At 37.5% G+C, this 72089-nt stretch overlaps 3 protein-coding genes and 2 long non-coding RNA genes across 7 annotated transcripts; 4 read left to right on the plus strand and 1 right to left on the minus strand.

Annotated features, from left to right (window-relative positions):
• Nucleotides 1-2976: 2976 nt before the first annotated feature.
• LOC309500503 (uncharacterized protein) lies at nucleotides 2977-5697 on the minus strand (the record flags this gene model as incomplete). Of its 3 annotated transcripts, none has more annotated exons than XM_082172113.1 (2): nucleotides 5476-5697; nucleotides 2977-4193 (listed from the first exon to the last, which is right to left on the minus strand). In XM_082172113.1, exons 1-2 carry the CDS (start codon nucleotides 5633-5635, stop codon nucleotides 2977-2979), a joined length of 1377 nt encoding a protein of 458 aa, XP_082028239.1. In that variant the 5' UTR covers nucleotides 5636-5697. The 3 variants fall into 3 exon arrangements, with proteins under 3 accessions (XP_082028239.1, XP_082028238.1, XP_082028237.1); XM_082172112.1 differs by having other exon boundaries at nucleotides 2977-4223; XM_082172111.1 differs by having other exon boundaries at nucleotides 2977-4283.
• Nucleotides 5698-8895: 3198 nt separating this feature from the next.
• On the plus strand, nucleotides 8896-30516 carry LOC309499561 (uncharacterized protein). Its single transcript, XM_082170863.1, has 3 exons — nucleotides 8896-8975; nucleotides 20146-20433; nucleotides 28838-30516. Exons 2-3 carry the CDS (start codon nucleotides 20316-20318, stop codon nucleotides 30388-30390), a joined length of 1671 nt encoding a protein of 556 aa, XP_082026989.1. The 5' UTR covers nucleotides 8896-8975; nucleotides 20146-20315; the 3' UTR covers nucleotides 30391-30516.
• A 2844-nt stretch (nucleotides 30517-33360) lies between these two features.
• LOC309500953 (uncharacterized protein) lies at nucleotides 33361-38014 on the plus strand. Its single transcript, XM_082172799.1, has 2 exons — nucleotides 33361-35013; nucleotides 37542-38014. Exons 1-2 carry the CDS (start codon nucleotides 33779-33781, stop codon nucleotides 37618-37620), a joined length of 1314 nt encoding a protein of 437 aa, XP_082028925.1. The 5' UTR covers nucleotides 33361-33778; the 3' UTR covers nucleotides 37621-38014.
• A 4472-nt stretch (nucleotides 38015-42486) lies between these two features.
• LOC309503369 lies at nucleotides 42487-43257 on the plus strand. The gene is made up of 3 exons (XR_014207624.1): nucleotides 42487-42654; nucleotides 42794-42862; nucleotides 42978-43257. It is a non-coding gene; the product is annotated as an uncharacterized lncRNA (long non-coding RNA).
• Nucleotides 43258-70889: 27632 nt separating this feature from the next.
• On the plus strand, nucleotides 70890-71499 carry LOC309503874. The gene is made up of 3 exons (XR_014207913.1): nucleotides 70890-70936; nucleotides 71096-71163; nucleotides 71246-71499. It is a non-coding gene; the product is annotated as an uncharacterized lncRNA (long non-coding RNA).
• The last annotated feature ends 590 nt before the right edge of the window (nucleotides 71500-72089 follow it).

Genomic DNA, 72089 nt, shown 5'->3' on the forward strand with positions numbered 1-72089 from the left:
ACTGAATGCGTCAAATGCGGCCATCGATGCAGCCCCTGAATTGGGACACAGCTTTTGTTTCTCAGCAAGTCAAGTCAAGTCATCTTCATTTATATAGCGCTTTTAACAATGTAGATTGTCTCAAAGCAGCTTTACAGAGATAAGCGTAGAATTTAAGGTAACAGAGATTGTTTCGGCTTTACAGCAGAGTTAAGTTATTTCCATTTGTTATTAAATTAGGGGCCGCTAAGACGACACCATTCCCTCTACACAGACTTTAAACGCGAACCAGTGAGAAACGCTGATGGCGTTCACATGCGCATTTAGAATGGGTTCTATAGTTATGTGCGTTTGAATATACACAGGTTTGGAATTCCCTACAAGCCAAGCCTAAACAAAATACTTGTCTTTCCTTATTAATTTTGATAAGGAATTTTATTTTATTTGTTGCTTTGGGGAAGGACCGCGAGACGAATTTTCCCGACAACGCCTTATCTGTAAAGTGGTAGTGGGATCCTCCATAGGGAGAGACTAGTTGGCACTTCAGCACTGCGTTGTCATCGGTCCAGGCGAAGGTCCTTCGTCAGATCTGGATACGGCCTGGATCCGGCAGGCTGCAGGAAAAACCTCGGGATAAACACAGACACTAAAATTAGCGTAGATGCCATTCTTCTCATGATGTAACGAGTACATCAGGATTTTTGGGAAGTGTTCCCGGTTCCGGCTGACCTACTATATGCAGCCTAACATTAAATTATAGAAGTCTATAATGTATTATGTGAAAGCTAGGTCAAAGAGATGTGTCTTTAATCTGGCTTTGAACTGACAGAGTGTGTCTGCTTCCCGGACAATGTTAGGAAGACTGTTCCAGAGTTTTGGTGCTAAATAGGAGAAGGATCTACCGCCAGCAGTCGATTTTGATATTCTAGGTATTATCAACTGGCCGGAATTTTGAGATCGTAATAGACGTGACGGACTATAATGCGTTAAGAGCTCGCTCAAGTACTGCGGAGCTAAACCGTTTAGTGCTTTGTAAGTAATCAGCAATATTTTAAAATTGATGCGATGTTTAATAGGGAGCCAATGCAGTTTTGACAGAACTGGGCTAATATGGTCATACTTCCTGGTTCTGGTAAGAACTCGAGCTGCTGCGTTTTGAACCAGCTGTAGTTTGTTTATTAAGCGTGCAGGGCAACCACCCAGTAGAGCATTACAATAATCTAGCCTTGAGGTCATGAACGCATGAACTAATTGTTCCGCATTTGTCAATGAGAGCATATGGCGTAATTTAGATATATTTTTAAGATGGAAAAATGCAGTTTTACAGATACTAGACACGTGACTTTCAAATGAAAGATTGGTATCAAAGAGCACACACAGGTTCCTAACCGACGACGAAGACTTAACAGAGCAGCCATCGAGTGTTAGACAGTATTCTAGATTATTACGTGAGGAAGTTTTTTGTCCAATAATTAGAAACTCTGTTTTTTTCAGAATTTAGAAGTAGGAAATTACAAGTCATCCAATTTTTTATATCCGCTATGCATTCCGTTAATTTTGTGAATTGATAAGTTTCGTTAGGTTTTGAAGAAATATAGAGCTGAGTATCATCGGCATAACAGTGAAAGCTAATGCCATGTTTCCTAATGATATCTCCTAAGGGTAGCATGTACAGAGTGAACAGCAGCGGTCCTAGTACTGAGCCTTGTGGTACGCCATACTGAACTTGTGATCGATGAGACATCTCTTCATTTACTGCTACAAACTGATAACGGTCAGATAAGTATGATTTAAACCATGCTAGTGCATTTCCACTAATGCCAACATAATGTTCTAATCTATTTAAAAGAACGTTGTGGTCAATGGTGTCAAATGCAGCACTAAGATCGAGTAACACTAATAGAGAGATACAACCACGATCGGATGATAAGAGCAAATCATTTGTGACTCTAACGAAAGCTGTTTCGGTACTATGGTACGGTCTAAATCCTGACTGGAAATCCTCGCAGATATCATTTCTTTCAAGAAAGGAACACAGTTGTGAGGATACTGCCTTTTCTAATATCTTTGACAGAAAAGGTAGATTCGAGATCGGCCTGTAATTGACTAATTCTGAAGGATCAAGTTGCGTTTTTTTAACAAGCGGTTTAATCATAGCCAGCTTAAAGTTTTTTGGTACGTATCCTAGAGACAAAGACGAATTAATGATATTCAGAAGAGGATCTATGACCTCTGGAAGTATTTCTTTCAGTAGCTTAGTCGGTATAGGGTCTAACATACATGTTGTAGATTTAGATGATTTAATGAGTTTAGTAAATTCTTCCTCTCCTATAGCAACGAATGAATCAAATTTTTCCTCAGGGACACTACAATGCACTGCCTGATGTGATACTGTAGTAGACGGTTGCATAGTTATAATTTTGTCCCTGATATTATCAATCTTATAAGTGAAGAAGTTCATAAAGTCATTACTGCTGTGTTGCTTGGAAACTTCGGTGCTTGAAGCTTTATTTTTCGTTAGTTTAGCCACCGTTTCAAATAAATACCTAGGATTATGTTTATTTTCTTCTAATAGGGTTGAAAAATAAGCAGATCTAGCAGCTTTTAAAGCCTCTCTGTAAGTAATTGAGCTCTCTTTCCATGAAATGCGAAATACCTCTAGTTTTGTTTTCTTCCAGTTGTACTCCATTTTTCTGGCTGCTCTCTTAAGGGCCCGAGTGTGCTCGTTGTACCACGGCATTGGACTATTTTCTTTAATCTTCTTAAAGCGAAAAACCCAAAAACTTTTCCAATTGTCTATGAATTCTATATTATTAAGCGGACACCACCGAGACAGCCAACCGTTAAGCGAACATAATCTACTAACTATCTCATCACTCCTGCGAACAGGAAGGGGGTCAGAGCAAATTACAGTCCTTGACATCGTACTTGCAAGTTCACACACCTCTTTAATATTAATTAAACAGCATAATTAAGCACATAAAGATGAACTACTTATCATGATATCAGACTGTGGTGATGTGGTTTCTCCACTGTATGGATCTTCATGTGTCTCTTCAGCTGACTTTTAAAAGAGAAACTCTTTCCACACTGATCACACGTGTGCGGCTTCTCTCCAGTGTGGATCCTCTCATGTGTTTTCAGAGATGATAACTGACTGAATCTCTTGTCACAGTGTGAACACTTGTAAGGTTTTTCTCCAGTGTGGATCCTCTCATGTGATTTCAAAGATGATGAATCACTGAATCTCTTGTCACAGTGTGAACACTTGTAAGGTTTTTCTCCAGTGTGGATCCTCTCATGTCTTTTCAGATGTTGTGACTGACTGAATCGCTTGTCACAGTGTGAACACTTGTAAGGTTTTTCTCCAGTGTGAATTATCTGGTGCAGTTTTAAACATTTCGCTGTAATAAAAGTCTTCCCACACTCAAAGCACATGTACTCTCTCACACCAGTATGAGTTTTCTGATGGGTATGTAAAGATTGCCGCACTGAAAAACTCTTTCCACACACAGAACATGAATGTGGCTTCTCCTTTGTATGAACTGTCAGGTGTGCCTTCAGGTTTGATGCCCTGAGAAATCTTTTTCCACACTGATCACATGTGAACGGCTTCTCTCCAGTGTGGATCCTCATGTGAAGCTCAAGATTACGTTTGGTTATTAAAGTCTTTCCACACTGTTGGCACGCATACGGCTTCTGTCCGGTGTGGATCTTCATGTGTTCCTTAAGATTTGTTTTTCGTCTGAAGCTTTTCCCACATTGATCACATGCATGCGGCTTCTCTCCGGTGTGGATCCTCATGTGACACTCAAGGATACTTTTCTTTGTAAAACTCTTTCCACACTGAGTGCAGGTGAAATATTTCTTGGCTCTTCTTTTCTTTAAAAATGTATTTTTAGTCTTTGAGCGACTCAAAGGTTTTTCTCCAGGTTTGACATGATGTTCCTCCTTCACTTCACTCAGTTCTTCACTCTCCTCCTTCACTTCACTCAGTTCTTCAGTCTCCTCCTTCACTTCACTCAGTTCTTCACTCTCCTCCTCCTTCACTTCACTCAGTTCTTCACTCTCCTCCTTCACTTCTCTCAGTTCTTCACTCTCCTCCTTCACTTCTCTCAGTTCTTCACTCTCCTCCTTCACTTCACTCAGTTCTTCACTCTCCTCCTTCACTTCACTCAGTTCTTCACTCTCCTCCTCCTTCACTTCTCTCAGTTCTTCACTCTCCTCCTTCACTTCACTCAGTTCTTCACTCTCCTCCTTCACTTCACTCAGTTCTTCTCTCTCCTCCTTCACTTCCATCAGCGCTGAAATATATAAAAAATAATTCATTTATTTTTTAGGACACAATAATTCAAAGAGAGAAAAATCAAGTGAAAGGAAATTAAAGGGATACTCCACTTTTTTCGGAAATAAGCTCATTTTACATCTCCCCCAGAGTTAAACAGTTGAGTTTTACCGTTTTAGAATCCATTCAGCCGAACTCCGGGTCTGACGGTACCACTTTTAGCATAGCTTAGCACAGATCATTGATTCTGATGAGTCCAGTAGCATTTCTTTCAAAATGACCAAAGAGTTTCAATATTTTTCCTATTTAAAACTTGACTCTTCTGTAGTTAAACCGTGTACTAAGATCGACGGAAAATGAAAAGTTGCGATTTTCTAAGCCTATATGGCTAGGAACTACTCTCATTCCGGCGTAATAATCAAGGAACTGTGCGGCTGTACCATGGGTGCAGCAGGCGTAATGATATGACGCAGCGCCTGAAAATAGTCCCCAGCTCGGTAACTTCTTCCAACGTGACCGGGACTAAGTTTGTCTAACCTATTAGACCTATTTTCATTGTCTACCCTAATTTTAACATAAAAAAAATATACAATAGTGCCATAATTCTGACACCAACTTTTACACTGATATTTCATTTATTTTACTAAAAACGTTCATTATTAAAGGCCAGTCACACCAGACTTCTCACTTCATTCATACGCATGTGAAAGTGGGACACTGGAAACACAAGCCTGAGTGAATTTTGGGACATTTGTCGAATTCACATCACATTTGACCAACAGAACATAGATATTTCAGCTAAATTAAAAGTGCAGTTGAGTAGGTTGTACATTTTTCTGGCGCATGCCTATATAGGCAAACTACAGCTGCCTAGGGTGGCAAAAAAGAAATTCTTTATATTATTATTTTTTTTTGGAATTATTGCCCGTATATCATCAAGTTATCACCCCATTAGTTATTTTACATCTAAATAATTTTCCTTCATTCAACCTAGTAGTAACACTCTTAAAGCAGATGATAATCAAAATGAATAAAACTATACGGACATGAATACGAAAGATGACATGAAAGATGACTAATGAAATCTATGGCTAATAAACATTTGGTACCATTTCATAGTTTACCTGTTTGTCTAAATGTGAAGAAGGGCTTGAATGTTTCTAACATGAATGTTCTTCAGCATCATGAATGAATGAAGAATAAACACCAACCTCTTTGTTCTTCAGGATCTTCAGTGTGTTTCATTCTGCAGGGTTCTGGATCACTCATGTTCTCACTGTCCTCTTTAATAAACTCAGTCTTTGCAGATTTCAGCTCTTCCTGATGCTCTGTGCTCGTCTTCACTTGTAGCTGATGGGAATATTCCAGCATTTATTGGAGAATTACAGTGGGAGGAGCTTCACTGATGATGAAATCCAATGTCAGAGGAGCTGATCTGACTGAGTTTGTCTTTGTACAAAATATCACATCTAAGCATTTATGCCGGTTTGTCTGTCTATTGTAAAGTAACTGATGCTAATTCACAACTTATTTTATTACTAACCTGAACATTATCCTGCTTCCTCATTAAAATTAAGGGTGGGGAAAAAATTGATACACGGATGCATCGCGATTTTCTCTCCAACTATTCTGGATCGATTATGAACTTAGTTTTTAACCACAAACTCACTCACTCACACACACACACACACACACACACACACACACACACACACACACACACACACACACACACACCACTCGAACCTTCCATAAAATAATCTTTCATGAAGGTTGGAAAGGTTGAAGCAAATTACAAGGACATTTGCGGGCTTGATTGCACAGGATTTTGCACAGAAAAACGTAGCCACATATTTGTCACCAACAGATACCTTTAGTCTAGAGCAGTGAAATGAGCTTTAAGTGTCCATTTACAGGAGATCTGAAGACATCAGCATAATAAATGAGGTGAAAACTGGAACTATTGATGTGAAATGGGTAGAACTATTTACTGCTCTAGTACAGCAGTTATCAGTTTAGAAGTATACATGTGAATTAAATGTGGGACAATGGCCTCATCATCTCAGTATGCTAATGTATGCAGGGAATCGTCATTATGCAGATTGAGGACTGACGAGTGAGTCTCTTCCACCTCTAACACACATCTGTGCCATTTGCTACACACACACACACATATTCCCACTACTTGCTACTGATATACTAATGTGTTCTAACATGCTTTGTCTCATCTGACAGCTTATAAACTGAACATAATTGTGCTGAACTTAATTGAGATATTAATCCTAATGTACAATCTTGATACTGAAACATATGTTAAAGTATTTCTCGCTCGCTTAATCACCAGCTATTTGTCTTCAGGTTTATGGTCTTCTGGTTCCCTACCAGTTGGTTTTGGTGTTGTTGTTCCACTCATGTTTAACAACGCCTTGCTCAGGGTATAAGAAGAAAAGTCAGTTTTTCTATATAGTATTTTGTTCCATTGTGCTGTCTGTCTATTTAAACATGACGTAATAAACAACTTTGCCTGCTTTAAAGGCATTGAATATCCACCCTTATTACTATAAGGATAATGTTAAAGTGATTTTAACTTGCTTAATTCTGGTTACATTTTATGTTTTACTCTCAGATCCAAGAAAGCCTTAAATTACCTTGAGGTTAAAAAAAACAAAACAATACTTTAAAGGGGTCAGATTACTTATATTGGAGTCAGATAACTAAATGATCATTCTCCTTCAACTGCTTTTTGATCCTATTATTGGTTCAAAATGAATGATGATTTCCTGGTTACAAGAAGCCTCTCCCTCAGAAATACACGATGGACTCTGATTGGTCAGCTTGGCCCAGTGTGTTGTGATTCGCTAACCGCCTAGTTCACGCCAGGGCTGCGTTCAGCCCCGACAAAACCTTGAACAACGTTTTTTAAACAGAAACGGTGATGCGTTGGACACACTGTTCTGATGACGCAAGAGTTGCAACTATGGCAGCTGAGAAGGCCATTCTTTGTGTTCTTTGTGAAGAATTTTCTGAGCCTGATGAAGTCAGTATAAATATGTTTTTAAAACTACAAAATATGCCCGATGTTACAGTTACTGCACTTGCCGCCCAGAACAAAAGAGAACATCCCAATCGAGTGAAGGGATTTGTGGAAACTGAAATGGAAGCACACATCTTACCTAATTCAGACTAAAACACATCTATTTAGCCTCACATACTGACTTTATTTGTAGTTCATACTGTTTTAATACCCCGTATTTTCTTTCTCATTTTTAGGAAAAGCACTTAATTACCATTGTTTATATCAAATGTCATACACTTGCAATGAAGCTAAAAATATAAACAACTACATCATTATGTTGATATCCTACATTTTTACAATAAAACTTACGACAAACATGTCTTCTAATATCCTCAGTTGTTGCGTATACCGAGCTGCATCGAACTAAATTAAATGTAAATTACTTTCCTTGAACCCATTGTGCGAGTTCGCTTTAATACCGCATGCTTTATATATATATATATATATATATATATATATATATATATATATATATATATGAAGAGTTAAGATGCAAAAGCCTCTAAGTGCCATCTGAAATTTTCTTCTAGAATGATCATTTTTATCAAGCTTATATATTTAAGTTCAATAATTTCACTTAAATTGCAATGCAAATTACCTATTAATTGTCATTTAAGTGAAATTATTTACCTTAAATATACATGCTTGATAAAAATAATCATTCTAGATGAAAATTTCAGATGGCTCTTAGAGGCTTTTGCGTCTGAACTCTTCATATATATATATATATATATATATAAATAACAATAATATCAAAATACATTTAATCAATTTATTCATAGAAAAAAATATCCTAAAATATAACTTTGTATATTACTATTGACTCTTAAATCCTATATTTCTTCTCCTGGTTCAGTTTTGCCACTGTATTTCTTTTTAAGGGTCTTGTTTTAACCTTTTTTACAGTCTATGGTTTTATCCCATGGTTTTAACACTTTATCCTAATCCCACCAAAACCACACACACACACACACACACACACACACACACACACCACACACACACACACACACACACACACACACACACACACACACCACACCACACACACACACACACACCACACACACACACACACACACACACACACACACACACACCACACACACACACACACACACACACACACACACACACACTTAGACCTACGCTGTCCTAGTTATTTGTGTGATATGATGATTAAAGCTACACGATCTCATTTTTACACCACTTAATTTTAACATCACACTAAACATCACTTCAGAATTAAAAATGGTAAAATAAAATGTAAATAAAATTAGAACAAAAAAAGAGTAGCTTGCCTGGCTGTAGTGTACTCACCATGCAGCGATGATCATCAGAAATGAAAACATGCTAGAATCTACGTCGTTACTTCACGCCACTAACCAATGAGAAGAGATGTTGGCGGGAAGAGACGTGCAGCCCCGCCCCAGGTGCGGCCCCGCCTCGATCGACGTCTTCACTTGCCAGTAACCAATGAGAAGCATTGTGGGCGGAGATGCCCGTGCAGCCCCGCCCCAGGTGCACCCCCGCCCAAATCTGCAGGCTGCAGCCAGGTGTACTTGGGATCTCTCTCTCTCTCTCTCTCTGTGCGCAAGCGCGAGCGTTTTGTTGTGAGAGCGAGTGAGACGCGTGGTGAGTGGACTCTTTCTTTGAGGCCTCTATCTTTGACTTTTTTTTTTACTTGTGGTATACTGGTTTAAAAGTATTAAGATAGTGGTTTGTTGTCTCTCTGCCAGTTCTTTATAACTGGCAGGATGACTTCGGCCGCGAGGACGTTAGATTTCCTCACACGGTGTCACGCTGTGAAAATTAGTCTGAATGCTACTGTGGAAGAGTGCAGTTTAGCTGTTGGGGAGGTGGTTGGCTGTGAAAACATTATGTCGGCATCAAGGATGAACAACGCGGTTGTTGTGTTTTTGAAAACCATTGAGTTAGCGAACATGTTGGTTGAAACTGGAGTTGTTATTGACAATGTTTTTGTTCCAGTGTTACCGTTGCCTACACCGCCCAAAAAAAGGATGCTAAATCAAATAGTGAAATTCCATTGGTTTTGGTTGGTTAAACAATGTACAGCATTCTGTTGTAGATGCAGGCTTAGCGGGTTCATCAGGTGATGCTGCAGTTTTGGAGCAAAAGGGGATCGAGGCAGTGGCAGTTATAGAAGGAGCTTCTGTCTCTGATGAAAGGTGTCAGTTAACTGGTGGTTTAGATATGCAGAGTTCAGGAAGTAGTCAAGTTATGGAGATGGATGGGAGTCAGGTTTCTGGGGGAGAGGATGAATGTGTTTTTAAAACACCACAAAAGAGGAGAATGATACAGAGCCACTCTAGTAAATCTAGAAAGCCAGGGAATTGGCTTTCTGATACCGAAAGTGACTCAGACATTTCAGAATGTAGTGTTACTTTTGATCATACAAATGATGAGCCTTCAGAGCGGTCATACAGTGTAGATGACGTGAAGCTCTTTTTGAGAGTAACAAAGAATGCAAGAAATGTGCGCATTACTGAGTACTTTACTGATTTGGAGCAATTTGTAGAGAAAGCAAAGTCTTTTAAGAATGAGGGTCTTTTTTCTGATCAAGAGGTATACAGACTGAGGAAAATTCTCACAAAAGTACATTTTCAATTAGCAATTAATGTTGAGAAGGTTTACTTTAGAATTATATTTATGAGATGAATTTTGTGTGTGTCTTGTTTATCCTTTTCTTCTCTTTTATGAAAGATTTTCATTTTGCTTCCCTGAATTTAAATGGGGCACGAGAAGGGAAGAAAAGGTTTGAATTGTATGAGTTAATGAGAATAAAGAAAATAGACATTTTGTTTGCAAAAGAAACTCATAGTGCTATTACCAATGAGGATGATTGGGCAAGGGAATTTGATGGGTTAAGCATTTTGAGTCATAGTTCATCTTTAAGTGGTGGTGTTGCTATCTTATTCTCTAAAAACTCCATTACAATTTCTTATGAAGTAGAAGTTGTTGTAAAAGGCAGATTTTTAAAAGTAAGGGCTCAATTTGACAATGTTTTTTTATTGTTTTGGTTGTGTTTATGCTCCCACCAATGCAGTTGAAAGAATGTTTTTTCTAATTACATTATGTAAAGCAGTAAGTGATTGGAATACTGAATATTTGTTCTTAATCGGAGGAGATTTTAATTGCACGGAAGTTGCTTCAGATAGAAATCATGTTGAGCCTCATATGGCTTCTCGAAAAAGGTTGATTCAATTTCTAGAAACACATGATCTTGTAGATATTTGGCGTAATTTTCACAAGACAGAGACAACATGGGTTCATTCTTATAATAATAGGTTGTCTTTCGCACGATTGGACAGATTTTATGGTTTAAGTCATCAACTCAATCTTTTTAGAGATTGTTCTATCATTCCAGTTAGCTTTTCGGATCATAGTTTAGTACAGTTTTTTTTTACTTTAGGTTCCATAAAACATAGTGAACATAGAGTGGATGGATGTATCTTCCCAGGTTTTTTTTTTTGATTTGGAAAAAAAAAAATGGCCAAAAGAGATCTATACATGTTTTGCGTTCCAAGGAGGGTGCGCTCTTGTCGGATCATGCAGATATCCATAAGAGAGCGGTAGAATTTTATAAAGAACTGTATAGCAGTGAACTTATACACAGGCCAAACACTAATGTGTTTATTAGTGGTCGACCGATATAGTTTTTTTGATGGCCGATGCCGATATCTTAGAGAGCAGGGTGGCCGATGGCCGATATTTTTATATATATTTATTTTAATCAATATTTAATAAATTATAAATAAATTAGAAAACTAGTCTTTAAAATAAACATGCTTTTATACTCCTTGAATCTGCAATCCTATTACAGTATTTTTCACAAAGTAGCCTAATTGTTTAGAAATATATGAATATGTGAATAAAAATAATGTCGTAACAGGGCACTCAGTAATCTGGTAATTTCGTGCTGGTAATCATATTTTTTCAAATAAAGACAGGGTAACGCTAATATTACATACAGCACACAGAGAAAACGATATGAATATGACACAGTTGGCAACTGGTTATATCTGCATATTTAAAAAAATGAAGGATTTAAAGTTTTTCGATCGCGTCTCCTGTGAAGCTGATCTTCTGTTCGCATTCACTCACTTCACCGATATATCGGTCGACCACTAGTGTTTATTGAGGATCTTCCTCAGGTGACTGAAGAGGCAAATGCCGATCTCTGTAGAGAGATAACACTGGAAGAGTTGAGGAAAGCTCTTCAAGGCATGGAATGTGGCAGAGCACCGGGAGTAGATGGCCTATCTGTAGACTTCAATTGATACTTTGCACGTGACGTCACAAGTACTGGCTGGCGGGCAAGAACGTCTTCTCCAGCAACGAAACCCAGTAAACTAATCAAGGGTCGCCAGTTTTACTATACAAAAGTTGGTGTTTTGAGGTGTAAACGACATGCCAGATAGTAGTTGTGCAATTGGATGCACTAACCGCAGATGAGATGAGCAACCTTCACAGTATACACACGTCTGTGCATATTAGGGGTTGCACGACTACTGATTTCTGCTAGTCGATTTCTTATCAAAACAATACTCGAGTTACTCGACTACTCGTGGTTCATGCTACTGTAAATGAAAAGACATGAAATAGCCTAGCTAGATCTTATCAATAAACATTATTAATTCATAGCCTAATGCAACAATTACATGAGTAAACTCTCAAAACATTATAATTATGACGTTTCATTTTTAAATTTTCATGTAACAGTCTAAAGCCAAATAAATAGCCGTTCTTGCCTTTCATTTCAGACGTCTGCTTCTAGGGGCCGTTCACATATCGCGTCTTTTTCGCGCTCAAGGTCGTAGGCGCGCAGCGAGCGCGCTCATAATGGAAGCAACGTGGTGCGCTAGTTTTTCCAGGCGGGTTTTTCCTTCTCATCTCCAGAAATATATCTAGTAGTAAAGCTAATGCAAGGGCTAGAAATCAATTAATCCTTTGCTGATACTTCTTCGTCGTAGTCATCATGGAGAGCGCAGTTCACGGTTGCATAGCAACGACAGACGCCATGGGAGCGCACGCGCTTGTAGGAGACAGCGGCGCACGGCCGCGCTTTCCACACGTTTTTAGACGCAATATGTGAACGGCCTCTTGCAGAGTTGGCCAAATACAATATTTTTGTCATCCTTGATGAAATACTTCCACACATCTGACGTGTGGTGTCTGTTGGTGACGTTCGCCATTTTTAATTCATTTATGGTTAACGGACGCTCGAGTAGTCGATTGTTTCCGACAGCGTCGACTAGTGGTTGATCTATCGACTACTCGACTAGTCTATGCAAGCCCTAGTGCATATTACCATCAAAGGTAATTTCAACATTTGTTTGAATACAATGGGTGTATGTAGGGCTGGGTACCGAGTTCGATACTTTTTAGGTACCGACCGAATTGCCTCGATACTATCGAGTATCGAAAAATGACTTGTTTTTCGGTACCAGATTTCGATACCTAAGGGGTTAACTCGTCAACGTCAGTGCTCAAACAAATACATATGAAATGCACAACGACACGCCTAAATTCGCTCACGCACATACACGCAAACTCTACACACACGAGACGCGCGGAACTCTCCGCACATACTCTAATGAGACGCGCGCGCGCACACAAACTGTCCACGCACATTCTCATGAGACGCGAGCCTATGGACGCGAGCACACACACACAAACTCGCGCACATACTCAATGACACGCAAGCACACACACTCACAATACCCTAAAGATGTGGAAAAGTCGATCAAAAGTGTGGCTACATTTCTCCAGGCTCGATGCCAACAGCGCGCGATGCAGTATTTGTGGTAAAATAATGGCTGCAAAGACGGTACCGCGACAGATATGATGAAGCCCTTGACAGTACACGGAGTAAACATAAGAGCAGAAAGTTGCTGCGTCTTCGACTGGTAAATGAAGAGATACCTTGTTGATCACTCTGACTGTTTATATTGCAATAATGACCTACTGAATGTACACTGCCGTTCAAAACCGTGTTGGTCAGAATTTTTTTTCAGTAAGCATGCATTAAAGTGATCAAAAATGACCTTCCAAAAACTGTTTTCATATTTCAGCTTTGACAACACAGGAATAAATTACATTTTGAAATATATTCAAATAAGATTTTAAATTGTAATACTATTCCACAATATTACAAGTTTTACTGTATTTTTGATGAAATAAATTCAGCTTTGGTGAGCATGAGCTCTTTATAAAAAAAAATATTTTGTACCTTATGTATATGTATAAGGAATATTTTGTTCCTTTGTGCTTTTTTTGTTCCTTTGTGCACTGACTAAGGAGCATGAGTCAAACTGAAAAAATAAAACCAAAGTTTTTCTGAGGTAATGTGTTATGTAATCTTGTTAAAATGGATTTCATAAAATTGGTATCGAAAAAAGTATCGATCAGGAACCGGTATCGAAATCAAGGTATCGGTATCGGTATTGGTATCGAAATTTTTTAAACGATACCCAGCCCTAGGTGTATGATCATGTAATTAATCGTGTCTTTAAGTTACTGTAGTTTTGTCAATCAATACCACCAGTATTCACCAGCTGGTTCGGCGATGGTCAGTTGTTTGTGTTATGAGTCTAAGCTAGGCTAACTGTACGTTCACACCGCCGCCGGCGAGAGCGGCAAAATTCATTGAAAATGAATGATTTCTGGGCACTTTGACGCTCTCGCCGGTGGCGGTGTGAACGCACAGTAACAGCTGTCGTCTTTTGCTAACAATAACAGAAGTGTGTGATAGGTTGTTTTGAGGTTTGCGATATCTATGATTTTCAATGAAAACCAGAGATGACCCAACAGTAGAGCTAGATTATTTACGGAGGAATTATTACTGCTCGATTATCTTAAAAAAAAATAGTCTGCTTTACACAATTTAGCTACCTTGGAGTTAATCCTAGTCCATAGTTATGCAGCTAGCTCGCTAACAGACTTGATAGCTACTAGAAAGTCCTGGAACTACTGGACTCTACGTTGAAAATACCCGTTTGTTGCCCGCCAGGTATCCGTGGTACTCACGTGACTGCAAAGTATCAATAAGTCGTTTTGGCCTGAGATTGGTGCTGATCTGCATGCAGTCATCAAAGAAAGTCTAAACAGTGGAAGGTTACCACTGAGCTGATTCAGATTTCTCTTGGCACAGCTACTAGAAGACAGACCGGTTGCTCATGTCACATCTACATCGTCAAGCTCAAGCTTTGATGTGGATTTTGGTTTGGTTTCATTAGACCAAGAGAAAGCGTTCGACAGGATCGAACATAGTTATTTATGGGAGGTTTAAGAAGCTTTTGGTTTTAGTACAAATTTTATTGATAAGTTGAAAGTTTTATATTGTGATGTTGAAAGTCTGTTGAAGGTAAATGGTGGCTTATGTGCCCCCTTTAATGTTTTTAGAGGTATCAGGCAAGGTTGTGCTCTTTCCGGTGTGCTATATAGCTTAACAATTGAACCCTTGTTACGGAAATTTAGAGCAGATTTAAAGGGGTCATATAATGGTACATGCACTTTTACAAGTTGATTGTACTGAAATGTGTGTTGGCACTTGGCAGTGCCTGTACACAACCATCATAAAATGATAAAAATCCATCCAGTGTTTTTTTTAATCTTCTTATATGTTTCCCCCTCTCCTGAATCAAGCCGTCACAAAATCGACGCCCCTCCCACAATGGTTGATTGACAGCAGCGTTTCACCACAGACCCGCCCTTGCGCCCTAGTGAGCGAGCTGTCAATCATAGCCCGCGCAACCGGCGCGTTCATTGCTGATAGCTGGAGCACTGAGTAGAATGGTCTCGATTGTGGTGTTCTTGGGTGTAATAACGAACACAGCAGTCATTTTGATGTTCCTAAATCCGAACCGCTGAAGACGCAGTGGCTGAGTTTGTTTTCGAAGGGAATTCCCCGCGATCGACGTCAATGCTTTCATGTTTGCGCGAATCATTTCACCAGACTGCTTTACAAACGAGGGTCAGTATAGAGCTGGTTTTGCTAAGAAGCTGCTCCAGAAAAAAGGATCGGTACCAACTATTCGTGTTCCTGCTGCACCTCCAGAAGAAGTGAAACTTGAGTGTAACGTTTTATTAACCTTTAATCTTTATATTAATCTTTGCAAATCGCTTGCACGCTTCACGATGAATGCGGCTATTTTTACACTCAGGTACATTATGGCATGTTTTCTATGTATGACGTTCTCAATATAATTCATAATCCCAATGTTTATAATAAAGGCGTTATAGTTATTTTGTTATTGTGTTACAAATGGTGTACGCGCAGAACAGAGGGGCGGGGTGAGCAAAGCTTATTATCATTTAAAGTAGGGATGTGCACGAACATTCGAATTTTCGAATATTTGATATGTAATTATTATTCGAAAAATAAAATACTCTTCGAATTTATGAAGCCGTAAATTCTTTGCGGGTCGTAAATGCAGTGAATCCCTGATAAATCCCAAGCACTAACTCGCAGTTATAATTAAATGCACTGGGTGGCACTGTGGCGTGTGTTTAACAAGTTGTTTGTATTTCATCGTCTGCCTCGCGGAGTTTGGAATTACTAGTCGAAAATGAGGTTATTAAATGATCTTACAAAATGGAATCACTTTTGATCTAATTAATTAATTAATCTGTAGTTATAATATCATCACCACAATGAGAAATCACATGAAATCCAAACAGCAGTCGACTGAGGAAAGACAGCTGTCTATTACTGCATCACGACTGCAGGTAAGCGCAGCTGTAGTGCGAGTGATCCGAGATGAGGGCTTATCTAATAGCAAAATGATTTTGAGACATACAGTACCAGTCAAAAGTTTGGAAACATTAATATTTTTTATGTTTTTGAAAGAAGTCTCTTATGCTCATCAAGCCTGCAGTCAAAAAAAACAAAAACAAAAAAAAAACAGTAATATTATGAAATATTATTACAATTTAAAATAATGGTTCTCTTTTTTAATATATTTTAAAATGTAATTTATTTTTGTGATGCAAAGCTGAATTTTCAGCATCATTACTCCAGTCTTTGGTGTCTTATGGTCCTTCAGAAATCAGGTCGACACAGGTGGTAACTCGGCTATTGTCTAAGTGGAAAGAAGTCATCACCAAAGAAGAGTTAATAACGATAAAGGACTTTGAAGAAGGGTGGATTCAGCCAAGGGATGACGATCCTTTTCCGAATTTGTCTTTAGCTGCTGTTTTTGAAATGTGTGACGGTTTTTTTATAAAGTCTAATAATTTAAGTTTGTTGAGGAAAGAGAAAGCATCTAGCAAAGTTATGTTTATGTATGAGTGTTGTGTTAAAGCGTTCAACAAGAAGAGTCTTGATGCACCATGGCGCAATGTTTTACATTTAAGCGAGAATACAAGACTGAATTGGGGGGCACTTTATAAATCACCATTGCCTAAGAAAACGGGGGATTTGCATTTTAGAGTTTTGCATAGGGCTATAGCCGTTAATGCGTTTGTTTCTGTGATAAATCATGAAGTTACTCAGGAATGTCCTTTCTGTTCACAAAGGGAATCTGTGTTTCATACCTTTAATGCATTGTATAAGATTAGAGCCCTTGTTTACTTTTTTACAAGATCTATTTAAACTGTTTGATGAAGTATTCTCTTTGGAGATTTTTTATCTGTGGTTTTAAGTATCAGCAAAAATGGCAATTTATGTAAGCAGAAGAAGCAAAATTGAAACAGATTCTGATGCAGATGTAGTGTTGCTCTTGTCAAAGTTGTTGAAATCAAGAATCCAAATAGATTTTTGCTATTATAATGCAACAAAGAATCTAATGTTGTTTGAACAAAGATGGTGTATAAAAGGTGTTCTTTGTAGTATAATCTATAATATTTTGACTTTTAACAGTATATTGAGTTTTTTTTTTTTGAATCATCTCTCTCTCTCTCTCTCTCTCACACACACTCACTCTCACACACGCAAGCACACACACACTCTACAAAACAAATGTAGCCAAATATCTGTCCAGAACTATGAGCACATTACGAGATTAACCATGGTTTAGCACAGTAAAGAAAATGTTTACACAGAACCATGTTTAATGTAACGTTACGTTACCTGTAGCCATGATATAAATATTTTATGTTGTGTTTCAGACTTATTCATTGATAAAATTATCTGACATACATTCAGTGGCGGTTCTAGACCACAGTAACTGGGGGGGCCAGGCAGGGGCCACTTGTGCTTTTAGGGGGCACACCTTTAACATTCATCTTAACCTATTTTCAGTATTATTTCAAGTCATTTTTCACCATGTCATGCATGACTGCAATCTCTAGAAAAAGCTAATAAATTATATTAGCTAAGCTAATAAAACAATTTCAATTCAAATGAATGTTTCATTATGTTTAATTGTAGTGTGATATAATGATCAATAATAACACATTTTTAGCATCTAAGCACATCTAGGCACTTTTTTACACCTGGGGTGGGCGATATGGCAATAATATCATATCACAATTTTATTTATTTTTTCAGGGAAATCACGATTTTATCATGATTCTTTTTTCATGTTGGTTTTACTATTTTGCATGTGATTGAGCATTACAGCCAAACTAATGTCCCTATTTTAAAAGCAAAGCCTTATAGGTAACAAAATATAGGTAACAAAATATAAAATAAAAAAGAATGGCAGACATTTAGGCCAAAGTGGCGAAAATAAAAATCTTTGTCACTATTTTCTTTGTTATTAAAAATTAAGAACAGAGATACATATTACACATACACAACTTAATATACAAATGAAATAAACAGTGCTTTATTTTTTCAGCTATAGGTGTATTTAACAGTAGAATTGAAGAAAGTAATTAAATTGAACAAATATGAAAATTAAACACAACAGACTTAAAGTTCTCAGTCAAGAGCAGTGAATGATTTCCTTTGTGTGTTTTGTTGTTTTATTAACATTAAAGGGATAGTTCTCCCCCCAAAAAGTCATAATTTACTCTCTTAAGTTGTTTTAAACCTGAATAAGTTTCTTTCTTCTGTTGAAAATAAACGTTATTTGAAAGAATGTGAGTAACCAAACAGTTGATGTACCCCTGTGACTTCCATAGTATATTTTTTTCCTACTATGTATGGAAGTCAATGGGGACCAGCAACTGTTTGGTTTTGGGTGAACTATCTCTTTAAGGACAAGCGGCAGCATGTTTATTATTAGGGCTACTGTCTCTTTAAGAACAGCACGCGACGCGTCTATACCTTACAGTCTATGGTCTATACACGCATATGACAAGCAGATTTTAATAAATTTTCTCTGTTTGCTTTCACTTTAGACATAACCAACTTTGTTTATGTAAACATTGTCTGTATTTGACAGTATTAGCACAATATAAGACTCAAAAGATAACTTAGTCCAGTAACAGGCTTTTAGTGCATGTGCGCGTCGAGTGTACGCGCTCAGTAAAGCGCATGTTTGAACAGCGCATCAGCAGCGAATGACATGTTTAACCGGCAAGGCTTTAAAGCACATGCAAATAATGAACTTTTGTGAACTGCAGTGTCACGTTCCTCTGCGTTAACATTTGATGTGAATATACGTCGTGCTGCAGTGTAGCCTATAGATGAAGGCGCCGCAACTGATAAAATGCGCAGTTGTTTGGTGTGATTTTACGATTCCAAATTTAGGGGGGCCAGAGGGGGGGCCAAGCTTGGTGACACGGGGGCACTGGCCCCCCCGGCCCCCCCTCTAGAACCGCCACTGCATACATTTCACAGTAATATTATATTATTTAGCCGAAAAGTACAAAAGTAACTTATACTCAATCTAAGTAGTCCTTTAAAGCACTATAGCCAGTGTAGTGAAATAAGAGATTTGAGTAATAGAGTACACAAATAAACCTCAACTGAACAATTAAAAGGTTAGTTCACCCAAAAATGAAAATTCTGTCAGTATTATTACTCACCCTTGTGTTGTTATTTTTAAATAAATCTGAGAGCTGTGTCACTCCTCCATAGGCTTCTTTGTAATTGAAATTTGCCGTCCCACAATGTTTAAAAAAAAAAAAAAAAACGACTTCATTCAATTATTGATTTTCTTCTGTGTTTCTCTGAGTGAGTTCACGTGGTGTAACAGCACAGCGCTTCTGAGTTGTATGTCAGAACGTGAGCTCACTATTGGCCGACGCTGGTCATTGCGTGACGTACAACACAGAAGCGCTGCTTATTTTTTTGGGTACAAAAAAGTTTTCTCGCCACTTGATAAATCATGATGATTGTCAGTTTCTGCACTTAAAAACTGTTAGGCCTATGTGTTAGAGATCTAATTACAATGTAGTTATCATAAAATCAAACCATGTTTCAGTTTATAGTTGCTGTAGTGAAGATGAGTGCCATTAGTGTTTGTCTTTGTATTATTGATGTTTTATCCATGTCATATTGAGAGAAATAACAGTATCATCTTTCAATAGAGCAGTTTTATAGACTTTTATCAAATACCCTAATGTGTTTCTAACAGCAAACACTCAGAATAAAGTGAGATGATCTGCTGATGATCCTGAATGGCTTGTTGAATGAGTGTTGATTGTCTGAGGCTCATCAATATTAACAGATCTGCTGAAAACACTCTTTTTTTCATGACAATAGTTCCTGTTTTCACCTCATTTATTATGCTGATGTCTTCAGATCTACTGTAAATTGATACTTAAAGCTCATTTCATTGGTGTGAATAGAGAGTAATTGTTGGTTTCTATATAGAGATAAAGATAAATGCTTAGATGTGTCATTTAGTATTAAAACAAACTCAGTAATTAAAAACTTTGGTTTCTGCAGATCAGCTCCTCCCACAGCAAGCACATTATCAGTGAAGTTCCTCCCACATCAATCACATCATCAGTGAAGCTCCTGCCACATCAATCACATCATCAGTGAAGCTCCTCCTACTGTAATTCTCCAATAAATGCTGGAATATTCCCATCCGTCTACAAGTGAAGACGAGCACAATGCATCAGGAAGAGCTGATGTCTGTAAAGACTGAGTTTATTAAAGAGGACAGTGAGAACATGAGTGATCCAGAACCCTGCAGAATGAAACACACTGAAGATTCTGAAGAACAAAGAGGTTGGTGTTTATTCTTCATTCATTCATGATGCTGAAGAACATTCCTGTTAGAAATATTCAAGCCCTTCTTCACATTTAGACAAACAGTTAAACTATGGGAAATGGTTCAAAGTGTTCTTGTTTGTTTACCACAAATGGAGGTTTGATAAACTGTTATATTGATTGTCAATATCAAGTAGGGGTGTGACGGTTAGTATATAACCGTGAGACCGACGGTTATAGTTGAACACCGTCATTAGAACTCTATAACCGCCAAAACCGTGTTATTAAAATATTTTTTACAAACATTTTTTTAACATAGAGAATGTTTAAATACTAATTAAAAACAATTGTTAACAGTCTGTGTTATTAGTGATCTACGTCGTTTCCAACTGTATTTGATTCTTTGCCAAGTACCCCCTACCGCCAATCATTTGAGATAGAAATAAAAGCTACGACTATGATATAGTGATGTGCCATCATTATGAGATTTATTAAACAAAGGAAAAACATTTGCAATAATAAACATTAGCAATAAACATTTGCAATAATAACAAATGTATCATTACCGTGATCGTGCAGTTTAGCCCTTGACTGGCCCCAAACATGTTTGATAAACGAAACATATAGCCTACAGTGTGTGTATATATGATGTGTATTACATTTTAGCTCAAAAAACAATTGTAATAAAAGATTGGATCATAAGATGCGCAATATTTCGGGAGACATGGTTTTTACCACTTAATGAAGTTTTGTAAATCATCAGACATGATTTTTACCACTTCATTAAGTTTTGCTTTGTAGAAAGCCTTTCTTTAAAACGAATTTCGTTTTGTACAAATTGTATCTTAATTTTAATAAATGTTTCATCAACCAATTTCATGTAGCCTATTTAATAAATAAAAAGAAAACATAGTAGACAATATAATAACCGCGACATGCAGGCGCGGGCGCGCCGCGTTCACTTGCATTGCATTTCATTGTGAACTAGAGCGCATCTCATCGTAAATGAATGAAACTCAGCGTAGGCCTATGCCTCATACATTAGCATTTAATATCTTTGCTGCATCCTTTCTAGAACAGACAAGGGCTTTCTTGCGGCTCGCATCAACAGAGCATTGCATCGTCCATAGACCGCAAAACAATCAGCGGATGGCGGGCGGGTGCGGCTTTGAAAAAAAAAAAAAAACATTGGTGCGGATGTTGAGATATTAATTTTATTTGTTTAATAGGCGACCAAGTAGCTAATCAGTGTCTGCTCGTTTATTCAAACTAAGTTGTCCTATAACAGACGACCTTCGCGACGCCCCCCCCCCCCCGCCGACGGTTATGTTATGAACCGTCACATTTGACTCACGTCATAACCGTCATCACCAATTCTGAAACCGGCACACCCCTAATATCAAGTCCAACTAAATATTTTGCCTGTTTTATTTTACAATTATAACTGGCTCACATATTTTTGCAACCATGTTACCATGTTGTTTTGACATTTCTCAATTTTCGATTAGATTTCTATGCACAAGCTTGTGATTCGATATTGATAGTGTTGGATATACTGTTTATCAGATCAATTACATGGCAAATGTTCTCAAGGAAAGACAATCTCCCAAATAATGCTGTAAACTACACATAGGAATCAGTTGGTACTACATTACTATAATAGCCTATTGAAGGTTACAATTTACCGATTTGTATAAAATTCAAGGATGCATTAGATTCAAGGATGTTTTTTATAATAATAAAGTTATACTAACTTTGCAATTACATAATCATATTTTTCTACCTTTAAATATACACATTTAAATTTTGACTGTCATAAAAACTTTACTGATTTATTCAAACATGCATTAAATATTGAACATATATATATATTTTTAACAAGTTATGGTCACTGAATATGGTACATTTTTTAATGATACAGTGTTTAAAGAAAATAAGTAAACAACCAAACAAATAAATAAACCGGTATAAATAAGTTATAATAATAACAAAAAAGGTAAAAAAAAAAAAAAAAAAAAAGAAAGTAGTAAAATAAATATAAATACATTCTCATCATCAGATAACAATGGAAAACTGAGAAATACTGAGACAGACCTACAAAGTATTAAATGGCACCTATTATGGCATTTAACATGTTCCTAATATTGCTTTGGGAGTCCCCAACAACAGTTTTACATGCATGCAATGACAAAAAACACTTTTGTTGTCTTATAATATGCATTTATTTTTACCTGATTTGCTCACCGACTCCCAAATGATTCGTTCAACGACTCATTTTTCCAAACCCCTCCTTTGCGTGACGCTAATCTGCCGTGATTGGTCAGATGACCCATCTGAACACAGTTATTGTTTGCGCTAGCCCAACGCATAAACATATTGATAAAGCACTGCAGTACTACAAGGTATTGCTCTATTCTTTATGACAACTCCAATAACAATGACAAACATTTTAAAAAAATTGACTTTGGAGACCTAGAAGCTGCGCTGATCGTACACAACAAACAAAAATACTTATTGAGCATGCTACAGAACACATAAAAGCAACAATTATTAATAATATTTGCAGGTTGTGATTCGGAGGAGGAAGCTGATCCAAATAAACTTGGTACTGAACCTTCCTTCAGTAGCAGCCGGCTCGTGAATCCACACTTGTAAGCATTTATGTTTGTAAAGCAATCGTCATTAAAATGACGCGAACACAGCACAAGGTTCGGGCTATACTTGTGTGGTATAGTTGTAAATATAAACTCTAGCCACTGATTCTCCACATGCTCGTCCCTGGGCAGTGAAAAAAAGGTCGCTTTTGATTCGCACTTCAGAACACAGCATCTTGTTTTCGACAATGTTTTCAAGTTTTCCCTGGTGTCTGCGCGCGCAATGAGTGGGCGCGGCCAATTTGATCATTTTCGTCTTGACGTCACAACAAAAAGGAAAATGACTCATTAAATTGATTCAGAGTCGACTCCTACTTTTGAGAGACAATAACTTTTTTTACGGGGAACTTTCATATATAAAACTTTGCAGGATGTTTTTGTTCACTTAGATCTATGTTACACACTACATGAAAGGTAATTTTCAAAATTACATAATAGGTGCCCTTTAAGTGCACTTAAAACTCAATTCTAAACATCAATGTAAAATTACATAGTACTAGCTGGAATGGAAAGGGTTAATCAGACATATTAAAGATGGCAGAGTCTGTACGTATGCTAAAAAGGGCTTCCAAATTGTAGAGAATCATATTTTTTTTCAAGTTTGATGAAATACAAGGCGTCTTCAATCCACCTAAATTCCCCCCATGTTGAAATGCAAGTGGTTGGACTATTATAACAGACAAACAAATCATCCTCCTGGCGAATGTTTTTGTCAAAAGCGAATAGCGACAAATCTAGCAACTTTTACTTGTTTTATTGGAGACTTTTGTGGTGTTTGGAGACTCGAAAGCACGTATCACTCTGCAGTTACTGTGCTCAACGAGCAGCGGGGGCTGCCGTGACACACACACACTCACCCACTCACCCATTCACTCATTAACAAAGGACTTCAATCGTTAAGTCTGAAAATAAAATCTGCATTTCCTGCAAAATCGTCATTTTGTTCGTTGTATTAAAGATAGTGCCTAAGCTCCGACTGATTAGCCCCCGATAGCCACACACATCGTTGCATCATAGCCTAAACTTTATTGAAAACACAACTAATCCACATCCAAATTATTTCAAAACCAAACAAAAATGGAGAGATTTCTAGTGAGGACGTACAAGGCAACCGACGCACCACCAGCTGCAAAATAGCTTCAAAGGTACGATGAAGCACACCTGCAGTTTGGGTTTACAGTCACGGCTGATCTGAGACCTCAGTGTGCCGAGGTGCTGGCAAACGACAGCATGAAGCCCTGCAAACTAAAAAGGCACCTCGAAACAAAGCATGCTGACATTAAGGATAAACTGGCTGAATATTTTAAAAGAAAGCTTGATGGCCTATGCTAAATCATAAATCAGATCTATGTACTATAACATTACGATGTCCAGCAATCGATTTAAATCGTACATACATTGGGTTTAATTTGTCATTATATGGCCGATAAATCGGGCCGATATTTGCGGGTTTGACGTGTATTGGCATCGGCCGATACGCGGCTGCTGCGTTCCCCGATATTTTTTTTTCCCGGCATTATTTACAGACAGGCGTCCGCAGACAGCTCTGTGTTGCTTGAGACGCTGCAGTTCACATGCAGCCCATGCACTGCCCCTCCCACACTATCAGAGTGCTGGAAGCCTCTTCAAGACAACGGCAAGTTTAAACTTTCAAAGCTTCTTTAAACTGTTGGACTTAGCTGAAATATTGCCATACACTTTGAAAGTGGAAACACGTTGCTCTATGTGCGTGCAACTATAGCTAAGCAAGTTTGTGGGTCCAAATGGAAAACGTTAATGCCTCATCTATAAAACTGCTTTTCATTGTATTTAGGGAGCTGCAAATAGCTAAGTTTGAGACTATCCAGATGCATACGGCAGCTGTTACGAACACTTACACTGGTCATAGGATTAAATAATGCTGTCGGTATACTGTGATATTTGTGGGAGTTTTATTCAGCGACCACCTGGCTGAGGTTTGGACGTGTGCTCATTAAAAAGAAGCGACACGGTTGCGACACGCATGCGATGCAGTGCGCTCGTTCCAGGCGCTCCTATGCTGTGGTGAGATGAAAACATTTAACGTTAAACTTTTCAGAATGCTGCAAGCGCACGCAGGTCAAGTGACAAAAAACAACTGACCTTTGCATAACAACATTGAAAGCTCGGCTGAACAGCTGATCATAGCTGGACAGGGCGGGCTTTTATTTCTCATCTCCATAAATATGTAGTCATAAAGGGCTAGAAATAAATGAATCTTTACTTGCTCGTCATCATGGAGAGCTCAGTTCATGATTGCATAGCAATGACAGATGCCACGGGAGCGCAAGCGCTTGTAGAAAGGACAAAGCGGCGTGGCTGTGCTTTCCACACGTTTTTAGACGTGATATGTGAACAGTCATAATAAACTGAGAATCTATTTGGTTTAAAATCCTTTTTTATTTTGTTTAAAATGGAGATCACGATTACATATATCAGACAACTACACCGAATAACATGTTCCAGTCTTAAAAAAAAAAAAAAAAAAAAAAAAATTGTAATCATTAATTCAAACACGTTTAAAACAAATTAATTCAGTCTCAGAAATAAAGCAGTATCGGCTTCAAATATCGGCCCAAGAAAATTGGCAGCCCATCTCGGTCATCGGCTAAGGCTGATGAAAAAAAAAAAATCGGCATTGGCACAAAAAAATTCAAGTCGGTCGATCCCTAATTTTAAGCGTATATTTAAATGATCCAGTGGTAAAACTTTTGCTAAGTGTGTCGGGTTCTGTGTTCTAATCCGCAATCGTATGGTTTATTTTTTTCTCATTAAAACAGTATATCAGCAGGGACACGTTTGTGTGCATTTTGTTTTGTAATTTCATCGGAACAAATATAGAGTCTCAACAACGGATTGAAGCACGCGTCTCCACAACTGAGTGAAGACTGTGTGCGCGCCACAAGAGAACACCGTATCCACGCCACTGATCACAGTGGCAACGAACACAACACATTTCAGCGATAGATAATTATTAAATAAACAAACTAAATGAATGCTCTGCTAGTTAACTGGAGATGTTTTATTTATTTGTCATGCCATGAGATGTCTCAAAAGTGGTGGGGATAATATCGACCTTAGCAAAAAGTGGTGGGGTCATGTCCCACCCGCAAATTACGCCTATGGAAATGCATAAATAAACAAATAATGAACGCGAAAAATAAATAAATACACATTTCAGTTCTTAACAAAGAAGTGCATCCTCTGCAGCAGTTCAGGCGACACCAACTCCTCTAGTGTCATCATGGCCAAATTCGTGCTCTTTGTCCTTTCCGGATTAAATGAGGTCTGACGCATCGACATGTTAACGTTATGATATGACATAGCCAGCACGTGGACACATCGTGGAGGCTTGTTTACTTTTTTAACCAATGATTTATCAGATATTTATTTTACACTGCTTTCAGCCAATCATTTGTTTGACCAGCATTAGACGCTATACTGCTGTGTCCCAATAAAGATTCTAGAGCGATACAGCGCAACTCCAAAAAGGAGGACAAATGAGTGTCCGACTTGAGGCTGCGCCAGATGCCGGACAGGGGGCTTAAAATCCGGACTGTCCGGCCTAAATCCGGACGTATGGCCACCCTATACTTGAGGTGTTACCCATATTTCATCAAAAAAATATTTCATTTTTTTAATTTATGTGCAGTTTTCATAACAATAAACACAATTTTTAACAACTTTTTCATTCACTTTTTTTTTAACCTTTTTTTTTTTGTACATACAGTACAAATCATTGTTCATTTCAAAATAGATTATTTTGTATGTAGCCTATTAAATCTCATGCTGTTTATGATGCCATCTTTTATAATAAACAACAGTTAAGATGAAAAAGAAATACAGTTCTTGAATTGAAAATGTTATGGCACTGTTGAATATATGTTTAATGTGTTTATTACAACCCCAAATCAGAAAAAGTTGGGACACTGTACAAATTGTGAGTAAAAAAGGAATGGAATAATTTACAAATCTCATAAACTTATATTTTATTCACAATAGAATATAGATAACATATCAAATGTTGAAAGTGAGACATTTTGAAATGTCATGCCAAATATTAGCTCATTTTGTATTTTATGAGAGCTACACATTCAAAAAAAAGTTGGGACAAGGCCATGTTTACCACTGTGTGGCATCCCCTCTTCTTTTTATAACAGTCCACAAACGTCTGGGTACTAAGGAGACAAGTTACTCAAGTTCAGGAATAGGAATGTTGTCCCATTCTTGTCTAATACAGGCTTCTAGTTGCTCAACTATGATGCAAATCATAACTCTTTATGATGCACCGAATGTTTCCTATGGGTGAAAGATCTGGACTGCAGGCTGGCCATTTCAGTACCCGGATCCTTCTTCTACGCAGCCATGATATTGTAATTGATGCATGTAATTGATATGGTCTGGCATTGTCATGTTGGAAAATGCAAGGTCTTCCCTGAAAGACACGACGTCTGGATGGGAGCATATGTTGTTCTAGAACTTGGATATACCTTTCAGCATTGATGGTGCCTTTCCAGATGCATAAGCTGCCCATGCCACACGCACTCATGCAACCCCATACCATCAGAGATGCAGGCTTCTGAACTGAGCGCTGATAACAACTTGGGTTGTCCTTGTCCTCTTTAGTCTGGATGACATGGTGTCCCAGTTTTCCAAAAAGAACTTCAAATTTTGATTCGTCTGACCACAGAAGAGTTTTCCACTTTGCCACAGTCCATTTTTAATGAGCCTTGGCCCAGAGAAAACGCCTGCGCTTCTAGATCCTGTTTAGATATGGCTTCTTTTTTGACCTATAGAGTTTTAGCTGGCAACAGCGAATGGCACGGTGGATTGTGTTCACCAACAATGTTTTCTGGAAGTATTCCTGACTCTGAGCCCATGTTGTAATTTCCATTACAGTAGCATTCCTGTATGTGATGCAGTCCCGAAGATCACAGGCATCCAGTATGGTTTTCCGGCCTTGACCCTTACGCACAGAGATTGTTCCAGATTCTCTGAATCTTTGGATGATATTATGCACTGTAGATGATGATAACTTCAAACTCTTTACAATTTTTCTCTGAGAAACTCCTTTCAGATATTGCTCCACCTATTTTTCGCCACAGAATTGGGGGAATTGGTGATCCTCTGCCCATCTTGACTTCTGAGAGACACTGTCACTCTGAGAGGCTCTTTTTATACCCAATCATGTTGCCAATTGACCTAATAAGTTGCAAATCGGTCCTCCAGCTGTTCCTTATATTTAACTTTTCCGGCCTCTTATTGCTACCTGTCCCAACTTTTTTTTGAATGTGTAGCTCTCATGAAATCCAAAATGATCCAATATTTGGCATGACATTTCAAAATGTCTCACTTTCAACATTTGATATGTTATCTATATTCACCTGTGAATAAAATATAAGTTTGAGATTTGTAAATTATTCCATTCCTTTTTTACTCACAATTTGTGTCCCAACTTTTTCTGATTTGGAGTTGTACATTAGATAAGGGTGTCATTGATCAAATAATTAAATAGTTCTCTTGACAGAATCATGGGATTTGTGCCTAAAATGTTTTAAAAGTAATAATTGGAAGATCTATGTTCCTCATTCATGAAGATTTTCAAGGACATGCATAATTAATTTATAAAAACTCATCAAAATGATGGGAATATTTTAGGGCTCACTTTGTGTCCTTTCACTTTATAATCATATTTCTCTTTGAATTTTGATGTACTGAAAATGCAATTAAACTTTTTTCTTTCATTTCAGACCTGATTGAAGTGAAGGAGGAGAGAGAAGAACTGAGTGAAGTGAAGGAGGAGAGTGAAGAACTGAGTGAAGTGAAGGAGGAGATTGAAGAACTGATTGAAGTGAATGAGGAGAGAGAAGAACTGAGTGAAGTGAAGGAGGAGAGTGAAGAACTGAGTGAAGTGAAGGAGGAACATCATATCAAACCTGGAGAAAAACCTTTGAGTCACTCAAAGACTAAAAATACATTTTTAAAGAAAACCGGAGCCAAGAAATCCACAACCTGCACTCAGTGTGGAAAGAGTTTCACAACCAAACAAGGTCTTGAGTGTCACATGAGAGTTCACACCGGAGAGAAGCCATTCTCATGTGATCAATGTGGAAAGAGTTACACAACCAAACAAAATCGAGAGATTCACATGAGAGTTCACACTGGAGAGAAGCCATTCACATGTGATCAGTGTGGAAAGAGTTTCACAGCCAAACCTAGTCTTGAGATTCACATGAGGATCCACACCAGAGAGAGGCTGTTCTCATGTAATCAATGTGGAAAGAGTTTCTCAAAAAAAAAAAATCTTGAGCGTCACATGAGAGTTCACACTGGAGAGAAGCCATTCACATGTGATCAGTGTGGAAAGAGTTTCACAACCAAACAAAATGGGGAGATTCACATGAGAGTTCACACTGGAGAGAAGCCGTTCACATGTGATCAGTGTGGAAAGAGTTTCACGGCCAAACAAAGTCTTGAGATGCACAAGAGGATCCACATCGGAGAGAAGCCGTACTCATGTAATCAATGTGGAAAGAGTTTTTCACTGCTGAAATTGATACAAAGACATCAGAAAACTCATAATACTGGTACTCTGGTAAGAGAGTACATGTGCTTTGAGTGTCAGAAGACTTTTACTACAGCGATATATTTAAAACTGCACCAGAGAATTCACACTGGAGAAAAACCTTACAAGTGTTCACACTGTGACAAGAGATTCAGTCAGTCGAAACATCTGAAATTACATGAGAGGATCCACACTGGAGAAAAACCTTACAAGTGTTCACACTGCGACAAGAGATTCAGTGTGTCAGTAAATCTGAAATCACATCAGAGGATCCACACTGGAGAAAAACCTTACAAGTGTTCACACTGTGACAAGAGATTCAGTTATTTAACAAGTCTGAAAAGACATGAGAGGATCCACTCTGGAGAAAAACCTTACAAGTGTTCACACTGTGACAAAAGATTCAGTCAGGCAACACGTCTGAAATTACATGAGAGGATCCACACTGGAGAAAAACCTTACAAGTGTTCACACTGTGACAAAAGATTCAGTCAGTCATCATCTCTGAAATTACATGAGAGGATCCACACTGGAGAAAAACCTTACAAGTGTTCACACTGTGACAAGAGATTCAGTGATTCATCATCTTTGAAAACACATGAGAGGATCCACAGCAGAGAGAAGCCGCACACGTGTGATCAGTGTGGAACGAGTTTCTCTTTTAAAAGTCGCCTGAAGATACACATGAAGATCCATGCAGTGGAGAAACCACATCACCACAGTCTGAGATCACGGTAACAAAATCTCTTCTAAGTTAGTCACAGTCAAATCATCTCCACCTATGATTGAGTGGCTGCTGTTGAATCGTCCAGGTTGTGAATGAGGCCGACACCTGATGTGATTGTAAAGCGCTTGGTGTGTACAGTAATAAATAGTAGCGCTATATAAATGCCTCATTCATTCATTATTTTTTTAACAGCCATTATCTTTTATAGCACGATTTACAATAAAGATTTAATGTGAACTTTGCTATTTTGAATAAACCTGTAAATAAATATCATTACTATGCCATAAAATGTACAGGCCAAAAGTTTGGAAACATTACTATTTTTAATGTTTTTGAAAGAAATTTCTTCTGCTCATCAAGCCTGCATTTATTTGATCAAAAATACAGAAATTTTTTTTATATTGTGATATATTATTACAATTTAAAATAATTGGTTTTCAATTTATTATACTTTAAATTATCATTTATTTCTGTGATGCAAAGCTGAATTTTCAGCATCATTACTCCAGTCTTCAGTGTCACATGTGACATCCGGTCTATCACATGATCCTTTAGAAATCATTCTAATATTCTGATTTATTATCAAAGTTGGAAACAGTTCTGCTGCTTAATATTTTTTCATAACCTGTGATACTTTTTTAGGATACTTTGATAAATAAATAGTAAAATAGTTTTTTTAAATGTTTTAAAAATAGAAATCTTTTGTAACAACAATATACACTACTGGTCAGTAATTTGGGGTCATTTTTTTTTTTTTTTTTTGTTGAAATAAATCAATACTTTTATTCAGCAAGGATGTGTTAAATTGATAAAAAGTGATCGTAAAGATGATTTATATAATTAGAAAATATTTTTATTTTATTTTAAATAAATGCAGTTCTTTTTAACCTTTTATTCATCAAATATATTAGGCAGCAGAACTGTTTCCAACACTCATAATAAATCAGAATATTAGAATGATTTCTAAAGGATCATGTGATAGACTGGATGTCACATGTGACACTGAAGACTGGAGTAATGATGCTGAAAATTCAGCTTTGCATCACAGAAATAAATGATAATTTAAAGTATAATAAATTGAAAACCAATTATTTTAAATTGTAATAATATATCACAATATTTATTATTTTTTCTGTATTTTTTATCAAATAAATGCAGGCTTGATGAGCAGAAGAAACTTTTTTCAAAAACATTAAAAATAGTAATGTTTCCAAACTTTTGGCCTGTACTGTATCCCCCCCACAACTGCACAACTGTAGAGTAAAACATTAATAAAAAAGTGATAATAAAAAATGCGTCTTAAAACTGACATGATTGTTACAAAACCACACAGTCTGGGGACTCTGGAGAACTCAGAACAACTGCTAACATTAAGTTTAAGGTAAAAATAACTGCCATGAAATTATAGTATCTTACTCCTATGCCATAAATTGTTCATTCACTACATCACTTTACCTCTGTCTTTATCCCCTTTTATCCTCTTCTCTTCTTTTTGACACTGTATCTATCGCAGACTATGCTCATTTATAATGTGTCATGTAAATTCGGCCTTCCGTCACAATCAGGAAACTTTCACCGCGTCTAGAACTGGCGCGAGCTGCCAGGCCCGTTTCTACGAGCTGTGTGTTAACAAAAGCAGTGCTGTCTACATTGGATGCGGAGTCGCGCACGCTACACAACAAATTACCAACAACTGATCGCGCGCGCGCTCTGTTTCTGACGCACTTCAAGCACTCGATGGGCGGGGGACGATTGGTGAGCCGGACTTTTTTTTATTTTATTTTTTTTTGTAGTATTTCGAATTAATGGTTTTAAAATAGTATTATATATATATTAAAAAAAAAAATTAAAAAAAAAAAAATCAAAAAAAAAAATCACTCGTTCACTCATTCTGGCGCCCCTATGGATGAGTGGCGCCCCTAGCATTTGCCTATACCGCCTATGCCGCGGGCCGGCCCTGGTCTGGATGACATGGTGTCCCAGTTTTCCAAAAAGAACTTCAAATTTTGATTCGTCTGACCACAGAAGAGTTTTCCACTTTGCCACAGTCCATTTTTAATGAGCCTTGGCCCAGAGAAAACGCCTGCGCTTCTAGATCCTGTTTAGATATGGCTTCTTTTTTGACCTATAGAGTTTTAGCTGGCAACAGCGAATGGCACGGTGGATTGTGTTCACCAACAATGTTTTCTGGAAGTATTCCTGACTCTGAGCCCATGTTGTAATTTCCATTACAGTAGCATTCCTGTATGTGATGCAGTCCCGAAGATCACAGGCATCCAGTATGGTTTTCCGGCCTTGACCCTTACGCACAGAGATTGTTCCAGATTCTCTGAATCTTTGGATGATATTATGCACTGTAGATGATGATAACTTCAAACTCTTTACAATTTTTCTCTGAGAAACTCCTTTCAGATATTGCTCCACCTATTTTTCGCCACAGAATTGGGGGAATTGGTGATCCTCTGCCCATCTTGACTTCTGAGAGACACTGTCACTCTGAGAGGCTCTTTTTATACCCAATCATGTTGCCAATTGACCTAATAAGTTGCAAATCGGTCCTCCAGCTGTTCCTTATATTTAACTTTTCCGGCCTCTTATTGCTACCTGTCCCAACTTTTTTTTGAATGTGTAGCTCTCATGAAATCCAAAATGATCCAATATTTGGCATGACATTTCAAAATGTCTCACTTTCAACATTTGATATGTTATCTATATTCACCTGTGAATAAAATATAAGTTTGAGATTTGTAAATTATTCCATTCCTTTTTTACTCACAATTTGTGTCCCAACTTTTTCTGATTTGGAGTTGTACATTAGATAAGGGTGTCATTGATCAAATAATTAAATAGTTCTCTTGACAGAATCATGGGATTTGTGCCTAAAATGTTTTAAAAGTAATAATTGGAAGATCTATGTTCCTCATTCATGAAGATTTTCAAGGACATGCATAATTAATTTATAAAAACTCATCAAAATGATGGGAATATTTTAGGGCTCACTTTGTGTCCTTTCACTTTATAATCATATTTCTCTTTGAATTTTGATGTACTGAAAATGCAATTAAACTTTTTTCTTTCATTTCAGACCTGATTGAAGTGAAGGAGGAGAGAGAAGAACTGAGTGAAGTGAAGGAGGAGAGTGAAGAACTGAGTGAAGTGAAGGAGGAGATTGAAGAACTGATTGAAGTGAATGAGGAGAGAGAAGAACTGAGTGAAGTGAAGGAGGAGAGTGAAGAACTGAGTGAAGTGAAGGAGGAACATCATATCAAACCTGGAGAAAAACCTTTGAGTCACTCAAAGACTAAAAATACATTTTTAAAGAAAACCGGAGCCAAGAAATCCACAACCTGCACTCAGTGTGGAAAGAGTTTCACAACCAAACAAGGTCTTGAGTGTCACATGAGAGTTCACACCGGAGAGAAGCCATTCTCATGTGATCAATGTGGAAAGAGTTACACAACCAAACAAAATCGAGAGATTCACATGAGAGTTCACACTGGAGAGAAGCCATTCACATGTGATCAGTGTGGAAAGAGTTTCACAGCCAAACCTAGTCTTGAGATTCACATGAGGATCCACACCAGAGAGAGGCTGTTCTCATGTAATCAATGTGGAAAGAGTTTCTCAAAAAAAAAAAATCTTGAGCGTCACATGAGAGTTCACACTGGAGAGAAGCCATTCACATGTGATCAGTGTGGAAAGAGTTTCACAACCAAACAAAATGGGGAGATTCACATGAGAGTTCACACTGGAGAGAAGCCGTTCACATGTGATCAGTGTGGAAAGAGTTTCACGGCCAAACAAAGTCTTGAGATGCACAAGAGGATCCACATCGGAGAGAAGCCGTACTCATGTAATCAATGTGGAAAGAGTTTTTCACTGCTGAAATTGATACAAAGACATCAGAAAACTCATAATACTGGTACTCTGGTAAGAGAGTACATGTGCTTTGAGTGTCAGAAGACTTTTACTACAGCGATATATTTAAAACTGCACCAGAGAATTCACACTGGAGAAAAACCTTACAAGTGTTCACACTGTGACAAGAGATTCAGTCAGTCGAAACATCTGAAATTACATGAGAGGATCCACACTGGAGAAAAACCTTACAAGTGTTCACACTGCGACAAGAGATTCAGTGTGTCAGTAAATCTGAAATCACATCAGAGGATCCACACTGGAGAAAAACCTTACAAGTGTTCACACTGTGACAAGAGATTCAGTTATTTAACAAGTCTGAAAAGACATGAGAGGATCCACTCTGGAGAAAAACCTTACAAGTGTTCACACTGTGACAAAAGATTCAGTCAGGCAACACGTCTGAAATTACATGAGAGGATCCACACTGGAGAAAAACCTTACAAGTGTTCACACTGTGACAAAAGATTCAGTCAGTCATCATCTCTGAAATTACATGAGAGGATCCACACTGGAGAAAAACCTTACAAGTGTTCACACTGTGACAAGAGATTCAGTGATTCATCATCTTTGAAAACACATGAGAGGATCCACAGCAGAGAGAAGCCGCACACGTGTGATCAGTGTGGAACGAGTTTCTCTTTTAAAAGTCGCCTGAAGATACACATGAAGATCCATGCAGTGGAGAAACCACATCACCACAGTCTGAGATCACGGTAACAAAATCTCTTCTAAGTTAGTCACAGTCAAATCATCTCCACCTATGATTGAGTGGCTGCTGTTGAATCGTCCAGGTTGTGAATGAGGCCGACACCTGATGTGATTGTAAAGCGCTTGGTGTGTACAGTAATAAATAGTAGCGCTATATAAATGCCTCATTCATTCATTATTTTTTTAACAGCCACAATGAGAAACTGACATTTTGTGGTTTGATTGGTCTCTATTAACTCATGTTCAACCCAACATAAATGTGTGATATAAAAAAACAGTCTGTTTTTGACATGTGATTTGTCTGTTCCCTTTAAAAAGCTACAAAAGATATTGCGCTGCTTAGCGCATTGGGAATGTCTTTAATCGTGACCAGCTGTGAATATTGTGTGCTCTCGCCGCGTTGGCCAAACAGAATAATGGTTCTTGGAGATAATATCTCTCCTCGACGGCTCGCCATGGGCGATTCCGGAGAGGAGAGCACCTTCTGTCTCAGGTGGAGGGCACGATATTCCATCCCAGGCCAAACCTGTGGAACCTTCATGTTTGGCCCCTGATGGGTACCAACTGAGGAACACGGGGCTTTCGCCTGATGTTATTGAGACCATTCTAAGTGCTAGGGCTTCCTTCCACTAGAAAGAGTTATGCCAACAAATGGGGTGTCTTTGAAAGGTGATGTGTTGTACATAATTTAGATCCTGTCAACTGCTAGATTGCTTCAGTTCTGGACTTTCTGCAGGAAATATTATCAACAGGCACATGTCCTGCCACTCTCAGGATTTATGTGGCTCCGCTTTCGGCTTGCCACACCTTGATTGATGGGGTGCCACTCGGGAGACATCCTCTGCTCGCTCGTTTCATTCGATGGGGCCTGACGACTGAGGCCTCCTGCAAGAACCAAGATCCCTTCATGGGGCTTAGCTATAGTCCTAGAGGGTCTGGTTGAAGACCCCCTTTAAACCTCTAGAATAAGCGTCTGACAAACTTCTGACTCTAAAGATGTTTTTTCTTATGGCTATAATGTCTTTAAAAAGAATCAGGGGTATGCAGGCTCTGTTGGTCTCGCCATCCTGCTTAGACTTTGTACCAGGAATGGTGAAAGTGATTTTGCATCCTCATCCTGACTTTCTGCCTAAGTTTCCTTTCTCGACTGTACATCCGGTCACTCTCGAGACCTTCTGCCCTCCGCCATTCACAAAGCCGGAGCAGGAGAGATCTCACAGACTGTGTCCAGTCCGTGCCCTTCAGACCTACGTCCAGTAAGTCAGAGCAACTGTTCGTCTGTTATGGGGGCCGTAACAAAGCGGCCACCACCAAGCAGACCATGTCACATTGGGTCAAGGATGCTAATGCTCTTGCCTATGAGGCGTGCGGTTAAGCTTCGCCAACGGGTACAAGGGCTCACTCCACCAGGGGGGTCGCCTCCTCTAATGCTCTGGCAAGGGGTGCCCCCTTACAATTTGTTTGTGATGCGGCACGCTGGTCCTCTCCGCACACATTCATAAGATTTTATAGTTTGGATGTTCATGCCACTCCGCTCTCATGTCCTTGAGTCAACGTCACAAGCTAATGTCTGAGGCCTTCTTGCGTTCTTGTGAGCACACCTACACAACTGTAAGGGGTCCAGACACTTTCAAGCACGGCTGCGTGGGTATTCTCGTCCCCAATGCCCTAAGCAGCGCAGCATCGATTGTAGCTTTTGAAAGGGAATGTTCCGGGTTACTTGACTGTAACCCTGTTCCCTGAAAAAGCGGAATGAGATGCTGCGCTGCATTGCCGTGCTGAAGATGTCCCGGGACTGCTCTTCAGACAAAATATCCTGACGATGCACCTGCGGCTCATCTATTTATAGCTCGCGTTGTGGGTGTGCGCCAATGACGTCATTGACCGCGACTATATTACCTCCGGGTCAATTCTATTGATGCGTTACACACAATATTCACAGCTGGTCACGATTAAAGACGTTCCCAATGCGCTAAGCAGTGCAGCATCATGTTGCGCTTTTTTCAGAGAACAGGGTTACAGTCAAGTAACCCGGAACGTTCAGAGCAATGCAAAATCACTCTCTGACAGTAGGTGGCGCTCATGTCAAAACAAGCAGCAACAAAGCAGTATAAGCAGCACTGTGCAACTTTCTCTTTCTGACATTACTTATTATGGTGAAGATTTTTTTTATGTTTTCTAACAGCAGTTTATGTTTTTGTATTTGCTCTGGTGCTTATCAAGAATACAGAGACGAGAAGCTTCCAGATTCTTCCTCTGTTAATGTTAGAAAGGTGTTGGAAATGATGTGATTGCTAACAGTTTACATGTCAAGTATGCGCCATCTAGAGTTTCATGACCAAACTAGTGATTTATACCACAAATTATTTTAATGATATTAAAATAGATCATAATTGTGCACAGCAGTTGTTGACCAGATATGATGAGATTAAAATGACTATTGAACTCATCAGTGATCTTGACTTTGGGCTTCACATTTCATTTCACATTTGTCTCTCATTTGAAATCTCACTTGATTTAATATTTCTTTTAGACCTGAAGGATGTGAACAAGAAAGGAAAACAGAAGCCAAAAAATCTGTCACCGCTTCAGGTCTCCTGCCCTCAGTGTAAAAAACGCTTCACATGAAAATCAATTCTTAAGATTCACATGAGAGTTCACACTGGGAAGAAGCGGCTTAGGCTTTCCTTCTTAAATAGCAATGGAGTAGATTCATTCGTAATATTACAACCCTGCAACAAGACATTCAGTCTGTCAGAAATGCATGAAAGGAGAGAAACAGATTTGTATTCTAAATGAATTTGTATCACTCAGTTTCTCTCCCACTTCTACTCTTCCAAGCAAATGCAAGATATACTTTCATGTACCTTTGAAACTGGACACTTCTCTTCTCTTGAGATGCTTGGCTCTTATTAGTCAGTAAAGAGAGAGATCTGTCTCATTCACTTTTACTCAGTGTTTGTATTTGCTTCAAAAAATGATTGATTAAACTTATTACTCATTTTATCAATGACTCATTGTTATTTTACATTTGTATCAATATAGCTTTTAAATGTCTAATAATTGATATTTTACCACACACATGACTGACATTGAATGAGATTGCTGTCTGTCTACATTATTAACAGTTTCACCCTTAATATGCAGCGGACATGTTCACAAGTCCCTAAGGCCAAGTCAAGTCCCAAGCCTTTTTTTCTATTTTTAGCAATAGATATTTTGGCTAGTTATTGTAATTTACTGACATTTTTTAAGTAGAAATCAGTTTTGATATTTCACAACACATAAGTATTATTTAAATCATTAATTAAGTTGGTTTGGGAAAGCCAACTTACTGAAATCCTATTTAAACTTCTTCTTCTTCTTCTTCTTCTTCTGACCACACATTTTTAGACACTAACTCCTCCTAGACCGTTCAAGCTACATACTTCAAACTTGGGTCAGACCTTCAGACTGTTCTGACTTAGTGTGCTATATCTTTTCAGAATGGTTTGAGTTACGGTTTTCTTAAAAATTTATATTAAAAATCATTAAAATCTATAAATAAATCTATCTAACTATCTATCTTCTAGTGTTGCACAGTGTACCGATACTTCAAAAGTATCGCGATACTCAGAAATGAAAAACGTCACGATACCTAAATTTATCAGTATCGATACTTTAAATTGTTTTATTTATAAAAAAATAAATAAAAAAACTTTTTTCCTGACGCACGCAGCAAAGAACCTGCCGCTCTCAGTGTCATGTGACAAAACACTACAGCGAGATGGCTGCATGTGCGACCACAAGTGGTCCACGACTCGTAGAAAAAGATGACGCGAGGAGTGACATATGGAAGTACTTTTCCTACCTTGCTCTGTTGCACGGTGCACCGATACTTCAAAAGTAAATCTGAAATTAAAAATGTCACAATTCCTACATTAATTAGTATCGATACTTCTAAGAATGACCGCGTTCCAGATTTGTAAGGCCGGCGACACACTGGCTGCGTGGCCTGTCCGTTTTTATTTCGGCTCCCATGTTAACTGCCTGCGTGACAGGCGCAGCTCGAGACGCGCAGAAAACGCGTGCATGCTAGAAATAGAACCGACGCCTATTTTTCACGCGACACGCAAGCGTGTTGGAAGCGTTTCCAGGCAAAATAGAAAAGGAAAAGATGTTTCTATGTAATTTTGACACGAATACATATTAATAAATGACATTTTGATGTTTGAAAGTCTCTAGGTTTTGACATAAATACAATATAAATGTAATTTAAAAAAATATTATCGATTTTCAAATATTGCACCTCTCAATACGGAACGAAATATTCTGTAGCCTATTTTGCCGTCAACACTGCCGACGTGGTCTTTGCTGCTATATATTTATGTTTAACATGACAGACTGATCTCATGAAATGGCGTATGTATGACACGCCAATTCGTATTTCCATTTTTGGCGTGCTATCAACACGCATAATCGCTTTTCAGTGTGTTTATCAACGCCGTTGACTTAACGTTACATTACTGTATATATACATATATGACCTACCCCAACTCCGTCCCTAAACCTACCCGTCACTGGGGTTAATACCATTTATGAGTCTTCCCCTACCATCCTAGGAAAAAAAATATCACTCCCCAGATGTAGATATACATTTTGCTTCGTTTCGCTCGGACATTTAACAGTGTACACATACACGCGGAATCACTCTGACATTTAAAGGCGTAGACATACACGCGGAAAATGACGTTCGTTTCGGCGTGGACATACACGCGGATAGCTCAAAATGCGTATAGATAACACGCCACTTGATGTGATCTATCTATCTATCTATCTATCTATCTATCTATCTATCTATCTATCTATCCTTTTTTACTAACAAATCTTTTTCTTTCTAACTAATCCATCCATCTTTCTTTCTAAATAATCCATCTTTCTTTGTTTCTTTCTTTCTTCTTTCTTTCTAACTAATCTTTTCTTTCTTTCTGACTAATCTTTCTTTCATTCTAATCTTTCTTTCTAACTAATCTGTCTAACCTTCTCTTTCCTTTCTCACTAATCCATCCATCTTTCTTTCTAAATAATCCATCTTTCTTTGTTTGTTTCTTTCTTCTTTTTTCTTCACTGGTGGTGGTTGAGGAGAAATCCCTTGATATGATTGTAAAGCGCTTTGGGTGTACAGTAGTACATATGAAAGCACTATATAAATGCCTCATTCATTCATTCTTTCTTTCTAACTAATATTTTCTTTCTTTCTGACTAATCTTTCTTCTTTCTTTCTAATCTTTCTTTCTAACTAATCTTTCTAACCTTCTCTTTCCTTTCTAACAAATTTCTTTTTTCTTTCTTTCTAACTAATCTTTCTTTCTTTTTTCTTTCTTGCTAATCTTTCTTCTTTCTTTCTAAATAATCATTCTTTCTTATCTTTCTAACTAATCTTTCTTTCTAACTAATCATTCATTCTTTCTTATCTTTCTTTCTTTCAAACTAATCTTTCTTTCTTTCTTTCTAACTAATCTTTCTTTTTATCTTTCTTTTTTCTTTCTTTCTAACTAATCTTTCTTTATTTCTAACTAATCTTTTTTCTTTCTTTCTTCCTAACTAATATTTTTTCTTTCTTTCTTTCTTTCTTTCTTTTTCTTTCTTTCTTTCTTTCTTTCTTTCTTTCTTTCTTTCTTTCTTTCTTTCTAACTAATCTTTATTTTTTCTTTCTTTCTAACTAATCTTTATTTTTTCTTTCTTATCTTTTTTCTTTCTTTCTTTCTTTCTAACTAATCTTTCTTTCTTTCTTTCTTTCTTTCTAACTAATCTTTCTTTTTTATCTTTTTCTTTCTTTCTTTCTAAATAATCATTCTATCTTTCTTTCTAACTAATCTTTTTTCTTTTTCTTTCTAACTAATTTTCTTTCTTTCTTTTTCTTTCTAACTAATCTTAGTTTTTTCTATCTGTCTTTGAACTAATCTTTTTTTTCTTTTCTTTCTTTCTTTCTTTCTTTCTAACTAATCTTTCTTTTTCTTTCTTTGTTTCTAACTAATCTTTCTTTTCTTTCTTTCTTTCTTTCTTTCTTTCTTTCTTTCTTTCTTTCTTTTTCTTTCTTTCTTTCTTTCACTCTAACTAATCTTTCTTTCTAACTAATCTTTCTTTCTTTCTAACTAATCTTTCTTTCTTTCTAACTAATCTTTCTTCTTTCTTTCTTTCTGTATTTCTAACTAATCTTTCTTTTTTCTTTACTTTTTTCTTTCTAACTAATATTTCTTTTCTTTCTTTCTTTCTTTCACTCTAACTAATCTTTCTTTCTAACTAATCTTTCTTTTATCTTTCTAACTAATCTTTCTTTCTTTCTAACTAATCTTTCTTTCTTTCTAACTAATCTTTCTTTTTTCTTTTTCTTTACTTTTCTTTCTTTCTAACTAATCTTTCTTTCTTTCTAACTAATCTTTCTTTCTTTCTTTTTAACTAATCTTTCTTTTTTCTTTCTTTCTAACTAATCTTTCTTTCTAACTAATCTTTCTTTCTTTCTTTCTAAGTATTCTTTCTTTCTAACTAATTTCAGTCAAATTTTAAACTACTTTAAACTTCAAACTACTTAACTTCTAACTACTTTAAACTTCTAACTACATTTTTAACTTCTTCAAACTCTCTGGTCCGTCTTTCTCAAGCCAACTTAAAGTTTGTCTCAACAAACTTTTTTTTTCTAGTTTAATTTTTATTGTCAATAAAAAACATTACTTTCAATCTATATAACATTTATACCATTTAGAATGCAGGGACTGTTGTAACTCTGTAAAATAAAAATTAATTGCAAAAAGGAATTAATTAAAGAGTTGTTAAAGGGATACTCCACTTTAAAATGAAAATTCTGTCATCATTTACTCACCCTCATGTTGTTTCAAACCTGTATGAATTTCTTTCTTCTGCTGAACAGAAAGGAAGATATTTAGAAGAATGTCAGTAACCAGACAGTTGCTAGTCTCGTCTCATTGACTTCCATAGTATATATTTTTCCTACTTTGGAAGTCAATGGTCCCAAAAACTGTCTGGTTACTGACATTCTTCTAAATATCTTCCTTTCTGTTCAGTAGAAGAAAGAAATTCATACAGGTTTGAAACAACATGAGGGTGATTATATGATGACAGAATTTTCATTTTAAAGTGGAGTATCCCTTTAAAATAATAAAATAACCAGAAATTAGTAAAGAGTGTAAGGAATTTTAAAACCAAAAAGAAATTCATGTCAGTGAGATGATTGACATTTTATTGTCCAATTACGTGAAGTTTATGTCGAAGTCCCGCTTCATTCATTTTATTTCATTATATGAAATTCTGTCAATCTCACAGAGTTATCAAGTCAACAATCATTTTTATTATTCATTTTAATGCGTAAACAAAATCTTGATTGTTGAAAAGCTTAATACTTAACATTGTATTTTTCCAAAAATACTCATATTTCATGAGGCTCTTGTTTTCAGATAATTAAAGAGGGATTGGCGAATCTGCGGTGAGTTCAGTAATGCAGTGATTTAGATTTGATTACTGTCTTTAAAGCTCAATAAAGTGTCATTCATGCAGTTTAACTGTTTGTTCTGAAGGTCAAAGATGAGAATGATCATAACGGGGCGAATGAGATGATCAACATGTCCATTCCTCCCGCTGCAAGAGCCGATGTGAGTCCACTAAATCATCAAACATTACGTTCACTGTCTGTTCAGTAATGTGATTTAAAAGCTTTTGTGTTATTCTCCAGATTATTTGTCTGTTCTGGGTGTTAAACTCGACTCTCTGCACGTCTGCACTGATGTTTAGGAGCAGACAGATGATGTGACTTATTCTGAGGTCACTTCTTCCAATACAAAGCCAGTAAAATCACTCAGTGTGAGCAGATACCAGCACATGAGTTCGACTCTCAGATAAATGAAGTTCATGCTCTAATAATAATAATAATAATCGCTGTGGTTCAAACATTGATGGACAGAATCTGTCCTTTCAGGATCATGATGATACAGTGACTTATGCTGCCGTCAGAGGAAGAGAAGATCAACCGCAGGATCAACTTTACGCCTCTGTGAACAAGAACAAGACCTTCACAAATAAACATTAATGATACAGATCATGAGCTCATCATATCAGGAGCAGACGGGAAGATTTCATCTCTCTGGGGTTTGGAGGAATTATATATTTGTGTGTGAACGAGCAGATATTTGTTGAATGTCCTGTGAAAATGAGATTTATTGTGAATCATCATCTGGTCAGAGCACAGAATCTAATTTTTACGTCCTGCTCCATGTTGTTTAAATAGCAGACGCATTTTCACCCATTTGTTTGCATTCATTCATTCATTGCAAGTGTTTTTTGCTAGTTTTATTTGTTCTCCGATGGTTGTGTTGATCTGAAAACGAGGTGTGTGTTCAGGCGCATTGTTGGAGCGTTGCTATTTTGAGGAAACTGAAATAGACTGAGCCGTTGACCAACAAAAACTGAAACCTGGTTTAAAGTCAATGGTTGTTATTTTGTTATTTAAAGGCAACGTTAGTAATGTGTGCTTATTGGCGGGTCCACAACGCGTGCACAATCTGCTTATTACACACACAGGGACAACAACAGCACACAAACATGGCAAATATTACATTTAAAGGGACAAAATACACTCATTACTCATTAAGAGAATAGAGACAAAACACACCCATTACTCATTAAGACCATTTTTCTCGTCGTTAATCTAGTAAAAGTGGATTTGGACTCGCCCAAACTGAACTTACGCCCTGCGCTTTAGACGATGCGCTGGATCGTTAAAATAGAATCATCAATCATCTGGAAATCACACTGAATGCTACACTTGAAGTCCATTTCAGAGTCTTGCATATCTGAGCTTTCTCTATTCTCCTGAGTAACTCTCTCAGTTAAATGATCTATAAGAGATCATTTGAGGTTTTGCATATGTGTCAGATTTTAAACACACATAAACATTAACATTTTACATGAAGCATTGGCTTTATCTGTCAATGAATAAATCATGTTACTGCCATGATGGTGTTGTTTTAGCATCTACCAGCAGAGGGTTGATGAGATTATTCAGTCAATTCCTGACCCAATCCCAGAGGAAAACAGTGAGGATCAAGCACTCTTTTAAAAAGATAATTTTTGAGCTATACTTTTGGACTCTGCTCATATATATATGAGCCCCTGACAGTACGTAAAAAGTGGGCATGTCCGGGCAAAACAGGACGTTTGGTCACCCTATTTTATGGCAGTCACTTTCTTTGAATGAAGTGAATTAACTTTAATTAGGGCCCAAGCCCTGAAAGGGCGAAGGCCCTATTGTTTTCGGTAGGATTATTATTATTAGGGCCCAAGCCCTGAAAGGGCGCAGATCCCTATTGTTTTCGTTAGGATTATTATTATTAGGGCCCAAGCCCTGAAAGGGCGAAGGCCCTATTGTTTTCGGTAGGATTATTTATTAGGGCCCAAGCCCTGAAAGGGCGAAGGCCCTATTGTTTTCGGTAGGATTATTAGGGCCCAAGCCCTGAAAGGGCGAAGGCCCTATTGTTTCCGGTAGGATTATTAGGGCCCAAGCCCTGAAAGGGCGAAGGCCCTATTGTTTCCGGTAGGATTATTAGGGCCCAAGCCCTGAAAGGGCGAAGGCCCTATTGTTTCCGGTAGGATTATTAGGGCCCAAGCCCTGAAAGGGCGAAGGCCCTATTGTTTTCGGTAGGATTATTTATTATTATTATTAGGGCCCAAGCCCTGAAAGGGCGAAGGCCCTATTGTTTTCGGTAGAATTATTAGGGCCCAAGCCCTGAAGGGGCGAAGGCCCTATTGTTTTCGTTAGGATTATTATTATTATTATTAGGGCCCAAGCCCTGAAAGGGCGAAGGCCCTATTGTTTTCGGTAGGATTATTTATTATTAGGGCCCAAGCCCTGAAAGGGCGAAGGCCCTATTGTTTCCGGTAGGATTATTTATTATTCTTATTCTTATTTTTCTGTCAACCTTTCGGGCACTTTTGAGACCCTTAACGTGCTCGAAAACTCTTGAAACTTTGCACACGGGTCAGAACCCGCGGCCATCAGGGCCGGGCTGAAGCTGGTACCCGGGCGTGGCAGGGGGGCTCGACAGCGCCCCCTTGAACGGGGTCCGAAAACTTGGTCCATAAATCAGACACGCTTGCATGTAATAATATGAAACTCGGTACACATATAGATCTCATCGGGCCGAACAACTTTCGTACTTTTACTTTTTACGCCAGCCCAACAGGAAGTCGGCTATTATGGGTTGTTTGGAAACGCATGCTGTGGAATTTAATGTACTCCTCCTAGGGAATTCATCCATTCGCCTCCAAACTCAGTCAGCATGAAGTCAAGACATTGAGGATGCTAAATTGCGGACAGATTTTTGATATCTCGAACGGTTTGGCCGTGGCGAGGACACGAATTGATGGCGAATAATGGAAACAGGAAGTGTGTTATAACTTCTGCATACATTAACTGATCTTGATTAAACTTCAGCAGTGTGTTCGTTGTAAGAGGCCGATCACATGGATGTGACTATTGTGAGTCAAAGTTATAGCGCCACCAACTGGCAGCAGGAAGTGTGTCCCTTTCAAAATGCTTTGAAATCACCCTCTTATTTTTACCCAATTTGCTTCAAAGTTTATGTGTATAATGTAAACACACGGCAGATGTAGACCTGTGAAAGGATTTTTGATATCTTTAATACTGTTGCCATGGCAACGCTTCAAACTTTAATATTCTTTTTTGATGCTTTTGAGACTCTTAACATACTTGAAATTGGATGAAACTCGACAGACACATCACATTTATTAGCCCGTAGACATGTGCAAAGTTTCAGAAACGGGCGTGGTGAGGGGCTCAGTAGCGCCACCTTTAGTCATAAGTGGGGGGGTTAGTTTTATCAACAACAACAAAACTTGGTATGTGTATTGGTCTCATCAAGACGGACAACTTTCTAATTTACATTAACGATCTCCGACCAACAGGAAGAGAGATATTTTGGTTTGAATGTGGATTTTCTGAAGAATTTTCTCTCCCTCTCTCTGTGTCTCTGTGTGTGTGAGGGGAGGGGGGATTTGACTATTGCTTTTATATTGTTAATCAAGGTTTCAGGGGCTTTTGGGGTCCTTAACGTGCTCAAAAACTCTTGAAAATGTACATACAAGTCGGAACCCCCTGCCATCAGGGACGGGTTGAAGCTGGTACCCGGGCGTGGCAGGGGGGCTCAACAGCGCCCCCTTGAACGGGGTCACAAAACTTGGTCCATAGATCAAACACGCTTGCATGAATTAATTTGAAACTCAGTACACATATAGATATCATCGGGCCGAACAACTTTCGTGCTCTAAGTTTTACGCCAGCCCAACAGGAAGTCGGCTATTATGGGTTGTTTGGAAAACGCTTGCTGTGGAATGCGAAGTACTCCTCCTAGAGAATTCATCCAATCCCCACCAAACTCGGTGTGCATGTAGTCAAGACATTGAGGATTCTAAATTGCGGACGGATTTTTGATATCTCGAACGGTTTGGCCGTGGCGAGGAATCGAATTTATGGCGAGAAAAGAGAAACACGAAGTGGAATAACTTCTGCATGCATTAACTGATCTTGATGAAACTTCAGCAGTGTGTTCGTGGTAAGAGGCCGATCAGATGGATGTAACTATTGTGAGTCAAAGTTATAGCGCCACCAACTGGCAGCAGGAAGTGTGTCACTTTCAAAATGTTTTTGACAAAAGTGGGGGGGTTAGTTTTACCCACAATTACAAAAATCAGTACGTTTATTGGTCTCATCGAGCCGGACAACTTTCTAATTTAAAGTCATTAGCTCTGACCATCAAGAAGTCAGATATTTTGGTCTGAATGTGGATTTTTTTGCTAAATCAGCCTCTGAATTTTTAGCCACCTTTATCTAAGTGGTTTATTTTATTCCCACCAAACTTTTTCAACATGATAAAAATATATTAATGATTCTAAATTATGAACGGATATTGAATATCTCAAACGGTTTTGATATGGCGAGGGATTAAAGTAATGTCAAAAAAGGAATCAGAAAACATCTCATATCTTCTACAAATGTAATTATACACCGTTTATTTTTATATCAAATTATACAAATATTAGAACTAAACCCATTTTATTCTGTTATTCTGTTTTTGCAATTCAAGAAGTATAAAAAAAGTTAAAAACAGGCTATTTAGTGCTATTTGGTTCAACAAAAAAGCAAACATAGGGCTATACTGCCCTCTTGTGTCCAAAAGGATATCAAAATAGTATATAAAACGTTTTACTAGGTAGGCCTATTGTATTTAAATATAAATGTATTAGGTATATGACTGTGAGGATATTTTCCCATCGGTTAATCGACGTGTGACACGAGCGGGTGCTTTTAAATCGCTAATATAAAAGTGAAAGTAAAAAACGGACGTCCACACTGACATTGATAATGGTGCACGTTGGAAAGAATGATACTTTTAAACATAACACTAAACCGCCATTAGGTGTCGCCAGGCGACCATCTTAATGAGCGAGTCATTGATTCATTCGTTCAAACGATTCATTCGAATGACTGAGTCATTCATGATTGAGACAGATGTTTATGGATTGACCATTGAATCTTTGAGTCAACCGATTCGTTTCAAAATGCTGAATCATTCAGTAATGAGAAAACAAGTTGCTGTGAGATGCGCGATGGTTCGGCTGTGATCTTTGTTTAACTATTTATGCTGCTGAAACAGAACAAAAACAGTCAATATTGCATCTAAAATGTAAGTGACTTAATTGTAACTGTTTATTAACCTGTTGTATGAAATCAATGTCACAGTTTCAATCGTGATTGTATTCAGGAAATAGTAGCCTACTCGTCAAGTGAGGTTGCTTAACTCTGTTATAAAATATATAAAAACTCCATATTTGTAATTTTTATAGTCAGTATGTTGTTAACTGGGTTGCTTTTTTGTGTGCTGCGCACATTTGTTTACAATTCTCCTGGAGAAGCTGCATGAGCCTCAGCAGGGCAACCTTGTTACCATTGATCAGTAATACATTTATTATTAACTGCTGATTGCAACTTAAAATGAATGTAATGAAATTAGAATAATCTCTCGTTTTAGTGATTCCCAAGTTTTTTTTTTTTTGTTCTTGACGTTCTAATCAGGCTATACTCTGGTCGGGCAAGTAAAATTCTCTTTCAGGTAGGCCTATTGTATTTATATATAAATATATTAGGGATGTGACTGTGATAACATTTTCCCACCTATGGAAGTAGGAATAAACGAATACATTTTATTTATGTTTTTATGTGTCCACTGTTCAACTGCAACCGCGTCACACACACACACACACATTCCAGAATTGCAATCTTGACATCGCAGCCTGTTCATTATAGCCCTAATACAATATAATAATAAAAATAGTCAACATAACATATACGAATTACACTGCTCTGTTTAAATAGTAAGTAGTACAATTTGTACCATTCACAGTAAGCAGAGCTCCACTGTGATGTTTCCAAGCACATTTTTGCGCGTGTGAAGAGGATGATTTTTTCCATCGATATTGGAACACGAGTGAAGTACAAAGCCTATAATAAAGAATAGTTTAGCATCCAAATACATCGCAAATATTGAAACATTTTGATTCTAATGAGAGGGTTACGTGAGACCAACACGGCTTACTTTCGTTTTTATTTTTACATTAAATTTAAAGGATTTGTTGTGGAATATTTTGAGTGTATCATAAAATCAGAATAAGGTAAGACAAGTAATATTTTCTGTCTTATATATATATATATATATATATATGTGTGTGTGTGTGTGTGTATATATATATAGAGAGAGATATAGATATAGATAGATAGATATTTATATATATATATATATATGTGTGTGTGTGTGTGTGTGTGTGTGTGTGTATATATATATATATATATATATATATATATATATATATATATATACATATATATATATACACACACATATATATATATATATATATATAAATATAGCTGCGAGCAGCGATGGAGGGCCCAAGCCGGCGGCACCGCCACCCCGGTGCCTTTAGTGTAACTAAAGGCACCAGGGTGGCGGTGCCACCGGCTTGGGCCCGCAATCGCTGCTCGCAGCTATATTTATATATATATATATATATATTTATTATTATTATTAGGGCCCAAGCCCTGAAAGGGCGAAGGCCCTATTGTTTTCGGTAGAATTATTTATTATTATTCTTCTTATTCTTATTTTTCTGTCAACCTTTCGGGCACTTTTGAGACCCTTAACGTGCTCGAAAACTCTTGAAACTTCGCACACGGGTCAGAACCCGCGGCCATCAGGGCCGGGCTGAAGCTGGTACCCGGGCGTGGCAGGGGGGCTCGACAGCGCCCCCTTGAACGGGGTCCGAAAACTTGGTCCATACATCAGACACGCTTGCATGTAATAATATGAAACTCGGTACACATATAGATCTCATCGGGCCGAACAACTTTCGTACTTTTACTTTTTACGCCAGCCCAACAGGAAGTCGGCTATTATGGGTTGTTTGGAAAACGCTTGCTGTGGAATGCGAAGTACTCCTCCTAGAGAATTCATCCAATCCCCACCAAACTCGGTGTGCATTAAGTCAAGACATTGAGGATTCTAAATTGCGGACGGATTTTTGATATCTCGAACGGTTTGGCCGTGGCGAGGAAACGAATTTATGGCGAGAAAAGAGAAACACGAAGTGGAATAACTTCTGCATACATTAACTGATCTTGATGAAACTTCAGCAGTGTGTTCGTGGTAAGAGGCCGATCAGATGGATGTAACTATTGTGAGTCAAAGTTATAGCGCCACCAACTGGCAGCAGGAAGTGTGTCACTTTCAACATGCTTTTGACAAAAGTGGGCGGGTTGGTTTTAACTACAGTAAAAAAAAAATAGTTTCTATATTGTACTCATCTAGCCGGACAACTTTCTAATTTACATTCATTAGCTCCGGCCATCAGGAAGTCAGATATTTTGGTCTGAATGTGGATTTTTTTTGCAAAATCAGCCTCTGAATGTTTAGCCACTCCTCTTAAACTATTTATTTTATTCCCACCAAACTTTTTCAACATGATGAAAATACATTAAATATGCTAAATTGTGAACGGATAATAAATATCTCAAACGGTTTTGATATGGCGAGGGATTAAAGTAATGTCAAAAAAGAGATCAGAAAACATCTCATATCTTCTACAAATGTAATTATACACCGTTTATTTTTATAGAAAATTATACAAATATTAGAACTAAACCCATTTTATTCTGTTTTTTCAATTCAATAAGTATAAAAAAAGTTAAAAACAGCCTATTTAGTGCTATTTGGTTAAACAAAAAAGCAAACATAGGGGTATACTGCCCTCTTGTGTCCAAAAGGATATAAAAATAGTATATTAAACTTTTTACTAGGTAGGCCTATATTGTATTTAAATATAAATGTATTAGGTATATGACTGTGAGGATATTTTCCCATCGATTAATCGACGTGTGACAGGAGCGGGTGCTTTTAAATCGCTAATATAAAAGTGAAAGTAAAATTCGGACGTTGCACGGACATTGATAACGGTGCACACACGTTGGAAAGAATGATACTTCTAAACATAACACTAAACCGCCATTAGGTGTCGCCAGGCGACCGTCTTAATGAGCGAGTCATTGATTCATTCGTTCAAACGATTCGTTCGAATGACTGAGTCATTCATGATTGAGACAGATGTTCATGGATTGATCATTGAATCTTTGAGTCAACCGATTCGTTCAAAATGCTGAATCATTCAGTAATGAGAAAACAAGTTGCCGTGAGATGCGCGACGGTTCTGCTGTGATCTTTGTTTAACTATTTTTGCTACTGAAACAGAACAAAAACAGTCAATATTGCATCTAAAATGTAAGTGACTTAATTATAACTGTTTATTAACCTGTTGTATGAAATCAATGTCACAGTTTCAATCGTGATTGTATTCAGGAAACGGTAGCCTACTCGTCAAGTGAGGTTGCTTAACTCTATCATAGGTTATAAAATATATAAAAACTCCATATTTGTAATTTTTATAGTCAGTATGTTGTTAACTGGGTTGCTTTTTTGTGTGCTGCGCTCATTTGTTTACGTTTCTCCTGGAGAAGCTGCACGAGTCTCAGCAGCGCAACCTTGTTACCATTGATCAGTGATACATTTATTATCAACTGTTGATTGCAACTTAAAATGAATGTAATAAAATTAGAATAATCTCTCGTTTTTTTGTGATTCCCAAGTTATTTTTTGTCATTGACGTTCTAATCAGGCTACTCTGGTCGGGCTAAATTCTCTTTCAGGTAGGCCTATTGTATATATATAAATATATTAGGGATGTCGGTTAATCGACGTGTGACACCGCTGGGGGCTTTTAAATCGCTAACTTAAAGTAAAATACAGATGTCTGCACAGACTTTAATAATGGTGCTGAGTAGAGCGAGCATTTTCAATGAATTCCTATGGAAGTAGGAATTAACTAAAAAACGTTCGCTCTGTTCTGCTCGTTCCTCGCCGTGGGCGCTCACAGTTATGAATGCCTGTTTAGCCAAGAGCTTTTAGTTTAATTTTAAAATGAACGCCATTTCGGGGGGTGGATTGCTTGAATTTATTTTACAAAAGCACAATGTTGTGTTTTATTGCGAGTATATATAAATATAAGTAAACACTTTGCAGTTTGAATGATGTCCTGTATGAACAAAATGATGTGCCAATTATGTTTTTATGTGTCTACTGTTAAATCACACACACATTCCAGCATTGCAAACTTGACATCGCAGCCTGTTCATTATAGCCTTAATAAAATATAATAAAATAGTAAACCTAACATATACACACTGCTCTGTTTAAATAGTCAGTAGTACAGTTCGTACATTCACAGAAAGCACTGCTCCACTGTGATTTTTCCAAGCACATTTTTGCGCGTGTGAAGAGGATGATTTTTTCCGTCGATATTGGAACACGAGTGAAGTACAAAGCTTATAATAAAGAATAGTTTAGCATCCAAATACATCACAACTGTTGAAACGTTTTGATTCTAATGAAAGGGTTACGTGAGCCCAACACTTACTTTCGTTTTTATTTTTACATTAAATTTAAAGGCTTTGTTGTGGAATATTTTGAGTGTATCATAAAATCAGAATAAGGTAAGACAAGTAAAATTTCCCGTCTTTATTATATATATATATATATATATATATGTATATGTATATGTATATATGTATATATGTATATATGTATATATATATATATATATATATATATATATATATATATATAAATATAGCTGCGAGCAGCGATGGAGGGCCCAAGCCGGTGGAACCGCCACCCCGGTGCCTTTAGTGTAACTAAAGGCACCAGGGTGGCGGTGCCACCGGCTTGGGCCCGCAATCGCTGCTCGCAGCTATATTTATTATTGTTGTTCAAGGGTTCGGGGGCTTTTGGGGCCTTTAACGTGCTCAAAAACTCATGAAACTTTGCACACAGGTCAGAACCTGCGGCCATTAGGGCCGGGCTGAAGCTGGTACCCGGGCGTGGCAGGGGGGCTCAACAGCGCCCCCTGGAACGGAATCCGAACACTTGTCCATAAATCAAACACACTTGCATGTAATAATATGAAACTCGGAACAGATATAGATCTCATCGGGCCGAACAACTTTCGTGCTCTAAGTTTTACGCCAGCCCAACAGGAAGTCGGCTATTATGGGTTGTTTGGAAACGCATGCTGTGGAATTTAATGTACTCCTCCTAGGGAATTCATCCAATCGGCTCCAAACTCGGTCAGCATGAAGTCAAGATATTGAGGATGCTAAATTGCGGACGGATTTTTGATATCTCGAACGGTTTGGCCGTGGCGAGGAAACGAATTTATGGCGAATAATGGAAACAGGAAGTGTGTTATAACTTCTGCATACATTAACTGATCTTGATTAAACTTCAGCAGTGTGTTCGTTGTAAGAGGCCGATCACATGGATGTGACTATTGTGAGTCAAAGTTATAGCGCCACCAACTGGCAGCAGGAAGTGTGTCACTTTCAAAATGCTTTGAAATCACCCTCTTATTTTTACCCGATTTGCTTCAAACTTTATGTGTATAATGTGAAGAGTTCAGATGCAAAAGCCTCTAAATGCCATTTGAAATTTTCTTATAGAATGATCATTTTTATCAAGCATCTATATTTAAGTTCAGTAATTTCACTTAAATGATAATTAATAGGTCATCTTCATTGCCATTTAAGTGAAATTATTGAATTTAAATATACGAGCTTGATAAAAATGATCATTCTATAAGAAAATTTCAGATGGCATTTAGAGGCTTTTGCATCTGAACTCTTCATGTAAACACACGGCAGATGTAGACCTGTGAAAGGATTATTGATATCTTTAATAATGTTGCCGTGGCAACGCATCAAACTTTAATATTCTTTTCGGATGCTATTGAGACTCTTCACATACTTGAAAATGCATGAAACTCGACAGACACATCACATTTATTATCCAGTAGACATGTGCAAAGTTTCAGAAACGGGCGTGGTGGAATGGCTCAGTAGCGCCACCTTTAGTAAAAAATGGGGGCTTAGTTTTACAAAGAGTCACAAAACTCGCTACGTATATTGTTCTCATCGAGCCGGACAACTTTCTAATTTACACTCATTAGCTAAAAGTAACAGGAAGTCAGATATTTTTGTTTGAATGTGATTTTTTGGAGAATTTTCTCTCTCTCTCTCTGTCTCTGTGTGTGTGAGGGGTGGGGGTGATTTGTCTGTTCAGTGAGATTTACTTTTTCATTTGTTTTTCAAGGTTTCTGGGGCTTTTGGGTCCCTAAACGTGCTCGAAAACTCTTGAAACTTTGCACACAGGTCAGAACCCACGGCCATCAAGGCCAGGCTGAAGCTGGTAGCCGGGCGTGGCAGGGGGGCTCGACAGCGCCCCCTGGAACGGGGTTCGAAAACTTGGTCCATAGATCAAACACGCTTGCATGAATTAACATGAAACTCGGTACACATATAGATCTCATCAGACCGAACATCTTTCGTGCTCTAAGTTTTACGCCAACCCAACAGGAAGTCGGCTATTATGGGTTGTTTGGAAAACGCTTGCTGTGGAATGTGAAATACTCCTCCTAGAAAATTCACCGTGTCCCCTCCAAACTCGGTGTGCATGTAATCAAGACTTTGAGGATGCTAAATTGCGGACGGATTTTTGATATCTCGAACGGTTTGGCCGTGGCGAGGAATCGAATTTATGGCGAGAAAAGAGAAACACGAAGTGGAATAACTTCTGCATGCATTAACTGATCTTGATGAAACTTCAGCAGTGTGTTCGTGGTAAGAGGCCGATCAGATGGATGTAACTATTGTGAGTCAAAGTTATAGCGCCACCAACTGGCAGCAGGAAGTGTGTCACTTTCAAAATGTTTTTGACAAAAGTGGGGGGGTTAGTTTTACCCACAATTACAAAAATCAGTACGTATATTGGTCTCATCGAGCCGGACAACTTTCTAATTTAAAGTCATTAGCTCTGACCATCAGGAAGTCAGATATTTTGGTCTGAATGTGGATTTTTTTGCTAAATCAGCCTCTGAATTTTTAGCCACCTTTATCTAAGTGGTTTATTTTATTCCCACCAAACTTTTTCAACATGATAAAAATATATTAATGATGATAAATTGTGAACGGATAATAAATATCTCAAACGGTTTTGCTATGGCGAGGGATTAAAGTATTGTCTAAAAAGGAAACACTCAAAGGCTCATATATTCTAAAAATGTAATTATACACCATTTATTACTATATAAAAGTATACAAATATCAGAACTTAACTCATTTTATTCTTTTTTTTCAATTTAAGAATGTTTAAGTTTAAAAACTGCCAGAATGGTTGTTTAGTCTAAACAATAAATAAATAAAGTCAAACATAGTGCTATACTGCCCTCTTGTGTTCAAAATCAGGTAGGCCTATTATATCTATATAAAAATATACTAGGTATGTGACGGTGAGAATATTTTACCACTGGTTAACTGACGTGTGACACCGCTGGGGGCTTTTTAATCGCTAACTTAAAAACGAAAGTAAAATATGTTCGTCCGCACGGACATTGATAATGGTGCGGAGCAGAGCGAGCGTTTTCAATAAATTCCTATGGAAGGAGGAATGACCTAAAAAACGTTGACTCTGTTCTGCTCGTTCCTCGCTGAGGACGCGCACCATTATGAATGCCTGTGCAGCCGTGAGCATTTTAGTTTCATTTTCGGGGCGGATTGCTTGAATGTATTTAAAAAAAGCACAATGTTGTGTTTTATTGCTACTGTACAAAAATATAAGTTAACACTTTGCAGTTTGAATGATGTTCTGAACAAAATGACAGAGTATGTTTTTATGTGTCCACTGTTCAATCGCGCCCCCGTTTTATTGATTCCCAAGTTATTTTTTCATTTAAGTTTTTTTCATTGTTCTAATCAGGTCAGGCAAGTAAAATTATCTGTGTCTTATCCCTTACATTTTTATATAATATATATACACTACTGTTCAAAAATTTGGCGTCAGTAAGATTTTTAAGCGAAGTTTCTTCTGCTCACCAAGGCTGCATTTATTTGATTAAAAATACAAACAAAAACAGTAATATTGTAAAATATTATTCCAATTTAAAACAGCTGCTTTCTATTTTAATATATTTTAAACTGTTATTTATTCCTGTGATCAAAGCTGAGTTTTCAGCATCATTACTCCAGTCGTCACTGTCACATGATCCTTCAGAAATTATTCTAATATGATGATTGATGCTCAAGAAACATTCATTATTATTTTAAATGTCGAAAACAGTTGTGTACAGTCTTTGATGAATAGAAAGTTCAAAAGAACAGCATTTATCTGAAATCTAAAGCTTTTGTAACATTAAACACTACCGTTCAGAAGTTTGGGGTCAGTAATAATTTTAATTTTATTTTTGGGGAAAAGAAATAAAATAAATCAATACTTTTATTCATCGAGAATGAGTTAAACTGATTAAAAGTTACAGTACAGACATTTATAATGTTAAAAAAATTATATTTGAAATAAATGCTGTTCTTTTGAACTTTACATTCATCAACGCATTTTGAAAAAAAATCTGTACACAACTGTTTTCAACATTGAAAATAATAATTAATATTTATTGACCATCAATCATCATATTAGAATGGTTTCTGAAGGATCATGTGACACTGAAGACGGGAGTAATGATGCTGAAAACTCAGCTTTGATCACATAAATTAATTACAGTGTAAAATATTTTAAAATAGAAAACAGCTGTTGTAAATTGGAATAATATTTCACAATATTACTGTTTTTGTTTGTATTTTTAATCAAATAAATGCAGCCTTGGTGAGCAGAAGAGACTTCTCCTAAAAACATAAAAAATCTTCCTGACCCCAAACTTTTGAACGGTGTATATATATATATATATACACATATATAAATATATATATATATATATGTTTGTATAATATATATATATATATACACATATATAAATACATATATATATATATATATATATATGTTTGTATAATATATATATATATATATACACATATATAAATACATATATATATATATATATATATATATATATAAATATAGCTGCGAGCAGCGATGGAGGGCCAAAGCCGGCGGTACCGCCACCCCGGTGCCTTTAGGTAACTAAAGGCACCGGGGTTGCGGTGCCACCGGCTTGGGCCCGTAATCGCTGCTCGCAGCTATATTTATTATTATTATTATTATTGTTGTTCAAGGGTTCGGGGGCTTTTGGGGCCTTTAACGTGCTCAAAAACTCATGAAACTTTGCACACAGGTCAGAACCTGCGGCCATTAGGGCCGGGCTGAAGCTGGTACCCGGGCGTGGCAGGGGGGCTCAACAGCGCCCCCTGGAACGGAATCCGAACACTTGTCCATAAATCAAAGACACTTGCATATAATAATATGAAACTCGGAACAGATATAGATCTCATCGGGCCGAACAACTTTCGTGCTCTAAGTTTTACGCCAGCCCAATAGGAAGTCGGCTATTATGGGTTGTTTGGAAACGCATGCTGTGGAATTTAATGTACTCCTCCTAGGGAATTCATCCAATCGGCTCCAAACTCGGTCAGCATGAAGTCAAGACATTGAGGATGCTAAATTGCGGACAGATTTTTGATATCTCGAACGGTTTGGCCGTGGCGAGGAAACGAATTTATGGCGAATAATGGAAACAGGAAGTGTGTTATAACTTCTGCATACATTAACTGATCTTGATTAAACTTCAGCAGTGTGTTCGTTGTAAGAGGCCGATCACATGGATGTGACTATTGTGAGTCAAAGTTATAGCGCCACCAACTGGCAGCAGGAAGTGTGTCCCTTTCAAAATGCTTTGAAATCACCCTCTTATTTTTACCCGATTTGCTTCAAACTTTATGTGTATAATGTAAACACACGGCAGATGTAGACCTGTGAAAGGATTTTTGATATCTTTAATACTGTTGCCATGGCAACGCTTCAAACTTTAATATTCTTTTTTGATGCTTTTGAGACTCTTAACATACTTGAAATTGGATGAAACTCGACAGACACATCACATTTATTAGCCCGTAGACATGTGCAAAGTTTCAGAAACGGGCGTGGTGAGGGGCTCCGTAGCGCCACCTTTAGTCATAAGTGGGGGGGTTAGTTTTATCAACAGCAACAAAACTTGGTATGTGTATTGTTCTCATCAAGACGGACAACTTTCTAATTTACATGAACTTTCTCCAACCAACAGGAAGAGAGATATTTTGGTTTGAATGTGGATTTTCTGAAGAATTTTCTCTCCCTCTCTCTGTGTCTCTGTGTGTGTGAGGGGAGGGGGGGATTTGTTTATTGCTTTTATTGAGTTTTTCAAGGTTTCAGGGGCTTTTGGGGTCCTTAACGTGCTCAAAAACTCTTGAAACTTTGCACACAAGTCAGAACCTGCGGCCATCAGGGCCGGGCTGAAGCTGGTACCCGGGCGTGGCAGGGGGGGTCAACAGCGCCCCCTTGAATTGGGTCCGAAAACTTGGTCCATAGATCAAACACGCTTGCATGAATTAATATGAAACTCGGTACACATATAGATCTCATCGGGCCGAACAACCCTCCCCTGGTCAAGTTTTACGCCAGCCCAACAGGAAGTCGGCTATTATGGGTTGTTTGGAAAACGCTTGCTGTGGAATGCAAAGTACTCCTCCTAGAGAATTCATCCAATCCCCACCAAACTCGGTGTGCATGAAGTCAAGACATTGAGGATTCTAAATTGCGGACGGATTTTTGATATCTCGAACGGTTTGGCCATGGCGAGGAAACGAATTTATGGCGAGAAAAGAGAAACACGAAGTGGAATAACTTCTGCATACATTAACTGATCTTGATGAAACTTCATCAGTGTGTTCGTGGTAAGAGGCCGATCAGATGGATGTAACTATTGTGAGTCAAAGTTATAGCGCCACCAACTGGCAGCAGGAAGTGTGTCACTTTCAAAATGCTTTTGACAAAAGTGGGGGGGGTTAGTTTTACCCACAGTTACAAAAATCAGTACGTACATTGGTCTCATCGAGCCGGACAACTTTCTAATATACAGTTATTAGCTTCGACCAATAGGAAGTCAGATATTTTGGTTTGAATGTGGATTTATTAGCAAATTCAGCCTCTGCTTTTTACCCACTCCTGCTAAGTGTTTTTTTTTTTTATTCACACCAAACTTTTTTAACACGATGAAAATACATTAAAGATGCTAAATTGTGAACGGATATTAAATATTTCAAACGGTTTTGACATGGCGAGGGATTAAAATAATGTCAAAAAAGGAATCAGAAAACATCTCATATCTTCTTAAAATTTAATTATACACCATTTATTTTTATATAAAATTATACAAATATCAGAACTAAACCGAAACAGAACTAGTTTGGGGTTTATTCAGTTTTTTTCAATTCAAGAATTATGTACAAGTTTAAAATCAGCCAGAATGCGCTATTTAGTAAAAAAAAAAAGTCATACATAGGGCTATACTGCCCTCTTGTGTTCAAAATCAGGTAGGCCCATTGTATATTGTATTTATATATAAATATAATAGCGATGTGACTGAGAATTTTTTCCCACTGGTTAATTGATGTGTGACACCGCTGCGGGGGCTTTTAAATCGCTAACTTAAAGGGATACTCCACTTTAAATTGAAAATTCTGTCATCATATACTCACCCTCATGTTGTTTCAATCCTTTATTAATTTCTTTCTTCTGCTGAACAGAAAGGAAGATATTTAGAAGAATGTCAGTAACCAGACAGTTTCTGGTCTCATTGACTTCCATAGTATAAATTTTTTTCCTACTATGGAAGTCAATGGGATCAGAAACTGTCTGGTTACTGACATTCTCCTAAATATCTTCCTTTCTGTTCAGCAGAAGAAAGAAATTCATAAAGGATTAAAACAACATGAGGGTGAGAATATGGTGACAGAATTTTCATTTTAAAGTGGAGTATCCCTTTAAAAGCGAAAGTGAAATACGGTCGTCCAGTAGGAATGAACTAAAAAACATTCACTCTGTTCTGCTCGTTCCTCGCTGTAGACGCGTTATTGCCCATGCAGCCGTGAGCATTTTAGTTTCATTTAAAGGAGTCATAACCTGCAATTTTCACTTTTCCACGAGAATCAATGTATGTTATGATCGACTAACGATTATACACTGGCCGGGAAGCCGATATTTAAAAGTGAAGCGTTTGTTTACCTCAGGGTAAATAAACCAGCGCGCGTGCACGCCCACTCAAATACGAGATTTTGATTTCAGCTCCCTCTTGACGTCATGAGGTAGTAGGATATACCATATATGGACACCGCAGCAGGAAGCCCCCCCTTCCCCTCTCCCCCTCATATTCAGTTCAGTCGGGAAAGATGGAGAAACCGAGTGCACACCGGACTTGCTCTGTGGTTGATTGCCATAAAAAACATGTAAATGTGTTTTATCTCCCAAAATCGGACGAAACTATCAGGGACCAGTGGATGAAATTCATTTTTAATGACGCTGTCCCAACAACCCTTTCAACTGGCATGCAGAGCCATATAGAGCGTCCACGACAGCCAAAACATCGCATTGATCTCGCGAGACAATAATGCCTTCAGAAATAAGGGTAAAAGTAGGTCTGTGTTTATTTTTTTTCCACTTTTCTTTTTTAGAAGGGCCTGAAAGACTATAATACAGCAGTAGGTATCCAATGTAATACTAGGTTATGACTCCTTTAAAAAATAGCGCCATTTCGGGGGTGGGATTGCTTGAATGTTTTTTTACAAAAGCACAATGTTGTGTTTTATTGCGAGTGTACATAAATATAAGTAAACACAGTGCAGTTTAAATGATGTCCTGTATGAACAAACCGACGGAGTAGCCTATGTTTTTATGTTTCCACTGTTCGATCGTGCCCACGCCTCACGATCGTGCCCACGCCACACACACACACACACACACACACACACACACACACACACACACACACACACACTGTGCATTCCAGCATTGCAATCTTGACATCGCAGCCGGTTCATTACAGCCGTAATAAAATATAATAATAAATATAAATAGTCAACCTATTTGCAGCAAATGATAGTAGATTTTAGATCAATATATTTGTTTTCCTTACAATTTTAATTAACACTAACTTTATTCTCATCTGAATTATAAATAATTTATTTCTGTATAAAATAATACTACCATTAAAAAATACATTTGATTGTCTTTTTTAATCAATGGAGAATGTGTGACTTAAAAATAAACAGATTAGTGCTCGGTTTGAGGACAAGAAATGAAAACCAATACAATATGATGAATGTCCAAAAACGTTCGCTCTTCTCTGCCCGTTCCTCGCCTCGCCATATATATATATATATTTTATATATATATATATATATATATATATATATATATATATATATATAGATATATATATAGATATATATATATATATATAAATATAGCTGCGAGCAGCGATGGAGGGCCCAAGCCGGTGACACCGCCACCCCGGTGGCTTTAGTGTAACTAAAGGCACCAGGGTGGCGGTGCCACCGGCTTGGGCCCGCAATCGCTGCTCGCAGCTATATTTATTATTATTATTATTATTTTGTCAACCTTTCGGGCACTTTTGGGGCCCTTAACATGCTCGAAAACTCTTGAAACTTTGCACACAGGTCAGAACCCGCGGCCATCAGGGCCGGGCTGAAGCTGGTACCCTGGCGTGGCAGGGGGGCTCGACAGCGCCCCCTGGAACGGGATCCGAACACGTGTCCATAAATCAAACACGCTTGCATGTAATAATATGAAACTCGGTACACATGTAGATCTCATCGGGCCGAACAACTTTCGTGCTCTAAGTTTTACGCCAGCCCAACAGGAAGTCGGCTATTATGGGTTGTTTGGAAACGCATGGTCTGGTATTTGAAACACTTCTCCTAGGGAATTCACCCGATCGCCACTAAACTCGGTGGGAATGAAGTCAAGACATTGAGGATGCTAAATTGCAGACGGATTTTTGATATCTCAAACGGTTTGGCCGTGGCGAGGAAACGAATTTATGGCGAATAATGGAAACAGGAAGTGTGTTATAACTTCTGCATACATTAACTGATCTTGATGAAACTTCAGCAGTGTGTTCGTGGTAAGAGGCTGATCACATGGATGTGACTATTGTGAGTCAAAGTTATAGCGCCACCAACTGGCAGCAGGAATATGTCACTTTCAAAATGCTTTGAAATCACCCTCTTATTTTTACCCGATTTGCTTCAAACTTTATGTGTATAATGTAAACACACGGCAGATGTAGACCTGTGAAAGGATTTTTGATATCTTTAATACTGTTGCCGTGGCAACGCTTCAAACTTTAATATTCTTTTTTGATGCTTTTGAAACTCTTAACATACTTGAAATTGGATGAAACTCGACAGACACATCACATTTATTAGCCAGTAGACATGTGCAAAGTTTCAGAAACGGGCGTGGTGAGGGGCTCAGTAGCGCCACCTTTAGTCATAAGTGGGGGGGTTAGTTTTATCAACAGCAACAAAACTTGGTATGTGTATTGTTCTCATCAAGACGGACAACTTTCTAATTGACATTAACTACCTCCGACCAACAGGAAGAGAGATATTTTGGTTTGAATGTGGATTTTCTGAAGAATTTTCTCTCCCTCTCTCTGTGTCTCTGTGTGTGAGAGGGGAGGGGGGAATTTGACTATTGCTTTTATATTGTTAATCAAGGTTTCAGGGGCTTTTGGGGTCCTTAACGTGCTCAAAAACTCTTGAAACTTTGCACACAAGTCAGAACCCCCTGCCATCAGGGACAGGCTGAAGCTGGTACCCGGGCGTGGCAGGGGGGCTCAACAGCGCCCCCTTGAACGGGGTCCCAAAACTTGGTCCATAGATCAAACACGCTTGCATGAATTAATATGAAACTCGGTACACATATAGATCTCATCGGGCCGAACAACTTTCCCCCGGTCAAGTTTTACGCCAGCCCAACAGGAAGTCGGCTATTATTGGTTGTTTGGAAAACGCTTCCTGTGGAATGCGAAGTACTCCTCCTAGAAAATTCACCGTGTCCCCTCCAAACTCGGTGTGCATGTAGTCAAGACTTTGAGGATGCTAAATTGCGGACGGATTTTTGATATCTCGAACGGTTTGGCCGTGGCGAGGAATCGAATTTATGGCGAGAAAAGAGAAACACGAAGTGGAATAACTTCTGCATACATTAACTGATCTTGATGAAACTTCAGCAGTGTGTTCGTGGTAAGAGGCCGATCAGATGGATGTAACTATTGTGATTCAAAGTTATAGCGCCACCAACTGGCAGCAGGAAGTGTGTCACTTTCAACATGCTTTTGACAAAAGTGGGGGGGTTAGTTTTAACTCCAGTAAAAAAAACTCAGTTCATATATTGATCTCATCGACCCGGACAACTTTCTAATTTAAAGTCATTAGCTCTGACCATCAGGAAGTCAGATATTTTGGTCTGAATGTGGATTTTTTTTGCAAAATCAGCCTCTGAATTTTTAGCCACCTTTATCTAAGTGGTTATTTTATTCCCACCAAACTTTTTCAACATGATAAAAATATATTAATGATGCTAAATTGTGAACGGATAATAAATATCTCAAACGGTTTTGCTATGGCGAGGGATTAAAGTAATGTCAAAAAAGTAAACACTAAAAGGCTCATATATTCTAAAAATGTAATTATACACCATTTATTACTATATAAAAGTATACAAATATCAGAACTTAACTCATTTTATTCTTTTTTTTTCAATTTAAGAATGAAATTTAAGTTTAAAAACTGCCAGAATGGTTGTTTAGTCTAAACAATAAATAAATAAAGTCAAACATAGTGTTATACTGCCCTCTTGTGTTCAAAATCAGGTAGGCCTATTATATCTATATAAAAATATACTAGGTATGTGACGGTGAGAATATTTTACCACCGGTTAACTGACGTGTGACACTGCTGGGGGCTTTTTAATCGCTAACTTAAAAACGAAAGTAAAATATGTTCGTCCGCACGGACATTGATAATGGTGCGGAGCAGAGCGAGCGTTTTCAATAAATTCCTATGGAAGGAGGAATGACCTAAAAAACGTTGACTCTGTTCTGCTCGTTCCTCGCTGAGGACGCGCACCATTATGAATGCCTGTGCAGCCGTGAGCATTTTAGTTTCATTTTCGGGGCGGATTGCTTGAATGTATTTAAAAAAAGCACAATGTTGTGTTTTATTGCTACTGTACAAAAATATAAGTTAACACTTTGCAGTTTGAATGATGTTCTGAACAAAATGACAGAGTATGTTTTTATGTGTCCACTGGTCAATCGCGCCCTCGTTTTAGTGATTCCCAAGTTATTTTTTCATTTAAGTTTTTTTCATTGTTCTAATCAGGTCAGGCAAGTAAAATGATCTGTCTTATCCCTTACATTTTTATATAATTATATAAATATATAATACACTACTGTTCAAAAATTTGGCGTCAGTAAGATTTTTAAGCTAAGTTTCTTCTGCTCACCAAGGCTGCATTTATTTGATTAAAAATACAAACAAAAACAGTAATATTGTAAAATAGTATTCCAATTTAAAACAGCTGCTTTCTATTTTAATATATTTTAAACTGTTATTTATTCCTGTGATCAAAGCTGAGTTTTCAGCATCATTACTCCAGTCGTCACTGTCACATGATCCTTCAGAAATTATTCTAATATGATGATTGATGCTCTAGAAACATTCATTATTATTTTAAATGTCGAAAACAGTTGTGTACAGTCTTTGATGAATAGAAAGTTCAAAAGAACAGCATTTATCTGAAATCTAAAGCTTTTGTAACATTAAACACTACCGTTCAGAAGTTTGGGGTCAGTAATAATTTAAATTTAAATTTTGGGGGAAAGAAATAAAATAAATCAATACTTTTATTCATCGAGAATGAGTTAAACTGATCAAAAGTTACAGTACATACATTTATAATGTTAAAAAAAATTATATTTGAAATAAATGCTGTTCTTTTGAACTTTACATTCATCAACGCATTTTGAAAAAAAATCTGTACACAACTGTTTTCAACATTGAAAATAATCATTAATATTTATTGACCATCAATCATCATATTAGAATGATTTCTGAAGGATCATGTGACACTGAAGACAGGAGTAATGATGCTGAAAACTCAGCTTTGATCACATAAATTAATTACAGTGTAAAATATTTTAAAATAGAAAACAGCTGTTTTAAATTGGAATAATATTTCACAATATTACTGTTTTTGTTTGTATTTTTAATCAATAAATGCAGCCTTGGTGAGCAGAAGAGACTTCTCCTAAAAACATTAAAAATCTTCCTGACCCCAAACTTTTGAACGGTATATATATATATACACACATATATAAATACATATATATATATATATATATATATATATATATATGTGTGTATATGTTTGTATAATATATATATATATATATATATATATATATATATATATATATATATATATATATATATATATATATATATATATATAAATATAGCTGCGAGCAGCGATGGAGGGCCAAAGCCGGCGGTACCGCCACCCCGGTGCCTACACTAAGACACCAGGGTGGCGGTGCCACCGGCTTGGGCCCGCAATCGCTGCTCGCAGCTATATTTTAGTTTTAATTTAGTGCAGCTGTGCTGGCAGCATTTTACATATAAATCACAAGACTATTTTATAGTAAAAAACTGTAAAAACAACACAAACTGTTGCTTATGTCATTATGAAATGGTCATACTTTACTGTAAGCTAGGCTGATTTTAGGCTGAGTTTACTTTTTTCCCAACGATTAAAGGGGATCAGAGGGCCAAGATTCAAGCGTCAAGGTTCATTACAAGTTTGCAAACCAGTACACAAAGAGTAGATCAACACTTCTGGGTCCTGTTTCAGAAAGGAGGTTAAGTGAAAACTCTGAGTATGTTAACCCTGAAATGAGGGAAACTCTGAGTTTTCTGTTTCAGAATGGGAGGTATGTTAAACCTGAGAAAGCAGAGTAAGTCAAGCCTGTTTCAGAAAGAGAGGTAACTTATACTCAGAGTCAGTTACCATGGTAACTTACTCTGTGAACCTAACCTGGTCGGGAGCAGGTTTTCTTCAGTAAACCCAGAGTTTCTCTCGGTCTCCTCCCCTTTTTTAAAGAAGTGGTGTTTAAACACCTCATTTATTCTTTCAGTACATTTTTATTAATAAAAATAATAAATAAAATATTGCTATTTTTACTGCTGTTTTTTGGGTTTTTTTTGTATTTTTTTAAATAAGATGAAGTCTATATAACTCCTTAACTGGCAACTGAAAATACAGTAGTAGATTAGAGTTACATAATGTAGTTCTAAACAAATTCTACAGAATTAAACTGTGGCATTTACTGAAAATCACTGAACTGTTCATCTGTGCAACAGAAGTGGGGGGGAGGGGAGGGGAAGGGAAGGAGGGAAGGGAGGGAAGGGGGGGAAGGGGGGGGGGGGGGTAAGAATACCTGTTTATACTTGGATATAAACTTATATTCTATAGGCTACTCCACATAAATATGTGAAAAAAATCTGAATGTGTAGATTGTGTGATGTGTAGAAACATAATATTATCATTACCTCTGTAGGCCTCTCTGTGGCAGCAGAAACTCTTTATCCCCATCGTCCTGTGAAGATGAGCATTTGGTTGAGTACACTTTATAATAATATTTGTCATAATTTCTGGTGTATTGAGTAGGCTACTTACGACGGCCTGGGGTTCTGTTGGGACAGGAGGCTCCAAAAGACAGATATTACAATCTACTGGGACCAACAAAAATCCTAACCCAAAGTAAAATAAATGGAAATATCAAAAATAGCCTATATAAAAAAATAACACATAATAAACCTCTTACATTTTATGAGGCCCTTGGATCTTCGGGAGTGACTGGCTCTGAAGTCCCTCCAGGAATTCCCTCAGCTGTAAATGCTGCTGCACTGCTAGACACTGGATGCTTTAGTTATTTAATATGTCACATGTTTGTAAAGTCAGGTAGCTTACACCCATGATATGCTCAAGCCTGAATTATGTTTTTATATTTCATTTTCAGCTGCTGCCATGTTCTTTTAATACCTACAGGATTTCACCTACATGAAAATTAAAATTAGGTTGAATAACATACTGTTCTTTCACCTCTGATATTGTAACAGTTGGGCAAGTTACTTGTATTACTAACTACAAATGACATCTTCAGCAGTGTAATTAGATTAATGTCTACTTATTACTAATTACTAAATCCCATATCATCCTCAACCACTTGAACAATACAAGGAGAGACAAGAAACTGCACTTTTAATGCTTTCAAATAAACAATATTCAATTGCATGAATTATTCTTGAATTGACCAAAGTGTGTACACTCTCAGAAAATAAAGTACATAATTGTACCTTTAGGGGTACAATGGCTTGTCACTGGGGCTGTATATATATATATATATTACACACACGCTGAATTAAAATCAGAATTTATTAAATCCTTTTCATTTTCACATTTTCCAACATTTCATTTTAAACTCAATGTCTAACTGTGACATATAAATTATCATCTGAGTAAGTGTCATTTGCCTGAAAGTCCATTTAATCTCCTTTCATCTCGACGTCGGTTACTTCTATGCCTGCTTCTGATATTTTCTGAAGGACCTCCTCGGTTGAAAGCCCTGTAAGAACCATTAGTAACCGTGCTATGACTTCTTCTCCACTTATGGCCAAAAGAAAGAAAGACCGCGAACTGGACGTTCTTTTAAACTGAGATTCAAGCAGCCAATCAGGGCTGGCTCTACATTCACTTTCAGAAAATAAAGTACATAATTGTACCTTTAAGGGTACAATGGCTTGTCACTGGGGCTGTACCCTCAAGGGTACAATATTGTACCTTAAACTTCAAAAGAAACGGTACATATATGTAACTTTAATGCTTTTTGATCCTCAAAAAGTTACATATATATACCTTGAGGTCCAACAGCAAAAACTCCAGTGTTAATTGAACTCTCCTGGGAGTGTATATGACTCCAGACTCAAGAGCGTTAAAGTGTTAAAATATGAGTGTTAAATTAACACTCAAGAATGTTAAAGTTAATGAGCTAATTAAGTGATTAATTGAGTGATGATTGACCATTATTGAAGACACCTGATGTTAACAAGCAGAATCACTGAAGGAGAAAATATTATTTTTTAAGACACCGTTATGGTGATCAGTGTTTGCTTTAGTTGGGCTCTTGACCCTTAAACTGTTAACATTATATTTTGTTTGGCTGTTGTATCTGAGTTATAACGGCTAGTTGAACAAAGAGAAAAGAAACATCAGGTGTCTTCAATAATGCTCAATAATCACTCAATTAATCACTTAATTAGCTAATTAACTTTAACACTCTTTATTGTTAATTTAACATTCATATTTTAACACTTTAACACTCTTGAGTCTGGAGCCAAATAAACTCCCAGGAGAGTTCATTTAACACTGGAGTTTTTGCTGTGTTATAATGATTTAATATAAGTAAATTGACTTACAAAACTTTTATTTCCTTTATTTCAAGGCTACTCAAATATAGTGATAAGTTAGCATCTACCTTAAATGATTAAGGTATCATTAAAACCTTAAAAAAAAAAACTACTTTTTTTTTTTATAAAAAATTACTTAGCAGAGGCTGTCTTTTGATATTGTACCTTAACCTTTAAAAGAAACGGTATATATTTGTACCTTTTAATGCTTGGGGACATATATGTACCCTTTTGACCCTCAAAAAGGTACATATATGTACCTTGGGGGACAGAAATGGACTCCTGCTGTACCCCTATTTCTGACAGTGTAGAGGGAGAAGGTTACATTAAAAATATACCTTTTAAAAACGCATGTTAAATATACAGAATTGTTCTATAGTCTAATGCAATTACATCAGATTTTACTTTAAATTACAGAAGAATTAAGAGTAATCCCTTTAAATAAATTACAGTATTTAGATTACTTGGTAATTAATTACACCCAACACTGTATAACTAATTAAAATGTAAAGGTTAGAAACATGCAGACCTCTTTTTGTCTGGCGCTGTTGCCATGGTGACTCATAATATCTGTGCTCCATTGATAATGGCTTTTTATAGTTGTGGTGCACGCGCTTAACTCAGAGTAGGTCAACTCAGAGTTGATTGAACTAACTAATTTCAGCTGTTCTGAAACCAAAAACTCAGAGTTTCCCATCTCAGGGTAAGTCAACTCAGAGTTCAAGTTTTAACTCAGAGTTGTTTGAACCTCCTTTCTGAAACAGGCCCCTGCTGTCACAGTGGTGTTTGGCAGAGTTGTATAGTCCAGGGGTCAGAAAGTAGAAATCCTGCCATAGTTTATTCCACCCATGAACTCAGTCAGCTGATTTCACTAATTAGTTCTCTCTCCTGTCTGAATTAGCAAATCCAGGGGATTGGAACAAAATACTGAGGAGGACTTTTACTTTCTGAACCTGGACTTTACACCTCTGCATAGCAATGCCACATGTCAGCCAAGAGCAAAGAAATAAACCAGAACTGGACCTTATCGAAGCCAAAAAAAAAAAAAGTAATTTCAGCCACAGTCTCAGATGAAATCAACTGAAGAGAAAAGAAGACATTAAATCTGTGAAGATCTCAGCAGAGGAGGATTAAACAACTCCACAAACAGCATTACCAGCTTCACTTATTACTAACCAGACTGACTTTATTTCTGTCTACAAAAGTTTGATTGAGAATTAACAGAGGTTTAACTCTAACGCGTTTCATTTGAAGTCACCATATCAGTGATTAGTGTTTCCATTAGTTGGGCTCTTAACTCTTATTATACATATTGTGTTTTTTTGGCGGCTGTGACAGTGTGTTTGTTAAACACATTTGCAGCAGCAAAGAAAGCTAAAGTGAAATGAGATCAGGTGATGATGGTTACCTGTTGATGGATTTATAATCATCATGAAATAGACTGATTCACTGAGGTATTTTAATTTAACAATTATGTTGTCACATTAATATTTTTTCACAACACAAACCCTGTGTTACTGCCACATGAGATCCTGCAATATTATAACAATAAGTTAGAAGACTTTAACAAACATGAACACACAAAAAAAATCAGTTTAATATGACACACACAGACATCAACAATCAGCGTATGAATCTCAACAATGGTGACAATCAAAAGCATAGACATAATAAATACATAGACGCCCTATTGGCCGCTGGATCGTACGTCAACGGCGCCGCCATACTGCGGAGGGCAACTTTCCCATACCTCTCATAACGAGATTTTAAATAACTACAGATGGAACTTTTTTGTACACCACATACAAACCACCGAAATCGGTTGATAAATGTAACTTTTTTTTGGTTTTTATACAGAAAAACCGCAGCTCACCTGTTTACTTGCATTTGATTACAGCGCAGTCTTGCCCTCCGCAAAATGGCAGACGCGTTGACGTATCGCAGCAACGTTCCAAAGCGGCCAATAGGGCGTCTATGTATTTATTATGTCTATGATCAAAAGTACCTTGCTGCAATGCATGCTGGGTACCAGCAGAGTACAAAACTCCCAGCATGCATTGCAACATGAATAAATTATGCAGCTGAATTGTCCTATAATTTAGTTTGATTCTAAATATTTGCTTTTATTTTTGCTGTTGGTTTTGTTGTGAATAAGTAGCTTTTCAGTGATGTTCTGAATTATTCTGTTTATCTAAATATTTGTGATTGTCACCATTGTTGAGATTCATACGCTGATTGTTGATATCTGTGTGTGTCAGCATAGGCCAAATTTTATTGTTTTGTGTTTGTTTAAAGATTTAAAACGATTGTTATACTGCTGATCTCATGCTGCAGTAACACAGGGTTTGTGATGTGAATATATTAGAGGAACAACATAATTGTTAGATTATAAATACCTCAGTGAATCAGTCTGCTTCATGATGATTATAAAACCATCAACAGTAAACCATCATCACCTGGGGCCTGTACCATGAAGGTAGCTGAACAAACTCGGGGTTACAGGATTAGTTTTGAGTTGACAAAACCAAACCGATGCGATCAGGCTTTATTGGTACCATGATGCAGCTCATCAACTTTCTCTGTCAACTCAGGCTTTGATCCTCAAGCTATGATTACTCCACGCGCGCGTGCACATAAAAGAGTGACGTCGACACTGAACAACCAATCGCGGGTAGAGCGAGAGGATATATTTTTCCGCGGAGGAGCAAGAGATAATCATTCATAATTACGATGAATTTAAATATGTATTTCAACCTTGAAACAATACGGTCTTTGCCGCCAAAGCAAGAGAAGACTGTTGGAGAAAGATTGCTGATTGTTAATGTGTAAGTTAAACAAATAGCCTACGTTCTATATTTATGTAAAATTATGTATGTATATATGTATGTGTAGCCTATATGTGTAATAGCCAATAGCCTATTTTTATAATATATAAAAAATGTGCATGTATGTAATAAGAAAGATTAATATTCATTGATTTTTAGATGCAACCCCAACTCCAAATGTTCTTGGCAGCAGATAAAGACAAAATATAAAAATATAATTCAAAGTGGTTATTTCAAGGAGTTAATTCAAAGAGTATTTACCATAACCTTTTATTACTTTTGTGAACATTTTATCACACTTGTTTGCAGCAAACAGAAATAAAGAATTAAATTCAGAAAACCAGAATACACTGGCGGAGGAGTTGGCTCTGAGTAGGCAATAAGGGACGGCCGATTATGGATGTGATTACAGGTGCTGTACAATCTGACCCTGGTGCTGGCTCCTCTAAGCAAGTAACACTGGGTACGTGTGCAATACATTACTACTTTTTTTTAAAGTTTTAAATATGGCTGACTGTATGTTCTGCAGGGAAATACAGTGTCCCTGTTGAAGCTAGCACACATTCACACACACACACACACACACACACACACACACACACACACACACACACACACACACACACACACACACACACACACACACACACACACACACACACACACACACACACACACACACACACACACACACACACACACACACACACACAGAGAGGTCAGTATGCAGCAGACAGAACACCAAACCTGCTTTACAACAGTTATGCTTTACATTGGCCTACTTTTATTTATTAGGGTGAAGCAAATGATGAAGACACTCTGTCTGTGTGTTCAGTTGCTGATGTGAATGCCCTGGGCTTTTTATTATGGCAAACATTTGAATGTGTGGCATAAAAAGGGACTGGCCCTTACACATCTCTTTTGTAGGATTTTTCACAACCTGACCCAGAAACTGAGGCCTCTACCTCAATGGGCTTCAGAAGAAATGTGTAAGGATTTAAAACCCTTGACATAAATTACAGTCAGTCCTGTGTTTGTAGGAAGTCAAGGAACTTTTTGTGATTTGATGAGCCTCCAGAAAACTTGTAATGATCATGTTTGTGGTGGAATTATGTTTCAGGTGGAAACAGACTCAGTCATTGGCATCCAAACT

Source organism: Leuciscus leuciscus (assembly GCF_965113295.1).
Source record: "Leuciscus leuciscus genome assembly, chromosome: 1".
Classification (NCBI taxonomy): Eukaryota; Metazoa; Chordata; class Actinopteri; order Cypriniformes; family Leuciscidae; genus Leuciscus; species Leuciscus leuciscus.

What these genes read in the sequence shown, in the direction of transcription:
- LOC309500953 (XM_082172799.1), top strand. Translation starts at nt 33,779, where the DNA reads ATGAGAGTTCACACCGGAGAGAAGCCATTCTCATGTGATCAATGTGGA. An exon ending in CACCACAGTCTGAGATCACG is followed by an intron (nt 35,014 to 37,541) that starts GTAACAAAATCT and finishes TATTTCTTTTAG; the next exon opens with ACCTGAAGGATGTGAACAAG.
- LOC309499561 (XM_082170863.1), top strand. Translation starts at nt 20,316, where the DNA reads ATGCATCAGGAAGAGCTGATGTCTGTAAAGACTGAGTTTATTAAAGAG. An exon ending in AGATTCTGAAGAACAAAGAG is followed by an intron (nt 20,434 to 28,837) that starts GTTGGTGTTTAT and finishes CTTTCATTTCAG; the next exon opens with ACCTGATTGAAGTGAAGGAG.